This window comes from Budorcas taxicolor, chromosome 7 (assembly GCF_023091745.1).
Source record: "Budorcas taxicolor isolate Tak-1 chromosome 7, Takin1.1, whole genome shotgun sequence".
In the NCBI taxonomy this organism is placed as follows: Eukaryota; Metazoa; Chordata; class Mammalia; order Artiodactyla; family Bovidae; genus Budorcas; species Budorcas taxicolor.
The window spans coordinates 72,850,025-72,922,113 of NC_068916.1; positions in this window are offsets into that span (position 1 = coordinate 72,850,025).

The following is a 72,089-nucleotide window of genomic DNA, read 5'->3' on the forward strand; positions in this document are numbered from 1 at the left end:
TCACAATAAACTGTCAAAAAGTCTTCAAGAGATGGGAATACCAGACTACCTTACCTGCCTCCTGAGAAATCTGTATGCAGGTTAAGAAGCAACAGCTAGAATTGGACATGGAAAAACAGACTGGTTCCAAATCGGGAAAGGAGTACATCTAGGCTGTATATTATCACCCTGCTTATTTAACTTATATGCAGAGTACATCATGAGAAATGCTGGGCTAGAAGAAGCACAAGCTGAAATAAAGATTGATATTTGGCAGAAATATCAATAATCTTAGATACGCAGATGACACCATCTTTATGGCAGACAGTGAAGAGAAACTAAAGAACCTCTTGATGAAAGTGAAAGAGGAGAGTGAAAAAGTTGGCTTAAAGCTCAACATTCAAAAAGCTAAGATTATGGCATCTGGTCCCATCACTTCATGGCAAATAGATGGGGAAACAATGGAAATAGTGTCAGACTTTACTTTTTGGGGCTCAAAAATCACTGCAGATGGTGACTGTAACCACAAAATTAAAAGACGCTTGCTCCTTGGAAGGAGAGCTATGATCAACCTACACAGCATATTAAAAAACAAAGACATTACTTTAACGACCCAGTCTGTCTAGTCAACGCCATGTTTTTTTCCAGTAGTCTTGTATGGATGTGAGAGCTGGACTATAAAGAAAGCTGAGCCCTGACGAATTGGTACTTTTGAACTGTGGTGTTGAAGAAGACTCTTGAGAGTCCCTTGGACTGCAAGGACGTCAAATCAGTCCATCCTAAAGGAAATCAGTCATGAATATTCATTGGAAGGACTAAAGCTGAAGCTGAAACTCCAATACTTTGGCCACCTGATGCAAAGAACTGACTCATTGGAAAAGACCCTGATGCCAGGAAAGATTAAAGGTGGGAGGAGAGGGGACGACAGAGGATGAGATGATTGGGTTGCATCACCAACTCAATGGACATGAGTTTGAGCAAGCTCTGGGAGTTGGTGATGGATAGGGAGGCCTGGCGTGCTGCAGTCCATGGGTTTGCAAAGAGTTGGAGATGACTGAACAACTGAATTGAACTGAACTGAACTGAAATCAAGGTGGCAGTTATTTCTGGCTTAGAAAATCAAGTTGTATGTGAAAGTGTCCTTAAACTACACAATTACCTTAAAAGTTTTGACTGTATTTTTACTTGGTGTTAGTAGCATGATAGCCCAGAAATGTCAATCTGGTTAATTTGCATTGGAAAAGACCTCAGATAGACTGAAGTCTCAGCTTTCTGAGGATGGAATGCTTTAGAAATTCATTATTTATTAATATACATGGTTCACTGTTATTTGATCCAATGAGCATTCAGGCAAATGTCTCAAAATCCGTTGGGAATATCCAGAATAGTGCAATCCTTCTTCATCCCATGCCAGTCAATTTAATAATGATAAGACCAAGCTTCTTGAGAGGATCTTTACATTGTATTGTGGATAACTGACAGCTGGGCATCGTTATGCACATGTGAAAACATGGGCAATTTGCCCTTCTTCCCCAGTGCAGCTCTTGCCTGCCCTCTGTGAGCCAGGTTGGAATTGCATCCACCTCAAAGGAAATCAAATCATTTCCCTACATTTATGGATTTCCCTGGTGGCTCAGAAGGTAAAATATCTTTCTGCAAACCAGGAGACCCAGGTTTGATCATTGGGTCAGGAAGATCTCCTGGAGAAGGGAATGGCTACCCACTCCAGTATTCTTGCCTGGAGAATCCTATGGACAGAGGAGCCTGCTGGGCTATAGTCCTTGGGGTTGCAGAGTTGGACATGACTGAGCAACTAACATTTTCACTACACTTTTCAGGTCTATGGCATCTTTCCATCTATCACTTCACCACTGCATGGAACAGTTACTTGCGCATTATCTGGGGAATTTGTTGGGGTCCATATATTGTACTGTTCTCCTATCATCTCACAGGCCTGCCAACTTCACTATTATGAGACAAGTGTTAATTGTAAATACAGGAATATTATAAGCTCAAATGGTTATATTTTCTCACCCAAAGCATATTTTAATAACACTTGCAAATATTGAAATGGACATATTTAACTTCATAACTTTTCTGCCAGAAAGTAAATTGGATGATGCTTCAGAAAACATAAGGCAAAAAAAGAAGGGAGAATGAACCTAAATCTCATTTCATTTTGAAATCTGGGCTGACTAGCCATATAATTAGCTAACTAATTAGGAAAAATAATTAGCATCAAGACTTTTACTTCATCTTTTGTACTTTGGAGACTTTACTTCCCTGGAACTATTTGTCAAGAGTTTTTGATTCCTAAGAAAAAGTGTATTAAACCACACTGAAGGCTATAAAATATCATCTTATAAGAAACTATTAGCACCAGTTATTTGTTTAAAAAGTAAGAATGAGTGGCCAACAAAGAAGTTAGTTACATTATGCTCAGAAAATTTTTTGGATAATTAATCTAATATAAATGCATTTATTTGTACAGGAAAAAACACAGGAGAAGAAAATATACTTAGAACACTTTAATACTTTTTGTCAACATGTTTTTTTAGCTAAACTTGTCCTGAGCAAATACATGATAAGAAAGTAACTGAACAACTTTGTTGATTGCCAGAGGGTTAATTTTGTCCTTCCAAAGACCTATCCTCTCTTTTGTTAATGGACCTGAAATAAAAGAGGGGAAAAACAAAAGAAAAAATGGGCTAATGCTTAAGAATAAAGGGAATACATTTTTTACCTGATAAAAGAAATCATCTTTATTTAAAAGAAATTATAAAATTACAAGACAATAGAAAAATGAATTAATTGATAAAACATCCCAGTTACTTTTGCAGTTTTTATTTTAAATACCACTACAAAATATTATACTGACACTAAAATAAATAAATAAATGGTATTTTTATGTGCTTTTGCTCTTCATCTCTTGAATATCAAAAGATACAGCAATTTTGTAATCACTGGAAATCAGTTCAATTCAGTCGCTCAGTCATGTCCGACTCTTTGCGACCCCATGAATCGCAGCACGCCAGGCCTCTCTGTCCATCACCAGCTCCCGGAGTTCACTCAGACTCATGTCCATCGAGTCAGTGATGCCATCCAGCCATCTCATCCTGTCATCCCCTTCTCCTCCTGCCCCCAATCCCTCCCAGAATCAGAGTCTTTTCCAATGAGTCAACACTTTGCATGAGGTGGCCAAAGTACTGGTGTTTCAGCTTTAGCATCAGTCCTTCAAAAGAACACCCAGGACTGACTTCCTTTAGAATGGACTGGTTGGATCTCCTTGCAGTCCAAGGGACTCTCCGGAGTCTTCTCCAACACCACAGTTCAAAAGCATCAATTCTTCAGTGCTCAGCTTTCTTCACAGTCCAACTCTCACATCCATACATGACCACTGGAAAAACCATAAGTGTTGCCTATTTATCTGGCTTCTTTCTTTGACTTTAGCTAGTATCCAATCTAAACTATCTCATATGTGGATACAAGTTAGAACCAAAACAATCAGGGAAGTATGAAAAAATTTTAGAATGAATGTCTGAGTTCTTTCTTCTCACTCTGCTGATGATAGAAACCAGACCCAAAATGGTTCTAAGCTTTATCTGAGGTCAGATACCTATATTAGAAGCAGAAAAAAGAAAACTCTGTCCTCTGACACTGGCTCCTGTCTCCCTTCCAATATACCATGCTGCCAAACATTTAAAAATTAAAATATTCATCAATGAACTCGTTAATGGATTCATTGGTGATTTTACTGGAAATTAAAAGTTCATTTTCTCAGGGAAGAGTGAAAGAGCATATTATTAGTACTTCTTAAAATAATATTTCTATTTTATGTTTTAAATACTTTATTAAATATCCATTATTTAACTACAAAAATATATAAAGTAAAAGTGGAAAACTCCTTTCTCTTTTCCTAAACCCACTTTTTCCATTATTTTTCTTTGTTAATTGATATGCATTCATCCTATGGTGGAATTGGATCTTAATCATTTTTTCAGTGAATTGATGTGCTCACATGAGAGTGCGTGCTCAGTCGGTTCAGTCATGTACAACTCTATGTGACTCTGTAGACTGTATCAGGCTCCTCTGTCCATGGGATTCTCCAGGAAGGAATACTGGAGTGGGTGGCAATGCTCTCCTCAGGGGAACTTCCTGACCCAGGGACTGAACCCATGTCTTCTGTGTCTCCTGCATGGTAGGCAGATTCTTTACCGCTGAGCCACCAGGGAAGCCCTGAAGTGCTCATACACATACACAAATATGTAAAATCTCAAAATGATTTTGGGTGCAACAAACTAACTGTACAAAAGAATCCAACTTGAGCACTAAGGACACTTATTGACTCACTTTACCAAAAGTCTAGGTAAATGTAAATTTCCAAGTTGACTATTAAGTGTCTCTGGCTGCATTTCCTGTGATTCCTTGTTGAACTCTACCTCCTCTGTGCATTGAGCTTTTAGTTGGATAGGTCCAGCAGTTCAGAGACTTACACCTGCATACAAGAACATCCTAAGAAAGACAGCTGCTCTTCAAAAAGACCCCATAGGGATTGTTTACCTAGGGAAGAAGAGTTTTCCTAGAAGGTTCCCAGCAAACTTCCTCTCGTAGGGCTCTATTGGGTCATATTCCTGAACTACTCACTAGTAAAGAAGGAGGATATGGAGGCTCTAAACTCAGCAGTGGCCACAGGACTGGAAAAGGTCAGTTTTCATTCCAATCCCAAAAAAAGGCAACACCAAAGAATGCTCAAACTACTGCACAATTGCACTCATCTCACATGCTAGTAAGTAATGCTCAAAATTCTGCAAGCCAGGCTTCAGCAATATGTGAACTGTGAACTTCCTGATGTTCAAGCTGGATTTAGAAAAGGCAGAGGAACCAGAGATCAAATTGCCAACATCCGCTGGATCATGGAAAAAGCAAGAGAGTTCCAGAAAAACATCTATTTCTGCTTTATTGACTATGCCAAAGCCTTTGACTGTGTGGATCACAATAAACTGTGGACAATTCTGAAAGAGATGGGAATACCAGACCACCTAACCTGCCTCTTGAGAAATCTGTATGCATGTCAGGAAGCAACAGTTAGAACTGGACATGGAACAACAGACTGGTTCCAAATAGGAAAAGGTGTACGTCAAGGCTGTATATTGTCACCCTGCTTGTTTAACTTCTATGCAGAGTACATCATGAGAAATGCTGGACAGGAAGAAACACAAGCTGGAATCAAGATTGCTTGGAGAAACATCAATAACCTCAGGTATGCAGATGACACCACCCTTATCGCAGAAAGTGAAGAGAAACTAAAAAGCCTCTTGATGAAAGTGAAAGTAGAGAGTGAAAAAGTTGGCTTAAAGCTCAACATTCAGAAAACGAAGATCATGACATCCGGTCCCATCACTTCATGGCAAATAGATGGGGAAACAGTGGAAACAGTATCAGACTTTATTTTTGGGGGCTCCAAAATCACTCCAGATGGTGACTGCAGCCATGAAATTATAAGACCCTTACTCCTTGGAAGAAAAGTTATGACCAACCTAGATAGCATATTCAAAAGCAGGGACATTACTTTGCCGACTAAGGTCCGTCTAGTCAAGGCTATGGTTTTTCCGGTGGTCATGTATGGATGTGAGAGTTGGACTGTGAAGAAGGCAGAGCGCCGAAGAATTGATGCTTTTGAACTGTGGTGTTGGAGAAGACTCTTGAGAGTCCCTTGGACTGCACGGAGATCCAACCAGTCCATTCTGAAGGAGATCAGCCCTGGGATTTCTTTGGAAGGAATGATGCTAAAGCTGAAACTCCAGTACTTTGGCCACCTCATGCGAAGAGTTGATTCATTGGAAAAGACTCTGATGCTGGGAGGGATTGGGGGCAGTAGGAGAAGGGGACGACCGAGAATGGGATGGATGGATGGCATCACTGACTCGATGGACATGAGTCTGAGTGAACTCCAGGAGATGGTGATGGACAGGGAGGCCTGGCGTGCTGCGATTCATGGGGTCGCAAAGAGTTAGACACGACTGAGTGACTGAACTGAACTGAAGGTCCATGGAGACATGTGGGATGTGTGGAACAAATTTCTGAAGACAGTTTATATTCTGGTAAGAAGAAAGGAGAGTACAGACACTAAGTAGAAATTTTACAATGTTTACTACACACATATAGATAAATGTCTCTCTGAAAGTATAAACAAAATATACGTATACAAACATACATACCTTGAACATCTTTTATGCCATCATACAGCTCCACCTTATTCTCTTTCACTGCTTCATAATAGCTCATAGTACTATTGTAGTATAATATTTAACTGAGACCCTAGTGATATGAATCCCTTTTTAAGTTATCAACTGTGTTTCCTAAATTTGGATGAGGCCTGAGTGAGAAATTTTTAAATATCTTTTATCACAAAGCTAAAGCCAAACAAAAAGCGCATTCCTAGGCTAGGTATTCCTGTGAAACTACCTTAGGGATTAGCACTATAGGCCTGGTCCCATGAGCTTTGCATGTAACCAAATAGTAGTTAATGAAGTTTCATACACCATGTTTCTCTGTTCCTTATGAACTACAAAATGGAAATTCTTCAGTTGTGGCAGAAAGGAAAATGAAAATGGCAAATATTTTATTTGAAAGACTTAAAGTTCCAACTGAGACCAGAATTTCTTCCCAGTAATTTTTTTTAATTAAAATATGGTGAAATTGGATCTTAAATATTTGAAGAATATCTAACTTCCCAAATTAACTGAGTGATGTTTAATTTAATCTTTATTCAGTGTTATACTTAGCACTGGACTGCAAATTCATAAGATCAAAAACAGTATTTTTCTTATTATTGCATCCCCAGAACTTAGTACAATGTTGGAAAAAAGGAGGCACTGGATAAATAATTGTTGACTGAATAAATAAATGAATAAACAGCAGTAAAAAATGTTATGGAGCTTGCCTTTTATTGGGATTGATGGTATAGAAATAGTTGCGTTGCAAGATCAAATATCCTAAGTGCTGTTAGAAATGATTAGTCCTATGTGACAAGTGAAATTAATAACAATAGGTGAGGTCAATAGAAATACCGCTGCTGCTGCTAAGTCGCTTCAGTCGTGTCCGACTCTGTGCGACTTCAGAGATGGCAGCCCACCAGGCTCCCCTGTCCCTGGGATTCTCCATGCAAGAACACTGGAGTGGGGTGCCATTTCCTCCTCCAATGCATGAAAGTGAAGAGTAAAAGTGAAGTCACTCAGTCGTGTCCGACTCCTAGCGACCCTAGGGACTGCAGCCCACCAGGCTCCTTCGTCCATGGGATTTGCTGGGCAAGAGTACTGGAGTGACTTGCCATTGCTTTCTCCGCAATAGAAATGATGACTCACTAAATCTTTTAATGATCAACAGTCTTATACATCCTTCCTACATGAATATGAAAAGCCTCATGTTATTTAAATCTTTTAATGTCCGACACCTACATGAATACGAAAAGCCTCATGTTATTTAGGATCATTTTAGTTGCAAGGAGCTGTGATATTAGTGATTTCAAGGAACAAGGAAAAGGAGATTTATTTAATTTGACATATATTTCATTGAGTACTGAGGTACAGAAATGACTACAAATATTACCTGGGAAGCATAGGAACAGGAAAACTGCCAGAACTAGACCTTGTTCTTTCTGTCCCTCTCAGGAACTGAACATGATGTGTGGTCCAGTCTTGTTAATCTGGACCAGCCTGGTCCAGTTAAGGACCAGATTGCAGACCAATCTGGACCAGTTTTCTCTCAAAGCTCTGCTTCTGCTTCTTTGTGTTCTTAGTGTATCATAACTGCAATTTCCTTGGGTTCCATTGTCTCTTTATTTATTATAACACTTGTATTGATTCGTTGGTTCCAAGTGCTAACTGATTTACACCTAGATGTCTTACTTTTAAAATACCAAATGAAATATCTCCTTTGTCAAGTTTCTGTCTTCTGTTCAGACAGTAAGTAACTAGTCACCCAATATATAGACTAAATTGAGGGCAATTTGTGGCTCAGGGTCATGTGGCATGTGACCTTGCAGAAGGGGTGTAAATAATTGCAGATTCCTGAGAGGAAACCATGGAAAAGTGGACAGGCACAAAATAGATCTAGTGCAAACACTTATTAATACTTATCAGCTATCTTTTGAAGATTAAAAGATAAATACAGGCTTAAAAATAATTCATTTTTTTCTTTATAACACTGAATCATTCCATGTATCCTGGTGTATTTTCCTCAGTCTATTTTTCTGCATATATTTCCAATACTGTGTACTGTTTACATTTTTGGGGGGGGTGGGGGAAAGAGATGGGATCTCACACTGTATTTTGATAGATCTCCCATTTTCCTTATTTATACCACTTACTCTTTTTAGGAAAACAACATTGATTTAAATGACTATATAATATTCTTTTTTAGAATTCATCATCTTTATTTACTCCCCCTGCTCTCAATTACTGCCAAGAGATCTGTAGACCTAATGATACTGCAGCAAATATCCTTTTACCTAAATGTCTCTTCATATTCTGATTAGGTCCTTAGGTTAGATTCCTAGAAATGAAATTACTGGATAAATTGACTTGAACATTTAAAAGGTTATTGAAATTTATTGCCAAATTGCTTTAAAAAGTTTGTGTTGACTTTTACTCTCAGTAATTATATAAGAAGCTATCATTTATTTCTCATTAATTATCCCTAGCGTGGGGCTAATGACTGTTCCTATGAAGTTGAAAGACAGGATTTCTAAATAATAGAAGAGTGGGCTGTTAATGCTTGAAGTATTGAAATCTGGAATCAAATGAGTATATATTTCCTCTTATGGAGCTGCTTTCTGATTTGTAATAGTCTAGGCAAATGACATAAATTGTGTTACAGTTTTAATAGCATAGGATATTGGACCATAAACCATCAATATAACTCTCCGCATTTTAAAATTAATTCATTTATTTGGTCTGTTATTTTTTTGTTCTCAAAAATATCAGACGTCATCTGTAAGCTTAGGTTGTGCTCAGATGGTTCTGATGGTAAAGCGTCTGGTGGCTCAGATAGTAAAGCATCTGCCCGCAATGCAGGAGACCCAGGTTCGATCCCTGCATTGGGAAGATTCCCTGGAGAAGGAAATGGCAACCCACTCAGTACTCTTGCCTGGAAAATTCCATGGACAGAGGAGCCTGGTAGGCTACAGCCCATGGGATCACAAAGAGTTGGTCACAACTGAGCAACTGTTAGGGACCAAACAACCGTCTCTAGGACCTGAGTCATGTTTACCAGAAAGAGACAGGATATGCGCTCATCCTGCCTGGCCAATCATGTAACGCCAGCTACTCCTGTAACTGAGACAAAAAACTGCCTGTATATAAGCTGCCATACTTCTTTGTTCGTGGCTCTTGTCGGATTCCCTTGTGTGGGATGAGACTTGAACCTTAGCGCGCTAGAGATAAACTCCCTTCTTGTTTTTGCATTACTGTGGTGGACTTGCTCTCTCGGTCGGTTCGGAGATACGGGCTCGGAGCATAACATTTGTGGGCTCGTCCGGGATCTCCGTCCCGCCAGGGAGGACAACTCTCCTGGTAGAAGGGAGTAACCTCGTTAAGAGATAAGAGCTCTAAACACCGGTGCTAACGTTGCAAAAGCCCAGATTAAGTCCGAGGCCCGGTATCGTACTGGGGAGGCATCTGGCTGTAAAGTGCAGAGGCAAGTCAGCGTAAGGCCGGGGCCTAGTTTTGTGCTGGGGAGGCAGCTGGCTCTGATACTGGATTAAGTCAGCATAAGGCCGGGGCCTAGTTTCGTGCTGGCGAGGCAGCTGGCTCTGATACTGGATTAAGTCAGCGTAAGGCTGGGGCCTAGTTTCGTGCTGGGGAGGCAGCTGGCTCTGGTTACTGGATTAAGTCAGCGTAAGGCCGGGGCCCAGTTTCATGCTGGGGAGGCGGCTGGCTCTGTGAACATCCTGCAGGTAAGATTGAGTGCATTGTCGGTGGCCACCTTGCGTTTATTATCTGTTTGTCTATTCGTGGTGTCTGTGTTGCTCTTTGTGTGCTCTGTTGGCTCCCAGTATACTTTTCTGTGATCATGGGACAAACAACTTCTACTCCTTTATCTCTTATGATTAACCACTTCTCTGATTTCAAGTCTAGAGCACAGAATCTATCATTGCTGGTAAAAAAAAGCAAGTTAGTAACTTTTTGTTCTGCCGAGTGGCCTGCTTTTGATGTCAGCTGGCCACAAAAAGGCACCTTCAGCCTGCCTACTATTCGAGCGGTCAGAGAAAAGGTGCTCACCCCCTACACTTTGGGACACCCAGCCAGACCAAACTCCATACATTTTGGTCTGACAGGACCTAGTGGAAAACCCCCTGGTCTGGCTAAAACCTTTTGTTTTTCAGCCCCTCACTTCCCTTCCCTCTTCCCTGCCCTTGCTTCCACAGGTTCCACAGGTTTCATCGGGAAAAGCCAAAAAAAAAACCCAAGCCTTCAGCTCCTCCCAAAAAAAGGGGCCCAGCCTAGGGAACTCAAAAAAAAAAAAAAAAAGGCCGGCGTAGCGGAAAAAGATCCGGAGGTTCCCTCCTCCACCATTCATGCGTTTCCAGTCCGGGCGGGGCCAGCCAGAGAGGGTAAAAAACAGACATATCAGTATTGGCCCTTCTCCACTAGTGATTTGTACAATTGGATAACCCAGACTCCCTCCTTCTCTGAAAAACCGCAGGGTCTTATTGATCTTTTAAAGTCTATCCTGTTTACTCACAATCCCACTTGAAATGATTGCCAGCAACTGTTACAGGTACTTTTTACTACAGAGGAGTGCAAATGGATCCTGTCAGAAGCCCGAAAAAATGTGCCAGGGGTGGATGGGAGGCCCACAATACAGCCTAACCTCATTGAGGAGGGGTTCCCCTTGGTGCGACCCAACTGGGACTTCAAACGCGCTAAAGGTAAAGAACGTCTCCGAGTGTACCGTCAGACTCTCATGGCTGGCCTTAGAGGGGCCGCCAAAAAGCCAACTAATTTGGCCAAAATAAATCCAGTGAGACAACAGCCAAATGAGAGCCCAGCAGCCTTCCTTAGAAAAATAATAAAAGCTTTTAGACAGTATACCCCTATGGACCCACAGGCAGATGAGTCACGAGCGGCAGTTATGTTCTCATTTGTAAATCAAGCAGCCCCCAATATTAAAAAAAAAATTACAAAAGATAGAGAGGTTAAATAAACAATCCTTGCAAGATCTAGTGAGGGCAGCCGAAAGAGTTTTTAATCATAGAGAGACCCCAAAAGAGAGACAGGACCGCATTAAAAAAAAAAAAAATTAGAGCTAAAAAAACCCGTAAAAATCAAAAAGAGCTGGCCCAGATATTTTTTTGCTGGGGTTAAAAACAAAAAACAGGTTCCAAAAAAAAAAAAAAAAAAAATTGGACTCAAAAACTAAAAAAAAGCGACAAGGCGTAAGCTTAAAAAAAACCAATGTGTGTTTTGTAAAGAGTTTAGACATTAAAAAGATAAATGCCCCCCAAAAAATCTAAAAGGGGAGCCCCAAAACCCCAAAAATGAGACTCCCTCTCCAGACAGTCATATCCTCTACGCGGGTGAGGATAGCGACTAGGGGGGTCAGGGCTAGAAGCCCCTCCCCGAGTCCTGGGTAACTATAAATGTAGAGGGGAAACCGGTTGGCTTCATGGTAGACACGGGAGCCCAATACTCAGTCTTAAACCAAAAAGATGGACCCATGTCTAAAAAAAATAGCTGGGTGCAGGGAGCAACCAGGACTAAACGATATGGATGGACTACAAAACGGCATGTAAACTTGGGGGCCCACCAGGTGACCCATTCTTTTCTGGTGATACCTGAGTGTCCAGCGCCCTTGTTGGGAAGGGATTTACTGTCTAAAGTAAATGCCCAAATTCATTTCGACCACAGACAAGTGTCGGTTTTAGATGGGACCGGGCATCCTCTTCAGGTCTTGTCTCTGGCATTAAAAGATAAATACAGACTCTACTTGCCAGAGGCCCCAGCGACAATAAGCCCTGAAGTACAACCATGGGTTCAAAGATACCCTCAGGCCTGGGCTAAAACTGCAGAAATGGGACTAGCCAAACAGAGGCCCCCTATCATTGTGGAACTAAAAGCCAGTGCTTCCCCGGTGAGGGTACGGCAGTATCCCATGAGTCAAGAGGCTCGACAAAAAATTACTCCTCATATACAAGGCCTCATAGACGCTGGTGTCCTGAAAAGGTGCCAGTCCCCATGGAACACTCCCCTGCTGCCTGTAAAAAAGCCTGGGGGAACTGATTTTAGACCGGTTCAAGATCTACAAAAAGTCAACAAATGGGTAAATGATATTCATCCTATGGTTCCTAACCCTTATACATTGCTAAGCAACTTGCCTCCAAACTACATTTGGTACACTGTTATAAATTTAAAAGATGCCTTTTTTAGTTTGCCTCTTGCCCCCGCAAGCCAAGAGATCTTTGCCTTCAAATGGCAAAAAGACGGTGGTCAGACCCCTGTGCAGCTGACATGGACTCACTTACCACAGGGTTTCAAAAACTCGCCCACGTTATTTAATGAGGCCCTGGACGAAGACCTCTGTGAGTATCGGGTTGAACACCCTACCATTGTTTTATTACAATATGTTGATGACCTTATGCTGGCGGCGACTACAAAAAAAAAGTGCCAAGAGGCAACAGGTGACCTTCTCCAAACCTTGGGGACTTTAGGTTACCGGGCTAGTGCCAAAAAGGCCCAGATTGCCAAGCAAGAGGTTACATACCTCGGTTATAAGATAAAACAGGGCCAGAGGTGGCTAACACAGGCCATAAAAAAAACCATCCTCCAGATCCCTGAGTCGGCTAACCCTAGACAAGTAAAAAAAATTTCTGGGAACGGTGAGATATTGCCAGTTATGGATCTTGGGGTTTGCAAAAAAGGCCAGGCCCCTATATGAGGGGACCAAAAAAAACAAAGACTAAAAATAGACTGAGCCAATAAAAGAGGCCTTCCAAGAGCTCAGGCGAGCCTTGCTAGAGGCTCCTGCCCTTGCCCTCCCTGATCCATCTAAGCCTTTCCAATTATTTGTAGATAAAAAGTGGGGGATAAAAAAAGGGGTACTAACACAGAGATGGGGACCATAAAAGCGACCTGTAGCTTACCTTTCCAAGAGACTGGACCCAGTGGCAGCCGGATGGCCACCTTGGCTCCGTATCATCATGGCCACCGCGCTCTTAGTCCACGATGCTAATAAACTGACTTATAGACAGAGACTCTTGGTCTACACTCCTCATGCCATAGAGAGAGTTTTAAAACAACCCCCAGGTAAATGGATTTCTAATGCCCGCTTGACACACTACCAGGCCTTGCTACTTGACACCCCACGGATTCATTTCCAAACGCCCTGCACTCTAAATCCGGCCACTCTTTTGCCCAATCCAGAAAAAAATAGCCCCCTCCATGATTGTGATGAGATACTGGCCGGGGTAACAGCAATGCAAAAAGACTTAACCGATACTCCACTGGATAACAGTGAGCTAAAATGGTTCACAGACGGCAACAGTTATATAAAAGATAGACAGAGACGGGCGAGAGCCGCAGTAATAGATGACTCTGGACGGACGATATGGGCAGAGGCCCTTCCCCCGGATACCTCAGCACAAAAGGCAGAGTTAATTGCCCTGATTCAAGCATTAGAGAGAGCCAAAAAAAAAAAAAAAAAAACTATTTTCACTGACAGTCGCTATGCTTTTGGCACGGTACACATCCAGGGCCCGATATATCGGGAACGGGGGTTTTTGACAGCTAAAAAAAAAAAAATTAAAAACTTGCCTCAAATCCGTAGACTTTTAGAGGCTGTACAGGTGCCTCGGGCTGTGTCAATAGTACACGTACCTGGACATCAAAAGGGTGACAGCCCCACGGCACGAGGGAATCGTGCCGCAGACCTGACAGCTCAAAAAGTAGCTGATAAAGATTTCATCACCCCTGTGTTGGCGATCGGACTTCCACCTCCAGGTATAGAAATTCTGCCCCCAACCCCTGAGTATTCATCCACAGACTTTGCTTGGATCCAAAAACACACCAACCTTCAAAAAGATAAAGATAGATGGTACTGAGACTCAGACGGCTACTTGATACTCCCTGCTCAGTTGGGACGGCAACTATGTGAGCATTTGCACTTGTCTACTCATCTGAAAAAAAAAAAAGACTCTGATGCTCTTTCAAACTGCGTGCCTGCGATTTCCCCAGCACCAGACAACTGTAAAAAACATAGTGCATGCTTGTAAGGCTTGTCAACAGATGAGGCCAGAAAAAGGACAACATGCAGGACTGAGGTATCGGGAAAAAAGACCAGGGCAACACTAAAAAATAGATTTCACCGAGGTAAGGCCAGGCAAGTATGGTTACTGGTACTTGTTAGTGTTGGTGGATACCTTCTCAGGGTGGGTAAAAGCTTTTCCTACAAAGGGAAAAACCGCGATAATAGTGGCAAAAAAGATTTAAAAAAAAATAGTTCCCAGGTTTGGCCTGCCAGTGACCATCGGCTCTGATAATGGACCTGCCTTTGTGAGTCAAATAGTTCAGAGCCTTGCCCTAGCCCTGGAGACTAAATAAAAGTTACATTATAAATACAGTCCACAGAGCTTGGGGCAAAAAAAAAAAAAAGTCAGACTCTAAAAAACTTTAACTAAATTGGCTATAGAGACTGGCGGGGACTAGGTGACCCTCCTTCCCTTCGCCCTCTTCCGTGCGCGTAATACTCCTTATCAACTTAATCTGACCCCATTTGAGATTCTATATGGGAGACCTCCCCCTATATGTCCAATATTTAAAAAAAAAAAAACTACCGCCTCCCACGTTGGGACAACTCCAAGAGGCCTTGATGGCCTTAAGCAAGGTGCACTCTCGTGTCTAAAAACTGCTCCGAAAAATACATGTGGGTCAAAATAAGGGAACTATTCCCTCACATGACATTGACCCCGGAAACTGGATATGGGTCAAAAGGCACCAAACCAAGGCACTAAAACCCAAATAAAAGGGTCCTTATGTTGTTCTTCTTACCACCCCAACTGCCCTAAAGGTTGACGGTATCGGGCCTTGGGTACATTGCAACCACGTACGCCCAGCTGCTTCAGCAGAGCAAAAAGACGCTAAAAAAAAATAAAAAGCATCTCTGCACCCGTCCAACCCCTTGAGGCTAAAGCTTCAAAGGTGCCAACAAGACCAGGACAGCTCGGCTGGGCCGCCTTATGGATGACCCAGTTACTCTGCTCCGGAGCTGCCAGCGTAAACCTGCATCAACCCGTCAAAATCACCTGGAAGCTGCAAAATAGACTAACACGTGAGATGCTTAACTCCACCACCGCAATACATCCACCAAATACTTGGTGGCCAGACTTGTACTTTGACCTTAAGCCGATGGTAAATGTGCCTTGGGCTAGGAGTTATCTCCAAAAACAAGAGTTCTGGGCATGCCCAGACGCACCCAGACATGACTAAAAGACCTGTGGAGGAGCACAAGACTCATTGTAAAACTTGAGATTGTATTACTTCTAATGATAGACCTCGGCGCTAAAAAGTAAAAAATCGAGATTTACTTAATTTTTCATTCGCCAAGCCCCTCCCTAGGGTCCTCGGAGATCCAACTTTTAGCTGTAAAAGTTGCAATTATACACAAGTCAAAATAAGGTTCAATCAAAAAAAACAAACAAACAAACAGGAGGAGATTAGATCTGCTCTTTCTGCAACAAGGGGGACTCCATGCTGCCCTAAAAAAAAAAAAAAATGCTATTTCTATGCGGATCATACAAAAATAGTTTAAAAATCTATGGCCAAAATAAAAAAAGGACTAGCCCAACATAATCAAAAACGTGAGGCTCAAAAAAGATGGTTTAAATCTTGGTTTCAACAATCCCCTTGGCTGACTACCTTAATCTCCACCTTGCTGAGACCCCTGCTAATACTTCTGATGCTTACCTTTGGCCCATGTATTATCAATAGACTTATAGCCTTTGTAAAAAAAATGCATAAATACCGTACAGCTGTTTGTGCTTCGACAACAATATCAAACTGTGTCTCAGGACCAAAAAAAAGATTCCTCTATATGATCTAAGGACAGGGGGGAATGTTAGGGACCAAACGACGGTCTCTAGGACCTGAGTCATGTTTACCAGAAAGAGACAGGATATGCACTCATCCTGCCTGGCCAATCATGTAACGCCAGCTACTCCTGTAACTGAGACAAAAAACTGCCTGTATATAAGCCGCCATACTTCTTTGTTCGCGGCTCTTGTCGGATTCCCTTGTGTGGGATGAGACTTGAGCCCTAGCGTGCTAGAGATAAACTCCCTTCTTGTTTTTGCATTACTGTGGTGGACTTGCTCTCTCGGTCGGTTCGGAGATACGGGCTCGGAGCATAACAGCAACTTCCCTTTCTTTCTATTTGTTGTTATTTTTTTTTGTTCTCAAAAATATCAGATAGCAACTGTAAGCTTAGGTTGTGCTAGGCACTAGGGACAAAAATATGAATAAAAGGTCTTTTCATACCCCCAAACCCCAAGATGGTAGAAAGACATGGAAACAATCTATTACAATGCAATATTTAAAAAGATATGAAAGAAGAAAATACACAGAGCTGCGGGTTCCACAAGGAAGAGGTGGCTAACTCTGCAACAAGAAACAAGCAAGGGAGGTTTCACAAGGAAAATGATAATACTTTGATATTAACACTGAAATACTAAGCAAACCATGAACAGGTTAAGCTTACAGTTGGAGAAGAGAAAAAAAAGGAAATAGATTTGGGTAGTGAAGCTTCTTTCATATAGTTCTAAATTTACCTTGAAAGCAAAAACAAGCCACTGAAGGCTAGAGAAAATTAGAGGTCATTGGACTGATCCAGGGAAAGATGAAGAGTTGCTGATAATGCTGAGTCCCTGGGGAACAGTGTAGAGAACTTGGTGATATTTGAGAGAGAAAGTCAATGATGTTTATCAACCAATTAGATGTGGATTTCAGAGAAATGGAAGCTGAGTTCTTTCAGTGGATTTTTTAGTACATGGTGGATCTGTGGATATATATGTCAGAGTCAGAGTCAGTTTGAGCTCTATTAAGTTTGAAAAGAATGAAAAATATGAATTTGCATATATAAAATGGGAATTTTATAAATAAGTGAAAACTGATGATTAAAATTTGAGAGTTAAGAGCATATAAATAGGTCATAAGTCATATCTGAAATTATCAACAGGGGAGAGTATAAAAGGTAAGAAGAATGTAGGGTATAAAATGGAACCCTAGGAACAATGATTGTCTTTAGAATTGTATGGGAGAAAGGAGCAAATAAAGGAGACCACATCCATGTTTCTAAAGGCTCAGTGCTATTCAAGAAAAGAGTAAGTGCTTTAGAAGCTCAGAAGAGAAGGAATGGACAACTTTATCAAACACAGCAGAGAGAGCAGGTAAAATAAAGGCTAAAATTGCCCAGCGTACTTTGTAACTGAAGGTCACCATAGACCTTGGCCATTTACAGTGGCTTTCGTGGAGGTATAAATCATATTGTGGTATAAAAAGTAGAGGATGGTAGTGTAGAATTAGCTAAAATATAGACTACTATCTTCAGAATTTGATAGTGATGTAAAGACTGTACGTAATCATAATCATAAGAGATTTCATAGTGGAATGAAGTTATGAATAGTAAAGTCTCTGAGAATGGAGAATCTGAAGATAAAAGAAGAGGATATTTAGTGATAAGAAATAGACTAGAAAGAGTCTGATGACCCACTGATTTAACTTAAAATGACAAAAGTAAGAGCATATTTTGATTCAATATTGCAGCTATATGTTTTCAATCATTTTTAAAATTTTTATACAACTTTTAAAGATTACTTTTCATTTACAATTATTACAAAATATTGGCTATATTCCTTATGTTGTACAATACTTCTTGAGCCTATCTTATATTCAACAGTTTGCATCTCCCACGCCCTGACCTCAATCCCTGTTTCCCCACAGATAACTACTAGTTTGTTTTCTATGTGAATCCACTTCTTGTTATATTCACTAGTGTGTTGCGTTTTTTAGATTCCATATATGTGATATCATATAGTATTTGTCTTTCTCTGACTAATTTTATTTGGCATAATGGCCTCCAAGTCCATCTATGTTGCTGCAAATGGCAAAATTGTGTGTATTTTTGTGGCTGAGGAGTATCCCATTTTGTGTGAGTATGTGTGTATGTGTATATATAAATATATATATATGTATGTATATGTAATATATATCTATACATACACACATACACACATACATATATATACACACACATCTTCTTAATCCATTCATATATTGATGGAGATTTACATTATTTCTGTCTCTTGGCAGCTATATTTGTTTAAAATTTTACATAATTGAGATTAAGTGCTTATACAGTATATTTGATTTATAAAATGAGTATTCCTAATTCACAGATATAAACATCTGGATTTCAACTTGCGACCAGAGTCAATATGTCCAATTGACAGATTCCATTAATGTGCACTTTGTTAATTTCAAATAATATGGCCATGGCCTAGAAAAAATATAGAAAGACATTTCAACAATAAACAAATAGGTAAATAAATAAAACATAAAAAGACACAATACTCGGTTGGATAAAGCTGTCTACACAGTTGCAGCCTGGAAAACCAATAGACTGTTAAATCTATGAGTGGAGAAACTCTATCTTCTTCATTACTTTATCTCCAGGACCTCACACAATTCCTAGTACATACTAAACATAGTAGAGTGCATTGTGTAGGTGAGTTTTAGGAGCATCAGACTGGAGAGATTATCAAAGTCATGGAAAACTGATTTTATTATCTGTTTGTGCAACTCAGCAGAGAACTAGACAAGACATTTAAAATCTTGACTCTATATTTGATTTCCAAAAGCAAGTTGATACTGGAGAAAAGATAATCTTTTCATATATATAATCACTCATGTGTTTCCTCTGCTTTTCTATATGTGCTTCCTATATGTTCTATAATCATAAATCTATTACCCCTTGTTTTCTCTCCGTATTTTTCTTCCTTCTTTCCTTACTAGTGGACTCTTGGCATTTATTTTTGGCTATTTTTACCTGAAGGAAAGTAATAGCCTCCTAAGTGGTATCCTTCTACTGTAACATCTAAAGAACCACTAGTGTCATCTTTCCAAATTGAAACTGATGTCCTGCTCTAAAAATGTAATGGCTCCATACTGCTCTCAGAAACAAGTTCAAAATTCTATGAGGTTTTTTAAGTCCATGCTTAGTCTGGCCATACCTGACTCCGAGTTATTAGCTCACGTCCCTTTCTCTCTCCCTCACTGTGTTGTTCGACTGTTGCTATATCTCTTTCCAACTAGAGTCTTTGGGCCAGCAGTGCCAGAAATGGTCTTTCCAACCCAGTTCCCCTTTTCTTGCAACTAGCTGGTGCTGGCTACAAAAACCACAGCTGTTTTCCTAGTTCAACTTGTTCACAACAGGCTGTGTTCTTTGTAACAAATATCATATAGTTAATAAACTTTTCCCCCCTTTCTTTCTCTAAGGAATATATATTCCACAAGGTCAGAGATTTATCCATTTGTTTATATCTATGTTCCCATTGTCTGATACACTCACTGAATGTAATTGGAAAAATAAATGAAATGATGAATATTGAGGAAAAAATGTTAATTATCTCTCACAATTAGTACAATTTTTAAGTGATTTTTAAGGATAAGTATCTGGGTCCATAATACAGAGAAAAAATCCAATTCTTTTTCAGTCTTCTACATGTGCAAGTCTGATGGTCAATATTGTGGTGAGAAAGTTATGAATATGAAACTTTGATTAACTTAAGTTCTCAATGTTCTCAAGTTAATAATCTTTCAAGGGTTTATGTTAATTAAAGAACAAATTTTAACTCAATATTGGCATCTGTCTCCATTTAATGTAAAACAATCACAGGTTTTTTTCCACTGTATTATATAGCTTATATAATCTAGCATAAATTCCCAGAATTAAATATTTAAAAATTCACAATTTTGATACTGAATAATAATTTATTTTTCCATGATTTACCTTTTATTTATCATTCATTTTTTATCATGAAGTATAGTTTATTTCCAATGTTTGTGTTAGTTTCATGCGTATAACAAAGTAATTCAGGTATCTTTTTCAGATTCTTTTCCGTCATAGGTTATTGCAAAACACTGAGTATAGTTCTCTGTGTTATACAGTAGGTCCTTGTTAGTTACCTGTAGTTATTTATTTTTTGATGACTAAAAGTATTAATCAGCCTCTGGACCCACAATCTGGATGTCAGAAACTGCAAACCATGTTATACTAAATAATCAAGAAAATAAAGAAATTGAATGTTACTTTCAACAATGAGAGCAGGACCAACAAAAGAATTTTTTTGGTAAATATCAATGAACCAGAAATCAACTATTTGTGAAGATCCCACTCTCCTAATATTTTTTGTTGTGGTTGTGGCAAAATATATGCAAAATAAAATTTACCATTTTATCCTCAAATGTCAAGGTTAAATAAAGATGTAACATACATGGCAGAGACTACTTTGCTGTTCTCCAGATCTGTGTTTTCTATCCTTGTACTTATAGCTGTCCTTTATTTACAGCTATGCTATTAGTTTGGTGTGGCCATAAGGCTCGATCGTAGCTCTTGTAATGAGGTCTGAGCAGAAGTTAACATTCTCCCCATTCACACTTGCTCTATAAAATACTTCCATCGAGAGTTCCTCCATGCTTTTTGCTCATATAATGGTTAAATGACAGGACTGAAAGGCCGTAGAGGAGAATAAACTCACAAGAGGAAAAGATGCTGGTTTCCTGAATGATCACTTGGAAGGTGAACTGACACAATGGAGCATTTAATGCCATCACTTAATGTGGTATGGAATTAGGAATTTTGATGGTCACAGATATAGAATCCAGTATTATCCTAACAAATACTCCATAGCAGATACAAATATGGACTGCTAGACTTTCCAGGTATTGAACTAGCAAAACATATAAGAGGTGCCTTTCTTTTGTTTGCTTTCCTCTTAAGTGACTAGTTTCTGGAAGTTGATAGTAGCATTTGAGGAGACAAATAAAATGACCTGATATTACTAATAGCAGGAAGAAAGGCTGGGATGAGCAGCACATCCTTTAGGGGATGGCATAATTCCCTACAGAATGCCTGAGGCTGACCTGAGTTCACATCAGAATGTAATGATGGTTGCCACAGCAATGGGGTGGTAGCATTTATTTCTGTTGAAAACATCTGAAGCACATGATGCACCTTTTCCAAAGCGAATGCTCTGCTTAGAAGTCATTTGCCCAGATTCTCTATCCTAAACTGCTATGATTCCCTGTTGAGCTCCACTCCTTACTATAAAGAGCAAAGGGCCTCATCTCATATTTCCAGTGTGACTGTTCACTCCATTTTCAGCTTATCAGAAAGACTAGAGGGGAACACAGAAGGATTCCTTTGACTGGGGAGGATGTGAACTATAAAGGTGATAAGGTATAAACTGTTCCCTGTGAGAAGAAGGAAGGACTTCCTTCTTAATCACTACACATAGTGAGCCCTGCTAGAGTAACTTAACAGACAATATAGTTCTGCTTTCTCTTCCTAAAGAGTTAAAACAATACTCTTAGGAAGATCTGGGGGATGGGGAGATCTCTGGATTAATGAAGCTCACCTAAAACGACTTGTAAAAGCAGCTGGATTAGCAGAGAAATTACTCTCTTGTTTAAAATATGTCATTGGCTCCCTGTTGGGATACCAGACATGGAACAACAAACTGGTTCCAAATTGGGAAAGGAGTATGTCATATGTTATGAGATGCATAACACCATACTGTCACCCTGCTCATTTAAGTTGTATGCAGAGTATATCATGCGAAATGCCAGGCTGGATGAAGCACAAGCTGGAATCAAGATGGCTGGGAGAAATAACAATAACTTCAGATATACAAATGACATCACCGTTATGGCAGAAAGCAAAGAGGAACTAAAGAGCCTCTTGATGAAAATGAAAGAGAGTGAAAAAGCTGGCTTAAAGCTCAACATTCAAAAAACTAAGATCATGACTTCCAGTCCTATCACTTTATGGCAAATAAATAGGGAAACAATGGAAACAGTGACAGGCTTTAGTATGGGGGGCTCCAAAATCACTGTAGATGGTGACATCAGCCATGAAATTAAATGACACTTACTCCTTGGAAGAAAAGCTATGACCAACCTAGACAGTATATTAAAAAACAGAGACATTACTTTGCTGACAAAGGTCTGTCTAGTCAAAGCTGTGGTTTTTCCAACAGTCATGTATCGATGTGAGAGTTGGACCATAAAGAAGACTGAGGGCTGAAGAAGTGCTGCTTTTGAACTATGGTGTTGGAGAAGATTCTTGAGAGTGCCCTGGACTCCAAGGAAATCAAACCAGTCAATCCTAAAGGAAATGAACCCTCACTACCTCCTGATGTGAAGAACTAACTTATTGGAAATGACCCTGATGCTGGGAAAGATTGAAGGCAGGAGGAGAAGGGGATGACAGAAGATGGGTTGGTTGGATGGCATCACTGACTTGATGAACATCAGTGTGGGCAAGCTCTGGGAGTTGGTGATGGACAGGGAAGCCTGGGGTGCTGCAGTCCGTGGGGTCACAAAGAGTTGGACACGGTTGAGTGACTGAACTGAATTGAACTGATGTTGGGATAAATGTTTAAATTCTTAAGAAGCTACTAATGCCTGAATCATCATGCCCTTACTCTCTTCTACATACCCATCTCAGAACAACCTTCTCATCTCTATCTTTACTTCAGCTTTCTTTCTTGCAATTTTATAAATCACCATGTTTACTTGCATCTCATAACATATTCATTTGCTGTTTGTACCGCATAGAATGTTCACTGTGGGACCAGTTTTTTTTAGTTAAATACATCTCATTCATTAGAATAGCACTGAGACAGTGCTACCCTCAAGCTTTCCTTGTCTCCTCAACTAAGTTGAGGATCCTTTCACATGTTTATTGTGGGTTGCATTATTTGTTTAAAATATCCCTCTGGTGGGACTGTCCCTTTCTGTCTCCTCTTAGTGGAGAAGTGACAGAGAAGGCAATGGCACCCCACTCCGGTACTCTTGCCTGGAAAATTCCATGGACAGAGGAGCCTGGTAGGCTGCAGTCCATGGGGTCGCGAAGAGTTGGACATGACTGAGCAAATTCACTTTCACTTTTCACTTTCATGCATTGGAGATGGAAATGGCAACCCACTCCAGTGTTCTTGCCTGGAGAATCCTAGGGACGGGGGAGCTTGGTGGGCTGCTGTCTCTGGGGTCGCACAGAGTCGGACATGACTGAAGCAACTTAGCAGCAGCAGCAGTGGAGAAGCGTATTTCCTTCCTCATTAATGAATGATTTTACTATGAGGCTCCCTGGTGGCTTAGCTGGTTAAGAATCCACCTGCAATGAAGGAGACCTGGGTTCGATCCCTGGATTGGGAAGATCCCCTGGAGAAGGGAAATGCTAAGCACTCAAGTATTCTGGCCTGGAGAATTCCATGGACTGCACAGTCCATGGGGTCACAAAAGAGTTGGACACAACTGATCAACTCTCACTTTCACTTTGCTTTCTACAATGAAATGAAAGTGAAAGTGATAATATGTTCATGAAGAGGCCTCAAGGCTGGTATAGCTAAGATAGGAAATGATAGTTTCTTCTGGATTCCAGAAAGAAAGCATGTGGAGGAGAGTTGCAACTGACCCACAAGGAATAGTAACATGAGCAATAAATAAGTAGTTAAACCTTTATCATTGTGTAAGTCACAGAGACTTGGAATATGTCTGTTATTTGAACATAATGTAGCAAAAGCTGACTAACTGTCATATTTCACTTTTTTTAAATAAGAGGAAGTATAGCAAAATAATATTAAACAGGCTGTAAATTCAAACTCCTATATTCAATGTCCATTCTGCCACTTGATGCTTTGTATTTTTAAACATCACAATTAATGTCTTTGGCCTCTGTTACTTTACTTGTGAAATGGAGATGATACTAGTATATACTTCATAAGGTAGTGGTCAGGATTAAATGAGTTAATATTATTAAGATTCAGTTCAGTTCAGTTCAGTCGCTCAGTCATGTCTGACTCTTTGTGACCTCATGAATTGTAGCATGTCAGGCCTCCCTGTCCATAACCAACTCCCGAAGTTCACTCAAACCCATGTCCATCGAGTTGATGATGCCATCCAACCATCTCATCCTCTGTTGCCCCCTTTTCCTCCTGCCCCCAATCCCTCCCAGAATCAGTCTTTTCCAATGAGTCAACACTTCGCATGAGGTGGCCAAAGTACTGGAGTTTCAGATTTAGCATCAGTCCTTCCAAAGAACACCCAGGGCTGATCTCCTTTAGAATGGACTGGTTGGATCTCCTTGCAGTCCATGGGACTCTCAAGAGTCTTCTCCAACACCACAGTTCAAAAGCATCAATTATTCAGTGCTCAGCTTTCTTCACAGTCCAACTCTCACATCCATACATGACTACTGGAAAAACCATAGCCTTGACTAGACGGACCTTTGTTGGTAAAATAATGTCTCTGCTTTTGTATATGCTACCTAGGTTGGTCATAACTTTCCTTCCAAGGAGTAAGAGTCCTTTAATTTCATTGCTGCAATCGCCATCTGCAGTGATTTTGGAGCCCAGAAAAATAAAATCAGCCACTGTTTCCACTGTTTCCCCATCTATCAATATTACCTTCTCCAAATTAAATACTACACCAGTGCCTAAAAGAGAACAAGCCCTCCACAAGTGTTAGTTATTAGTATTCATAGGACTTAGCAAATTTTTCAATCACAGATTCTCTATGATTATTTGATTAAAGTCTGTTTCCCCTATTAGACTGTTTGAATCCTGAGAGCAGAAACCTCACCAACTTGATTCACTTTTATCTCACCAGTGAATAGCATAAACTTATGCACATAATGAGCACCTGACAAATATTTGTTCTATAATGAATTTTAAAAAATGAATGAATAAAAATAATAGCTCAAAGCTAACACCAGTCACTGTATTGAAAGGAAGAAGATAAATACTATTAATATTTTAAATTACTTGTAAGATGAACAATATTTCAAGCAATTCCAGCTTTGTCCACTGAAATTATATAAAATCTATACTGATGGAAAAACCATATTTTTTTGGATGAAATTTGCAGGATAAGATTTCCTATGGTAGATTGCACTGCTGCTATTACAAAGGTCATAACTGTGTGAAATATGGGAAGGTTGTCATTTGTTTACATGTTTCTCAAAAAAAATACTTCAACAATGACCCATCTAATTATTTGATTTTATGATGAATAAAGTCAGTTCTAATGTCTATATATAATGCCTGTTTTCATATTCTTTCACTGCCCCTTTCTACCTCTCTTAGAAGACATTGCCTAGTACCCCATGTTGGCCATCATTTTTGTAACATCCGATGTGACTGCAACTTCATGTCCATCCATCTCTGAAAACAGGTCTCTATTTTTTTAGGTACTTTGCTTTCCATTTCAACATTGTGTACCAGGCAATGTCCTGTCACAGAGGCTTGAAATTCAAAAATTAGATTGTATGCCATAAGATACATGACTGGACTGGTAAATTAAATTGGACTCTGATGTAGATGAGTAACCTGGGAGAAAAGACTGGGATACAAATGTAAGGCTTAGTGAAATTAGACCTTTGGAAGGTAGGATGAGCACTCCATGAGAACAGAGCTGGCAGCAAGACTCTTGGTATTGAGAGGTATGTGTGAGCCAGTGAACCAGTGAAACACTGGTCTGTTGTTAATAATCCTGGAATGAACATGAAAGGGTAGACATCTCTTTGAAATCTTGATTTCATTTCCTTTGGATTTACATATATACAGAAGCAGGATTGCTGGGTCACATGGCAGTTCTATTTTTAGTTTTTTTAGAAACCTCATACTGGTTTACATAGTGGCTATACCAATTTACATTCCTTCCAAGAGGGCCCTTCCCCCCCCCCCCCCCATATCCTTACCAACCCTTTTTCATAACAAACAGGTATGAGGTGGTATCTCATTGTGGTTTTGATTTCCATTTCCCTAATGATTAGTGATATTGCACACCTTTTCATATACTTATTGGCTATTTGCATGTCTTTTTTGGAAAAATGTCCATTCAGGTCCTCTGCCAATTTTTAGTTGGATTTTTAACTTGTTGCTATTGAGTTGTATGTGTTCCTTATATATTTTGGGTATTAACCTGTAATTAGAGAGGAGGTTTGCAAATATTTCTCCTATTCTGTATGTTGCCTTTATATTGTATTGATTTTTTTTTTAACTTTTTACTTTACAGAACTGAAAAGTACAGAAGCTTCTTAGTTTGATGTAGTCCTGCTTATTGATTTTTGCTTTTATTGCTTGTACTTTTTGTGTACAGAAATTTGCTGCCAAGACCAATGTCGGGTTTTTTTTTTCCCTGTTTTCCTTTAGCTTTACAGTTTCAAATCTTATGTTCAAGTCTTTAATTCATTTTGAGATAATTTTTATGAGTGGTGTAAGATAGGAGTCCAATTTATTTTTTGCAAGTGGTAATCCAGTTTTGCCAGCAACATTTATTGTATAGACTATCACTTCTCCATTAAGTATTTTTGGCTTCTTTGTCAAAAATTAATTGACTGCTAATGGAAGGGTTTATTTTTAAGCTCTCTATTTTATTCCATTGGTTTATATGTGTGTGTGTGTGTGTGTGTGTGTGTGTGTGTGTGTGTGTGTGTGTGTTTTGCTGGTACCATACTTCTAAATTACTGTAACTTTGTAATAAGTTTGAAATCAGGAAGTATGATAACTCCAGCTTAATGCTTTCTTAAGACTGCTTTGGCTAGGAGAGGCCTTCTGTGGTTCCATACAAATTTTAGATTTTTTTCCTCTATTTTGGTGAAAAATGCCATAGGAATTTTGATAGGGATTTTACGGAATCTACAGAAGGCTTTGGGTATTATGGACATTTTTACAACATAAATTCTTCTGATCCCTAACCTTGGATATTTTCCCATTTATTTGTGTCTTCTTCCTTCACCAAAGTCATATAGTTTTCAGTGTACAAATCTTGAATCTCCTTGGTTAAATTTACTCCTAAGTATTCTACATTTTTGAAACTATTTTAAATGGGATGGTTTTCTTTACTTCTTTTACAGATATTTCACTGTTAGTATTTAACTGTGTTTAAGTTAAAGCATACATATGACCAAGTGATTTTAATTCTTAGAAGTTCATTTTTAAAACCTTGGTCTGCAAGCCCTTGAGACAGAAACTTGGAAATATCTCAGTGGTGGTTAGATAAAAACATGTGCATGTTTTATTACAAGAGAAACTAACATAATAAACACTTAACAAGTCAGGTTTGTTGTTTTTGTTCACTTTATTTGCCAACGAGTGTTTTTGAACTTAACAGAGATGACAGCTGGAGATATCTTAAAAGGGACAAGATACAGGCACTTTGATTTTCAATTGATGGTATTTGTGGATAAGAATTTTGTAAATTATCTTTCCTTACTTTGTCAAAAATTAATTACATCATGAATGTGTGAGGCTGGGAAGGGACAGGCAAGGCAAAAATGTTTCGGAGGTAGAAACATGGTAACAATTTATTGATCCATTAATTAAATGATAAGGCATAATAGCTCAGTGCAGTTCAGTTCAGTTGCTCAGTCATGTCCAACTCTTTGCAACCCCATGGACTGCAGCACACCAGGCTTCCCTGTCTATCACCAACTCCCAGAGCTTGCTCAAACTCATGTCCATCGAGTCAGTGATGCCATCCAACCATCTCATCCTCTGTTGTCCCCCTCTTCTCCTACCTTCAATCTTTCCCAGCATCAGGGTCTTTTCCAATGAGTCAGTTCTTTGCATCAGGTGGCCACAGTATTGGAGTTTCAGCTTCAACATCAGTCCTTCCAGTGAATATTCAGGACTGATTTCCTTTAGGATGGATGGTTGGATCTCCTTGCTGTCCAAGGCACTCTCAAAAGTCTTCTCCAACACCATAGTTCAAAAGCATCAATTCTTCATTACTCAGCTTTCTTTATAGTCCAACTCTCACATCCATACATGACTACTGGAAAAACCATACCTTTGACTAGAAGGACCTTTGTTGGCAAAGTAATGTCTCTGCTTTTTAACATGCCTTCTAGGTTGGTCATATCTTTTCTTCCAAGGAGCAAGCATCTTTTAATTTCGAGGCTGCAGTCACCATCTGCAGTGATTTTGGAGCCCCCCAAAATAAAGTCTGTCACTGTTTCCCCATATATTTACCATGAAGTGTTGGGACCAGACTAGCATAGTAGCTAATTTATAAAAAACTGCATTTTTTAAGATTCATTCAGAAGTAGATATCAGTTTCTGTTCTTAAACTATTATATTTTATATTTTGCAATCAAGAATATCCATGAGTTACAGAGAACAGAGTTGTGGTTGCCAAGGGGAAAGTGGAGAGGGATGTACTGGGAATTTGGGGTTGGTAGATGTAAATTTTTATGTTTAGTATGGACAAATGACCAGGTTCTACTGTATAGCACACAAAATTATGTGCAGTCTCCTGGGATAAATCGTAATGGAAAAGAATATTTAAAAAAGAATTATATATGTCTATGACTGAGTGACTTTGCTGTACAGCAAAGACTGGCACAATGTTGTACATCAAGTATATACTTTGGTGAAAAAAAGGAATATTCAGAAGAAATTTAAATGACTGAGTAAAATGTATTCAAATTAATGAAGACTACATTCATAAGATAATAGATGAAATTCGTGTGGCAGTAAATGTTTTTCCTTGAATAAAGAGCAGAGACAATTTATAACAATAAATAACAATATTTAATCTAATCAAAGTTTAGCAGTATAATAAGCTTTAGAGTCTAAATTTCTTGCCATGTTATCCCTATAAATACAGATCTGACTTCCTTAGAAAACCCAGGTGCTTGTTATACTATATAATATTTTCTTGAATTATATTTTATTGTCCCAAAGAAAACTGTGATATCTCTGAAATATAATGCAAGCGTCCAGTGCTCCCATTTTTGTGAGGTGCTATCCCTTGTGTGCTTCATTCCGCTAGCCCTGAGTGGATTGTGGGCACACTTAATCTGGGCAGGAAACCAAAGGGACAAAAACACATTTCTGAGTTTTTACATAAAGCACTTCATTTGTCTAGACCTGGCACCAAAGAATGAAATATCAATTATTACAAAACAGATTTTGGGCACTTAGAGGCACATTACTCATTCTTCAATGTGGAATGGGAATTTGTGTTTCCAGATGAGAGAGAGATGGCAGGTGCAGTGAGAAGTACTGCAGTAAAAATTCCCCTACAAAGAGAGATGCTGTGTGTAGAGAATGTGTGCAAAACCTCCTGCATTGCTTAAACCATTTTCCTTGGGTAGGGAAGCCAGTTTACATTTTCCAGTGAACCATATCTATTGACGATTGCTTTGATTTCATTGAACACGAGGCTTAACAGCCAACGGATTTATGTTTTAGGGGAAAGCCTGGCATAACCTTCATCAAAAAAACCTCCTTCAGAAAGAACTGATGTGCTTAGCCTGCCAAATGCATTTAAGTGTTGCAACAGTCTAAGAAAACAGGACATATGTGTGTCTCGTTCACCAGGCTGAGTGTCCTCTGAATAACCCCCTCGGGGACAAGTCCACACACAAAAGATTTCACATGCTTCCTGACCTTAGCAACTTCTGCATCTCTCTAGTTGGTGCCGTAGAGGCTGAAAAAAAATCTATTTGATGGTAAGATTTTTTTTTTTCCACTTTAGTGATTTGTACCTTTAAGAGCTGTTCATTTTTAATTCATCCATTTTGTTCTCTGTCGAGGGCAAAAGCAAGATACGCTTTTCAAAATATGTGTAGATAGTACAATGTTTCAATTAAAATATCATTTTCCCTAATTGTAAGATTTGAATTGCAAACAATGACAATTTTAACTGCTTTATTGAAGTATGATTAACAAATAAAAAGTTGTAAATATTTAATTTATACAACTTGATATTTCAAGGTAGCTATACACTCTTGAAGGGCTTCCCAGGCAGCTCAGTGGTAAAGAATTCTCCTTTAATGGTGCAGAAGACACCAGTTCAATCCCTGGGTCGGGAATATCCCCCAGAGAAGGAAATGGCAACCCACTCCAGTTTTCTTGCCTGGGAAATCCCATGCACAAAGGAGCCTTATGGGCTACAGTCCATGGGGTCATAAGAGTCAGACATGACTGAGCAACTGAACACCACCACCACACACTCTTGAAACCATCAGCGCTATTAATGCCATAGTCATCCATCACTTACATAAGTTTCCTCTTCCCCCAATCTGTTATTTTGTTGTTGTTTGGTTGTTTTATGGTTTTCCTTTTTGTGTTAAGAGCACTTTGCCATAAGATCTAGCCTCTTCTTGAGTCTGTTGGGCCCCAGTTAGAAATAACCCAGTTGCCAAAAGTGACACATTTTGGGGCAGCCAGAACCCCATCACATCCTAAGGGTCTGCTTTGTTTTTCAAGCAGGGATACCGCCTTTGGGGAAGTTTCAGGAAAAAATATGATATTGAATATGATTTCTGTGGCTGATTTCTATGTGGATAATACAGAGACATTATTTTCTGCAGTATAGATGGAGGGAGAGGAATACTGAAGCCAAAATCTTGTTGATCTTTGATTTACAAGACTTTGTGCTCAAGCAGGTTCTGTGGACTTTATCCAAGCTCTGCTTCATTAGTAGTTATAATTAGAAAGTAACTGTTCTCCGTTCCTATGGTATTCTGATATAAATTTTGGGAGAGACACATGCATTATTGATTTTATATTTGTGCAATATATGAGACTTTTAAAAATTATTTAATTGGAGGATGATTACAATATTGTGATAGTTTTTGAGATTTTTAACTGAAAAATCTTTCCTTATTCATAAGTAATCTTTAAAATTCTGTTTAAAGGCACTCATTCCTCACGTATCAGCCTGGCATCTTCAACCTGTGAGGCACCATGCACTTGAACTTGGCCCCTGCTGTTCCTTTCATTCAGAACATCTCCTCAAACAGCACCGGTCCTTCTCCCTCACGTCACGACACTGCTCAGATATCATCTGCTCAGTGAGGTCTTCTACGGTCACTCTGTTCAAAACGGCACCTCCATATTTATACTTCCTATGCTTCTTCCAAGCTTTATTTTTCTCTCCAGGATTTAACACCTTATAGAAAAGTATATAATTTTACATTGCTTATGTGACCTCCATTCACAAAGATGAAAGCTCCATGTGGGCAGAGGTTTTCAGCGGCTTTTATACTAAAACTAACCAGCCTAGAACACTATTTTACACCTAATATATACACATTTGTATATATACAAATATAGCATTGGGTGAAAACTATTAATACCAAAAAATTAGCAATATATAAATACAACTACATATATCAGATCCGTTTTTGTAAACTACACATAATTAGGGACAATAGTAGAAATAACCAAGGATACTTGTCTAAATATTTATAATTCCATACTTAGATAATTATTTAAAAATAAAAAAGGCTGTATTAATTTTAAATGGAATAATTTATCATGGGTTTAGACATCAGTTCCTGAAATCTTTCAAAATTTGTTTTGCAAGGTGTATTTTAACCTAAACGATATTATTGCTTTCAAAATATTTTCCCAATAACAAGAGAAAAAAATTTGCTTACATTTAAGAAGAGTCCATCGGAGAAGACAATGGCACCCCACTCCAGTACTCTTGCCTGGAAAATCCCATGGATGGAGGAGCCTGGTAGGCTGTAGTCCATGGGGTCACTAAGAGTCAGACACAACTGAGCGACCTCACTTTCACTTTTCACTTTCATGCATTGGAGAAGGAAATGGCAACCCACTCCAGTGTTCTTGCCTGGAGAATCCCAGGAATGGTGGAGCCTGATGGGCTGCATCTATGGGGTCGCACAGAGTTGGACACGACTGAAGCGACTTAGCAGCAGCAGCAGCAAGAGGAATCCATAAGAAATTATAATACAGATTTACTTGATTTCATTCATTAACTGAAAACTTCTAAAACAAGAAAGTGAAAGTGAAGTCACTCAGTCGTGTCCGACTCTTTATGACACCGTGGACTGTAGCCCACCATGCTCCTCTGTCCACGGGATTTTCCAGGCAAGAGTACTGGAGTGGGTTGCCATTTCCTTCTCCAGAAAATCTTCCCAACCCAGGGATCGAACCCAGGTCTCCCGCATTGTAAGCAAGACGCTTTACCGGCTGAGCCACCAGGGAAGTCCTAAAACAAGAAAGACCAGGACCAAAACAAAAACAAAAATAAAAATTACACCCTGAGAAGAATAACAGCATTGCAATCTAAGATACTATGGTCTTTTTTTTCCCCTTAGCACTGTCTTTCCCACCTGTGTTTATTGGCAGTGGATCCAGCTTCATAATATCTGTTTTCAAAGAGACATTAGCAACCTGATATATAAATTAGTTTTCCATGTTAAAACTGACTAGGAATTAATTGCCAAATAAAGGATTGCATATTCATTCATCATTCACTTATTCATTCAGCATGTATGTATGTGTGTATATATTTAGCAAAAGCCCACTATGTAAAAACATTAGCCTTTGTACTACCTACAAGAAGAACAAAACACAGTCTTGGTCTTCAGGCAGCATGCATGCTATGGGAGAGAACGACTGGAAAATCCAAGCTATGTGTGGTGATACCCTGAAAACTCCCATGGCAGCCTTCATAGTACTGCTCGCTCCTCGAGGATCTCTAGAGCACAAGTGAAGAGCTGTGAAGAGCACAAGTCATAAGGTCAGGGAGTATAGGCTGTGATGGAGACAATTCTACCAAACAAGGCAGGAGAGTATAGGTGCTAGTCAGGAGGTGTAATCAATGTGTGTGGGAGTAATTAATTCTAATTCAAAGACTGGAGGGTGGGAAAGGGGTGACAGGAACCGCAAGTGGTGTAATGTGAATTTTTTCCCAAAGCTAGGAAGGTTATTTGGCTTAAATAGACTCTCACTTTCACTTTCTTCAGTTAGAGTAATTAAACATAAAAAATAAAAAATAGAAAACATTTTACAGATAATTTCTACTTCAATATCTTTGTTTTATTGATCCAGAAACTGAAGCTCAGAGGGAGAAAGGGAGAAAGTGATATGTCCAAAGTTACAGAGTTAGTTAAATGCAGTATGAAATTCTAATCTCATTTATTAGTTATTACTTACTATTTGATATTATTTTCAATCTAGAATTTTTTCTCTAGTTTTTCCAATGAAGCAAATCTTTCTCTTAATCTCTTGATTATTCAAGTGGTCTCCTATTAAATGCTAAGAGAATTGTAAGGCGATACTGTATGAAAACATTTTAGATAATATCATGTGTTAAAAATCTGCTTCAGGCAAGAAAATTATTTTGTAAAAAATGTTTGTGCTGTTTTCCTTAACTAAATGAACCAAGCTTATGATTCCATACTTTTCAGTTTTTTCTCAGGCTAAAAAAAAAATGACTATAGCAAAAATAACATGTTATAGCAATAGTGAAGGGGATTAATGTTATTTAGAGATGTGGAAAACTATTTCTAACAAAACTAAGCATTTCTTTAAATCCTTTAAGTCTACTGTGACTAAAAGAATTAGAGTTGGAAAAGTTCCCTCAGGAGTGTATAAATCAAAAGTGTATGGCCTTGGTGTGGGTTCTATTTCTGATTTCACTCCCACCTTTTTTCTTTCATGATGGCTCTATTGGGAAAAAATATTTCATTTAAATACTATTTACTTAAAACTGAAGAAATATTTGGAAAATTAAAAACAATTCAAATTATCTTTTCAATTTAAAAAATTGTTCTAAAGCCTTAGATAATTAGCCACCAAATCTTGAATTTACATTTACCTATATATGTAAAAGTCAAGAGTGCTCATATTCTATAGGCATAGGAATTTAATGGCAATGGTATACCATTATATACCCTTTATATATATATATATATATATATATACACACACACACATATATACACATATATAAAAATACATATTTACAAGTATATTTTATACACACACATATAAAGCATATATATATGTAGGTAATATATATATACATATATATATATACATATATATATTAGCCACAATGTGATAGGCATACAAAAATTTTTAAAAAACAATGTTCTATACTTAATGTTTTGTATCTCCTTGGAAAATCATTAGAAATTATTGATTAAACTAAATTGAAAATGCCCTTCAAAGAGTATTAAATGGGAAGGTTGATTAATAAATTTACATACATGGAAAAATGTTATGCATTGGGAATAAGAATGAGAGTAACTAAATTTTTGAAAGATTCTAGTTCTGATAAAGTATCCTTAAAGTACAGAGGCATTATGAAAATATTAATTAAGTAAATTATTTAAATTGCTGCCAGCCTAAATATAAATCCATCCCATTTATGGAATGCAGGATTAACTTTAAGGCCATGTTAATACTGTTCACTAACTTTAATCTGGATTTCTAAAAGTGCTCATTATTTTACAGCATTATGAAGAGGAAAAGAGAATAATTTCTATGTGTGGGTATTTATTTTCCCATGTAGGGCAAAAGTTAAAGAGAATGAGAAATAAAATATTAATGACAGACATACTTGAACAATAAGATTCTTGTTGCATTTTTCCATGTTTTAAATTTCTAAATCTTTAACTATTTTAGGTTTAATATGTGTTATATCTATCACTTGGAAAAACAACCATGACTTTAAAATAGGCAAAACAGCAACAAAACCAAAACAAGTATTTTCTCGTAAGATTCCTTGGTATATATATATATATTTTTTTTACTTATAAGTAAAACATAGCCAACATCTATTAGATCATCGAACCTGTAAGTAAAATCCAGAGCCAACATCTGTTGGATCATTGAAACATTCATTGGATCACTGAAAGAACAAGAGAGTTCCAGAAAAACATCTACTCCTGCTTTATTGACTACGCGAAAGCCTTTGACTGTGTGGATCACAGCACACTGTCGAAAATTCTTCAAGAGATGGGAATACCAGACCACCTGACCTGCCTCCTGAGAAATCTGTATGCAGGTCAAGAAGCAACAGTTAGAACCGGACATGAAATGACAGACTGTTTCCAAATTGGGAAAGGAGTGTAGTAAGGCTGTATATTGTCACCCTGCTTATTTAACTTATATGCAGAGTACATACTGCAAAATGCCAGGCTGGATGAAGCACAAGCTGGAATCAAGATTGCCGGGAGAAAGAGAAGCAATGTCATACATGCAGATGACACCACCCTTATGGCAGAAAGTGAAGAAGAACTAAAGAGCCTCTTGATGAAAGTGAAAGAGGAGAGTGAAAAAGTTGGCTTAAAGCTCAACATTCAGAAAACGAAGATCATGGCATCTGGTCCCATCACTTCATGGCAAATAGATGGGGAAACAATAGAAACAGTGGCTGACTTTATTTTGGGGGGCTCCAAAATCACTGCAGATGGTGACTGCAGCCATGAAATTAAAAGATGCTTGCTCCTTGGAAGAAGGGCTGTGACCAACCAAAACAGCATATTAAAAAGCACAGACATTACTTTGCCAACAAAGGTCCAACTAGTTAAAGCTATGGTTTTTCCAGTAGTCATATATGGATGTGAGAGTTGGACTATGAAGAAGGCTGAGCACCAAAGAATTAATGCTTTTGAACTGTGGTGTGGAGAAGACTCTGGAGAGTCCCTTGGAATACAAGGAGATCCAACCAGTCCATCCTAAAGGAAATCAGTCCTGAATATTCACTGGAAGGACTGATGTTGAAGCTGAAACTCCAATAGTTTGGCCACCTGATATCAAAAACTGACTCACTAGAAAAGACCCTGATGCTGGGAAATATTGAAGGCGGGAAGAGGAGGGGATGACAGAGGATGAGATGGTTGGATGGCATCACTGACTCAATGGACATGAGTTTGAGTAAGTTCTGGGAGTTGGTGATGGACAGGGAAGTCTGGCGTGCTGCAATCCATTGGATCGCAGAGTCAGACATGACAGAGTGACCGATATGAACTGAAAATAGAGCCAGATAGCAAAGGCTTCAGAAAAATTTGTAAGAAAAAATACCAAAAAATAATTAAAAATCCATAATTATTGAAACTTTTATTGAATATGACTGATTTGGTGGTTTTATGTTAATTGAAAAAATGGCAATGATCCACCATGTCTTTGAGTTATATGGACTACGGATATACCACTTGGTCTTATTCTAGGGTTCACCATGTCCATATTCTGGGCCAGCTAAGGAAACATAAGCAATAATTCAGCAGATGGCACTCCTGTCCTTAGGTCGGGACTAAAACCAAGTCTAAAGATGTTTGTTTCACACCTTAGTATAGAAATAGCAATGAGAAACCTGTGAAAACTATTTATCATATTACTAAATGGATCAGTGCAATCCCCACCAAAAGTTCAGCAAGTCATTTTGTGGATATCAATAAACTCATTCTAAACTTTGTGTGTGTTCATTCAGTCGTGTCTGATTCTTTGAAACCCTATGGACTGTAGCCCACCAGGCTCCTCTGTCCATGGCCTTCTCCAGGTAAGGATATTGAAGTTAGTTGCCTTGCCCCCTCCCAAGGGATTTTCCTGATCCAGGGATCAAAACTACATCTCTTATGTCTCCTGCACATAAGAGACATGCAGGAAGGTTCTTTACCACTAGCACCACCCGGGAAGCTCCCTCAACTTTATATAGAAAGGCAAAAGACCCAGAATCATCAACACCAAATTGAAGAAGAACAAATTGGAGAACTGACACTAGCAGGTCTCAAGGTTTTCTATAAACCTGTAGTAGGCAGTTCAAATCAGGATGGTGGTATAAGAGGAGCATGTAGCTCACCTCCCCCATCAACACATCAAAAATGCATCTTCAGGTGGAATGGTCCTCACTGAAGTCTACCTGGAGACTGTCAGAAGGACTCCTGTAAAACCAAAGCTATATGAAAAACATACACCTAATTGGGTAGGAAAGGAAGAAAATTGCTTGGATCAAGACCTGTGCCCTTGTGAGGAGTCTCATGGGAAAAAAAAGATATTGCACAGGAGGACACCCTCCCTGGGTAGTGAGCAGTTAGAGCCACAGATGGGTTACCCTGTTCCTGGGGTCCTTTGAGAGGGAGACAAGCCCATTGGCTGGCTGGAGGACCACTGGGCCTGACAGAATGGCTGTGGGAATCCTGAATTCCACCCAAAAGGAGCACACAAGCTGGTTTGCCTCAGAGGCAGGGTAGAGAAAGGTTGTTCTAAAGGCTGCTGGATTTCCAGCAACCACCTTGCTATGAATCCCAGTCTAAGCTTTGCAAACACTTCAACCCCACTCACCCCACGTTACACTGCAGCACTGGATCTGAGGTAGCTATGACTGGGGCAAAGACTGGACCATGGGACACAGAGTGACTCAATCCTGGGACAGCTTGGGTGGTATCTCAGTGGGTGCTTATTCAGGAAGTTTCTCAGAAATAACTCAGATCCCTGACAGCAGCTGCACAACCACAGTTCACCTGCTGAGACGTGCTGAGTCCACTTGGGCCCTGCCCACCCTGCAAAGCAGCTCCACAACAGAGCAGGGGGGGCTGAGGCTAGGGTCAGGGACCAGCTGTGATGGACAAAGGAGACTTGGACTCAAGGATGTGTCTGAGAAGAGCCGCTGGGGCCTGCACTCGAGCTTAGAACCTTCAGGGGCCTGACTTCCCTCCTCCAGGGCAATGCAGGAAAACACACACACACACACACACACACACACACACACACACACACACACACACTCCAAGGGAACATAGCTAGCTTGGGCCCAACCCTCTGGGCTTCTACTCCAGCTACTTGGGATCAGACCCACTGATAGGGTAGTGATGGTCACTGAGCAGAGAGGAAGTCCCATGTCATGCTGTGTGTGACAGCTCTGGCCCCTTCACCTCCAACCCACCCCCTAGCAAGGTGATAGCTCTAGCACACGCAGATGAATGATGTGACTTGCATCCACGTCAAATCCAGACCCAATCCTGCCAAAGGTGTTGGGCACATACAGTTTGTACAGGGATGCTCCCACATAAAGACATTCACTCAAGCCTGCAGAAAGTAACTATTTCACCCAAATTCATAGATGTAGAGAAAGTCGAGCAGAATGAAAAGGCAGAGGAACTACTCTCAACTGAAAGAGCAAGAGAAAACTCCTGGAAAAATAAATAATGAAACAGAAACAAATAATTTACCAGATAAATGAGTCAAAGCATTGGGAATTAAAATGTTAACTGAATTAGGGAACACAGTGAACACTTTAGCAAGAAACAAAAACTAAAAAAGACCCAATTAGCAAATGAGGAATTCAATAGCTGAAATAAAAAAACACACTGGAAGGAATGAATAGCAGACTTAGTGATACACTTCAGTGATTCCCAGAACAGCAACCCTGTAAACTGATCTCAGTAACCACACATTTTAATCTGGGAGCACTCTAGTATTGCTTCTGGATTGGTACTGGCTGACATTCTGCCACAGAATATGAAAAACGCCATTGTAACTTTGCGAAAATGCCATTTCTTAAGAAAGACAGACTTTCCTGATTACACTGAGGGAAAGAGAGCCCACCCGAATCCTATCACTCATTACTCTCTGAAATTGTAACATGTATTTATGAATTGTACTGTGAAGAAGGTTGAGCGCCAAAGAATTGATGCGTTTGAACTGTGGTGTTGGAGAAGACTCTTGAGAGCCCCTTGGACTGCAAGGAGATCCAACCAGTCCATTCTGAAGGAGATCAGCCCTGGGATTTCTTTGGAAGGAATGATGCTAAAGCTGAAGCTCCAGGACTTTGGCCACCTCATGCGAAGAGTTGACTCACTGGAAAAGACTGATGCTGGGAGGGATTGGGGGCAGGAGGAGAAGGGGACGACCGAGGATGAGATGGCTGGATGGCATCACTGACTCAATGGGAGTGAATCTGAGTGAACTCTGGGAGTTAGTGATGGACAGGGAGGCCTGGCGTGCTGCGATTCATGGGGTTGCAAAGAGTCGGACACAACTGAGCGACTGAACTGAACTGAACTGAACATGTATTTACAAATGTGCAGTTTATAAATACATCCAGTCACATGGAGGTATTGTCTGTCTTCGTCACCACTTAAACCCCAATGCCTGAATGAATGAATGAATGAACCTGTGAATGGAAAACAGAATAAATGAGGCTAAGAGAAACTTATGTTTAAGGAATTTATCCAAATGTTCACAATTGGTAGGTTGCACAAATGAAATTTTAATTGCAGATTTGAGTCCAAACCCTATAGGCATCTCATCATGCCAATGGTTTCCCTTTTGCTTCCAAGAGTTAATGTCACTGTGGCCATGGAGAGCAGCATAATATAATAGGAATTTGAGCCATATGGAATTTTCTTCCTAGGTTGAGTGCTATTTAATCTATAACATGAAATATATAAAGAAGTCACTCTGCTACTAGGAAGGATATCTTATGCAGAAGAATCAGTAAGTTCAAGGGCTTATATATCAGGGAAGAACATGGATTATTCTATAAACTGACAAAAGGCCAATATAGTTGGAATTTAGTAAGTGATTGACAAGAAACATGTTTGAAATGAGTTTGGAGGGTGGGCAAATTCCAGATCCTACGTAGTCCTGTAGGTTATGCAAAGGAATTCAGATTTTATTCTAAGCATGATAGGAAGACACTGAAGGTTCAAGTTTAAAGAGTGACATGATCTGAGTTTCTGAATGGTCACTCTGGTTGCTGTGTGGAGAACAAAGAAACGGTGAAATATGTATACACATTCTATACCTCCACACCCCACTTGTTACCTTTGGAGAGGTATAAAGGATGGGGGAAGAGAGTATTTTGTACAGATTAGACACATGGTAACAGCGGAGTTTATGATAGTCTCTGAACACCAGACCTAGGTATATACCCTCTTTCCTGTCCAAGCTGCCTGCCCTCACAGCAGTATGAGCAACCTAACACAGAATAAGGCCTTGCCCTACAGATTGCAACTTTGATATGAATGGAACACTAAACGAGATATAATTTCATATGTAAAACATTCAGTGTGTAACATATATTTTCTGTTAAAGTGTATTTTATTCCTGAATGCTATCCAATTGTTAACTATAGTTTTCTTTTTTCTTGGCCATGTGATTCTTACATCTAATTTTTTTTTTTAACCAGCTCTGTTTTCTTTTATTTCTTAGGATAAAATTCAGGCATTTAGAGATCCCCTTAGAAAAGGAAGCCTTCCTATACTGTTGGTGGGAATGTAAATTTGTGCATCTACTGTGGAATATAGTATAGGGATTCCTCAAAACACTAAAAATAGAGTTGCCATATGATCCAGCAATCCCACTCTTGGGACATGGAAGCAACTTAAATGTCCAATGACAGATGAATGGATAAAGAAGTTGTGCACATATATGCAACAGAATACTACTTACCATAAAGATAATGAAATAATGTCATTTACAGCTACATGGATGAACCTAGAGATTATCATGCTAAGTGAAGTAATTTAGATAGAAAAAACAAATATCAAAAACAAAATATCAAATATCATATGATATCACTTATGTGTGAAACCTAAAATATGATACAAATAAACTTATCTATGAAACAGAAACAGATTCACAGAGGAAGAGAACAGCCTTATGGTTGCTGAGGCAGAGGGAGTTAGGGAAGACGAGGACTGGGAGTTAGAGTTTAGCAGATACAAACTATAATATATAGAATAGGTAAACAAAAATGTTCTCCAGTATAGCACAGGGAACTATATTCAATATTCTATGATAAACCATAGCATAAACTTATGGAAAAATGTATGTGTACACATAAAACTTAATTACTTCATTGTACAGTAAAAATAAACAGAATGCTGCTGCTGCTGCTGCTAAGTCGCTTCAGTCGTGTCCAACTCTGTGAGACCCTATAGACGGCAGCCCATCAGGCTCCCCCGTCCTTGGGATTCTCCAGGCAAGAACACTGGAGTGGGTTGCCATTTCCTTCTCCAATGCATGAAAGTGAAAAGGGAAAGTGAAGTCACTCAGTCGTGTCTGACTCTTCACGACCCCTTGGACTGCAGCCCACCGGCTCCTCCGTCCATGGGATTTTCCAGGCAAGAGTACTAGAGTGGGCTGTCATTACCTTCTCCTAACATTATAAATCAATTATACTTCAATGAAGTAAATTTTGAAAACATTCTTCATGATCTGGTCCCTACATCTCTCTATTCTCACCTTTATAAGCAATTTCCACTCATCCATCACATATCCACAAACACACACACACACACATACTTAGTGCTGAAACAGTAATGAGTATAGTTATCGCATCCTATGATTTTTTTCCAGGCTTTTATACTTTTGGGGATGTTTGACTTTTTAATCTGACAAACTTGTATTCAATCCTAAGACCTCAGTTGCTGTCATCTTCCCCAGAGAGCTATCCCTGGTATTCTATTAAACTTTCTCTATACCTTACTTATGTATATACTAATGATTTCTTTATCAAATTGCTATTTACTTATTACTAGAATGAGTTTCCTGTTAAGGGATTACTTCTCATTTGTTTTATGTTTCTTGTGTCTAGCAGCATTTGGCTTGAGACAATTCAGCCATTCAAGGAATATGTTCTATGTTGAATTCTACTTTTCATCTACACAGATATTCTGAATAACTACTATTCAAGTGCAAATAATGTAAATTCGGATTATGAAGTAAAAGTGGAAACCAGGATAATTATTATTAATTTGTCTACTCCTCCTTGCAAAATGTGTTACAACTTAACAAAAGGAAACATAACACAATTTCTTAGTGAAATTGCAAACATTCTTTAGAATTTTAATTTTTTCCTTTGTAGTTTTGGAAATCTATATTTATGAAGATATAATGTAGAATAAAAGGATAAATTAAAAGTCCATGACAAGCTTGCTTTAAAAAACTGAACTTGGAAGAAATACATCAACATACTGTGGATACCACCTTTTTATGGTTTTGATTTAAAGCACTTTAAAAATAATATTTCCACTAAAGGCCTCTACTACAATTTATAATGATTTTGGTCTTTTTTGTTCAGAATGCTGCTGACCTTTGAAATTAAAGGAGCTGGGAGCTGGAAGGAAGAGAATCGGTATTTATTATTTGAGGTGGTATTGCATGACCAGGCCTCTCTCAGCTCTGACAAAGGAGATCAGAGCTTGTGAAGGCATGGGAAAAAGTTAAACACCAACCAAACAAAAAACTCCATCCATCTGTAATCCCGGTAATAGTAATAGACTATAACATACTTTTTAGATTCAAGATCCCAGAAATTAAGATAGAAAATGTTTGCATAAAAAAGAGGTTTCAGTGGATATATTTTTCTGATGAATTTCTGATTATTTCCTCCTTAGATTTCCTCACCTCCTTTCACGAGGCCACTGGAATGTCTAAAAATAATATAAGTAAAAATAATGTTCTGATGAATTAATTACTTCAGGAAGAGAATCACAGATCTCACATGGTTATGTTAATTTCGCTGGAGTCTAGATATTTGTGACTGGGATCTTTATCTTGTTCCCTCTATAGAATAAATACCTAAAATAGTGGAACAAACATGGTGAGATCTCAGTATTTGTTGGACTAATGAATGACATATTGCATATCAACTTAAATATAAATGGAAATAACTATTCTTTCCAATGGTCATATAAATATATATACATCTGCATTTTTTTTTAAGATTTTTTTTTTTTTTTGCTAGGCAATGCAGCATGTGAGACCTTAGTTCCCTAACCAGGGACCAAACCTGTGCCCTCTGCATTGGGAGCATGGAGTCTTAATCACTGGGCCATCAGGGAAGTCCCTTAAAGATTTTTTGTGGAAAAGAGCTCTGGTATTTCTCTTACTCAATCCTCCAATTGTTAAATTTTGCCTCATTTGTTCTATTTCCCAATCTATACATAAATATATAGTCATTATCTTTCATCTTTTCCTAAACTTTCTAAGAGTAAGATGTAGACAGAACATCCTCTCACTCCAAAAATACAGTATTTATGCTCCCCAAACAAGAATACTTTTGGGAATAAAAATCATATAACCCTTCCCCAATTTAAGTTCCTCAGTCAGGAACCTAAAATCAGTACATCATCATTCAACCACATGTTCCCATTCAAATTTTGTCAGCTGCCACAAAAATGATACCTTTCCCATTCTAGTTCTGATCCTTATCTAAGACACCATGGTGAATTTAGCCGTCAGCTCTCTTCTGATTCTTCCATCCTGAATTAGTTCCTCAGTGTTTTCCTGTCTTTTGTGTTTTTGATAGGTTTAACGGTGCTTGTGCTGAATCACTCAGTCATGTCCATCTCTTTGAGACCCCATGGACTGTGGCCCACAGGCCTCCTCTGTCCATGGAATTTTCCATGCAAGAATATTGGAGTGGGTTCCCTTTTCTTATTCCAGTAGTTTCAAGCAGACAGGCCTTAAACCCTATAGCAGGAGCCCCAAACAGGGTCCATCTGACGATTCTTCATGTCCTGACTCAGGTCATGCACTTTTGGTAGAAATTCCACAGAAATGATATTATGCACTTTCTGGTACATCATTTCCAGAGATACTTTGTGACCCCATGGACTCCAGCACGATAGGCTACCCTGTCAATCACTAACTCCTGGAGCTTGCTCAAACTCATGTCCATCAAGTTGGTGATGCATCTTTATCACACTGAAAAGTAAACAAACCAGCTTTGCAGGAGAATCAATCTCTTCCAATCCTTTTCATTAGACAAATATCCTTGATAAAATAGTAAGAAACAAAGTCTGTCAGTACCACTTCCGGTAAAATAGGTAGAAATGCAGGAGACTCATGGAAAATTGTCTCTCAAAGCCCAACTGCAGGTTGATTCCAGGAAGGCTTTAGAAAGTCACCACATATGGACCTAGGGGTTCAAGACTTCCATTTTCTATTATCCTTAGCAAGTTGGAGACATTTTTCCTTATGGCTATGAGATGTTTGCAGCAGTTTCTTGGTATCATACTCACATATGCACCTTAATCTAGTGAAAAGGGATGTTTCTACTCTTGCTTCTGCTTTATTGATGCAGCCACACTAACAGATTTACCTGCCTGTTCACAGCTTAGAGGGTAAAAAATCTGCCTGCAATGCAGGAGAACTGGGTTCAATCCCTGGATAGGGAAGATCCACTGGAGAAGGGAGTGGTGACCTACTCCAGTATTTTTGCCTGGAGAATTCCCTGGATAGAGGAGCCTGGTGGGCTACAATCCATGGGGTTGCAAAGAGTCAGACACAACTGAGTGATTTTCATTTCTTTTGGTAAAGTGAAAGTGAAAGTGTTTGACTCTTTGCAACCCCATGGACTACAGTCCATGGAATTCTCCAGGCCATAATATTGGACTGGGTAGTCTTTCTCTTCTCCAGGGAATCTTCCCAACTCAGGGATCGAACCCAAGACTCCTGTATTGCAGGTGGGTTCTTTGCCAGCTGATCCATAGGGGAAGCCTTTCTTTTGGTAAAGATTGGGTCATTCATGTTTAATTAATTCCAGTAGGCATGTATGGATGTGAGAGTTGGACTGTGAAGAAGGCTGATCGCTGAAGACTTGATGCTTTTGAACTGTGGTGTTGGAGAAGACTCTTTAGAGTCCCTTGGACTGCAAGGAGATCCAACCAGTCCATTCTGAAGGAGATCAGCCCTGGGATTTCTTTGGAAGGAATGATGCTAAAGCTAAAACTCCGGTACTTTGGCCACCTCATGTGAAGAGTTGACTCATTTGAAAAGATGCTGGGAGGGATTGGGGGCAGGAGGAGAAGGGGACGACCGAGGATGAGATGGCTGGATGGCATCACTGACTCAATGGGAGTGAATCTGAGTGAACTCTGGGAGTTGGTGATGGACAGGGAGGCCTGGTGTGCTGAGATTCATGGGGTCGCAAAGAGTCAGACACTACTGAGCGACTGAACTGAACTGATCTGAACTGAGGAGGAGAAGACCTATCGTAATTCTTCCCTTCTATTTTCTTTCCTGCATCATATGAAGGGGAGGATCCAAACAAATGGAGATTGTATAGCAAAGAAACAGGCAGATGGGGAAACCAATTGAGACTGCTAGGCTCCTATTCCAGGAATATTTCTACTTCTCTGGTCTATAAATTTTAAACTTTTTTTTTTTTTTTTTGGCAGCACAAAGATGTAAATGATCTTTCTCTTCCATGTAAAATAATAAAATACAAGTAATTGCAAACATTTTACCTATTGGCAAAATCCTAATGGTGAAGCTAAGTAGAATATACAACTTCATTCTATTGTCTAAGAGTTTGTGGTTCTTACTCAGGTTATGAGATTGTAATTCAAAGAATTCCTTCTTTTCTCCATGAGGTTTAGAGATAGTAAACAACAACATTACTATCCCTTTAAGGAATGCTCTCCATCTTCTAAAGTGTTTCTTCTGATTTATAACTTGAAAAAATGTGAATAGGATTGCTCATCAAAATTAAATTTTCTTAAATTCCCTTGAGAGTTTATCATTATCATCTTCATCAAGAAGTCATCTCTTGAATTACCAGAGAGCCAATTAGCATGATTATGAGAGCAGTTTATATTTGAATGGTCTCTAAATATGTATTTCATGGAAGGAAACTGAAAAATATCTGTTTGATTAATTTAATTACTAAAGGTGAAATTCAAAAAAAGAGAGTACTTCCTTTCCACTAAATTGGCTTTTCTTTTCCTCTAGGTTAAACTTGTATATCCACAAACTCTCAAACATACAACCCTGCTGTGATGCAATGGAATCTCAGGAAACTGGGTTACCAAGCATTTCTAGTAACCTAGGGAAGAGTCTTTCATTTTTTAACTGGTAGAATATAACAAAGGCCTCTTTTCTGAAAGAATGTGTTCTCTGGTCTCCCTTCCTTAAGGGAAGTAATTACATGAAGTGCTCTACCTAGTTTTTAAAATCCGATTTGAAATATGCCACATTTAGTTTCTAAACAGAGGCCTCTTCAAACTTTGACCTCTTATACTGGGTCAAATGTTGTTTCTTTAGTTGGTTTTTGTTAGTTTTTTTTTTTTTTAATCAGGAATGTAGTTTCTATCAAAAATTCTGAAAGATAAATCCTAGTTCATACATATACCTGTCTACATGGTGGAAGGGAAAAAGCTAGAGTCCTGGACCAGGCTTTCCCCCAAAATAAGTTGCTTGGGAGCACGTCACGTAGTGATAATTCCGAAGTAAGATTCAGGAAGTCCCAGTTAGCCTCTATTACTGTGTGACATTGGAAAAGTTGCTTAACCGTCTTGGGATCTTTGTTTCCTCATTGTGAAGTTCAGGCATTGGGTTAATGCTAAGAATCATCATTCCATAAACTGATTCATCTCAAGATCTGTGAGATTTCATGATTTTTACTAGCTTTATAGGGCTGTAGTAAGGATGGTTTCTAGACTTAAGGATATGCCTTTAGTCCTTGAAAAGTTTTGTTTTATAAATGTTTTAAAGGTTCAGTTCTGTGATATATTTCCTTTTTTTTTTTAATTGGAGGATAATTGCTTTACAATGCTGTGTTAGTTTCTGCTATACAACAACTCGAATCAGCCAGTTCCATGATTTTTACCTTACTGTTTTCTTCTCTATTTGTGAAAAAACACAGAGACTAAGCATCCTGACTCTTTATTTTCCTAATTCTCAAATTATCTATTCCTGCCTTTTTGTCTCATTGAATATACTGCTCTTATGGAAATAAAGAGATGAATTTAATTGATACAAAAGAGAAAGTTCTACCATGTGCAATAATGTCTTCTTCTGAATTTGTGCTCTAGGACATCAGTAAAACTTTTGATGGAACAATGATAGTAATGTAGAGGTAGTGAATACTGCAAGGCATGCCATATTATTCTTTGAGAACTAGATGGAGTCCAAATAAAAATTAACAAAAGTAGGTATGTTTTTATATTATGTTCCATGCATAGGTTGCTTTCTTGTATTAATTATATGTGTCTAATCTACCTAATCATTGTGTTCTAAACTGTTTATTTATTAAGTCAGCTGGGTAGGCAATCAGTTCAGTTCAGTTCAGTCACTCAGTCCTGTCCGATTCTTTGCAACGTCATGAATCGCAGCACGCCAGGCCTCCCTGTCCATCACCAACTCCCGGAGTTCACTCAGACTCATGTCCATCGAGTCCGTGATGCCATCCAGCCATCGCATCCTCTGTCATCCCCTTCTCCTCCTGCCCCCAATCCCTCCCAGCATCAGAGTCTTTTCCAATGAGTCAACTCTTCGCATCAGGTGGCCAAAGTACTGGAGTTTCAGCTTTAGCATCAATCCTTCCAAAGAAATCCCAGGGCTGATCTCCTTCAGAATGGACTGGTTGGATCTCCTTGCAGTCCAAGGGACTCTCAACAGTCTTCTCCAACACCACGCTTCAAAAGCATCAATTCTTTGGCGCTCAGCTTTCTTCACAGTCCAACCCTCACATCCATACATGACCACAGGAAAAACCATAGCCTTGACTAGACGGACCTTAGTCGGCAAAGTAATGTCTCTGCTTTTGAATATGCTATCTAGGTTGGTCGTAACTTTTCTTCCAAGGAGTAAGGGTCTTTTAATTTCATGGCTGCAGTCACCATCTGCAGTGATTTTGGAGCCCCCCAAAATAAAGTCTGACACTGTTTCCACTGTTTCCCCATCTATTTCCCAGAAAGTGATGGGACTGGATGCCATGATCTTCATTTTCTGAATGTTGAGCTTTAAGCCAACTTTTTCACTCTCCGCTTTCACCTTCATCAAGAGGCTTTTTAGTTCCTCTTCACTTTCTGCCATAAGGGTGGTGTCATCTGCATATCTGAGGTTATTGATATTTCTCCTGGCAATCTTGATTCCAGCTTGTGTTTCTTCCATTCCAGCGTATCTCATGATGTACTCTGCATATAAGTTAAATAAGCAGGGTGACAATACCATGATACAATTTCCCAACTACCCACCCCCCCACCGCGCCCCCCCCCCCCCCTCCACCAGCTCAACCTCTTCCATAATCTGGTGGAGGTAGTGATGCTTTCTGCCAAAAGCTTTGTGAGTAGGGGTTCTTAGATATATTCTCTTGCATGAGGGTGTGTGTTTCATGAACTTAAAAGTAAAAAATTTCCTAAGGGAATAATGCCAGAGGCAGAAATCTTTATAAAGGGATATAGATGGTAGATGAGAACAGTATGATGAACTTGAGTTCTATTTCATAAGCTGACTGATTTCTCCCAGAAATGGAGTTGACTGGGTGGAGGTGATGAGAGTTGTGGATGGGATATAAACAATCACAACATTGTTGCTATTTTAATTTCAGAAAGGCTCAGTTCAGTTCAGTCAGTTCAGTCGCTCAGTCATGTCCCATTCTCTGCGATCTCATGAACTGCAGCACGCCAGGCTTTCCTGTCCACCACCAACTCCCGGAGTTCACTCAGACTCAAGTCCGTCGAGTCAGTGATGCCATCCATCCATCTCATCCTCTGATGTCCCCTTCTCCTTCTGCCCCCAATCCCTCCCAGCATCAGAGTCTTTTCCAATGAGCCAACTCTTCACAATGAGGTGGCCAAAGTACTGGAGTTTCAGCTTTAGCATCATTCCTCCCAAAGAAATCCCAGGGCTGACCTCCTTCAGAATGGACTGGTTGGATCTCCTTGCAGTCCAAGGGACTCTCAAGAGTCTTCTCCAACACCACACTTCAAAAGCATCAATTCTTCGGTGCTCAGCCGTCTTCACAGCCCAACTCTCACATCTATACATGACAACAGGAAAAACCATAGCCTTGACTAGATGGACCTTAGTCGGCAAAGTAATGTCTCTGCTTTTGAATATGCTATCTAGGTTGATCATAGCTTTCCAAGAAGTAAGCGTCTTTTAATTTCATGGCTGCAGTCACCATCTGCAGCGATTTTGGAAGGGATCCTAAAAATGTTATTGTCTCTCAAGGATATGATCATTTCTTCTGAAATTGGGACTGTGTTGATTTTTGTGGATGCTGTAGTCACTGCTGGTTCTTTAGTTTAAATAGTACTACTTCAATGGGGGAAAAAAAGCCTGGCTTCAGTCAGAATGCTCAAAGTAAGCACAGTGCTAAGTACCACAGTGGACTGTTCCTTAGCATCTTCTCAATACCCAGAATGGTGAGCCTTGGGAAAATGAAAGTATCCTTGACTACAGATGTGAAAAGATGAGTAGATTCTGTGCTCCTATCCTGGGATGATAAGATGTTTCCAAAATGGCAGAGAAATCAAAACTGTTTTAAGCATGGAGAAAGCCAAATGTTAGTAGAGAATCAGATTAGATTAAATAAGTATCAGAATTATATGCTCTTAAAAAAAAGTGGTTCTTTAAAAAAAATGGAGAATATAACTGTTAAACTCTTTCATTTCATACAATCATTTTCCTCAAATATGGGCTTTCTATTGATTAAAAATTCATCATTCCTTTTTCTCCTATGACTGTTGGTTAGGTTCATGGAATTGACATTACTTCATGAATAGATACTAGTGTCCCATTACTAGTCAATCAAACATGTTACTACTACAGTGGTTTGATATCTGCTCTCTTGATATCTGCTCTGGACCATTCCAGCAACTCCAATTTTGCTTCCTCATATCCAGTTTCACGCCCCACCTCCCTTACCTCCCCAAATCAGCCTCTCTTATCCATTCTCCACAGAGAGGGCTTTCAGGAACACATGTTTAATCCTGTTTCTTTTTGCCTAAAATTGCTTAATAGTGCCATATTACCTAGAGTATAATGCCTAAGACCCTTAAATCAGACTTGAAAGTCCTTCATATTTGCCTTTGTCTACTTCTCTAAATCTGTAATTTTTCTGTCCCAGGACCATGTATCCACTTAAAGACTTCCTCAGTTTTATCCTTTAGCTATAGCAAAGATTTGGATCAAGAAAGTTGGACCATAAAGAAGGCTGAGTATTGAAGAATTGATGCTTTCAAACTGTGGTGTTGGAGAAGACTCTTCAGAGTTCCTTGGACTGCAAGGAGATGCAACCAGTCCATCCTAAAGGAAATCAATCCTGAATATTTACTGGAAGGACTGATGCTGAAGCTCATGCAAAGAGCTGACTCATTGGAAAAGACTCTGATGCTGGGAAAGATTGAAGGCGGGAGAAGAAGGGGACGACAGAGGATGAGATGGTTGGATGGCATCACTGACTCAATGGACATGAATTTGAGCAAACCATGGGAGATGGTGAAGGACAGGGAAGGCTGGTGTGCTGCGGTTCATGGGATTGCAAAGAGTCTGACTCAACTGAGCAACTGAACAACAACAAGGCCAAAGATGGCTAAAGTTCTTGGGAAACACCTTATTGCTCTCTTTTCATTTATTACATTCTCTACCCATCTTGTATTTTCATTTTTTCTCTACTTGCAAAATTCCTTTTAACCCTCAAAACCTAAGCAACATTTTTTTGGAAAAACTTCCATGAAATACTCAGAATCAATCTTCTCCCTTTTATTTTTTCCACATCCTCAGTATTTGCACAGTTGCTGGCACATGCTAATTTCATAATAGTTGCTTTTATGTAAATATATCATGTTTATGACTGTAATTCTCTGGATCTTTAATGAAAAAAATGTGCCTGTAAACCTCTAAGAGGAGTGTGGAATGTACAGGGTGTATCAGGAATCGCATTCAATTGCTGGCAACAGAGATCTGGTTGGAATAGCTTAAAAACATTATGACTTTATATCTTCACTAAAATCAAGATAAGAGGTAGACACGCGAGGGCTGATGTGGCAGTACCACAAAGTAAATTAAAGTTTCTGATATGGGAGAATGGCATTCTATCATGTAAGAATTGAATCGCTAGTCTATGTCTGACGCAGGATACAGCATGCTTGGGGCTGGTGCATGGGGATGACCCACAGAGATGTTATGGGGAGGGAGGTGGGAGGGGGGTTCATGTTTGGGAACACATGTAAGAATTAAAGATTTTAAAATTTAAAAAAAAAAAAGAAAAAGAAAAGAAAAATGCAACTTAAAAAGCCAAAAAAAAAAAAAAAACCAAAGTAAATTAAAGTTTCATCTATAGGGTGTTGTACTATAAGCTCTGACAGTTTTTCTTTTTGTAATGCAAGTGCCTAATTTAAAATCTGCCTAAGCACCCACTTCAGTGGTGGCTATCTGGAATGAATACAGTGCCAACCACAAGGCCAGTTAAAGAGTCAGGCCATGCCCCACCTACTTTGTTTGAAAAACCTTGGTTAATTTCAATAACCGAGTATTTGGGACAAAGATTTCCCCTTCGTGTGCTTTAAATTTCCACACTTGTGTTTAAATTCACTGATACAGAATGAACCTTTGAAACTATAGGCCCTCATCCTGCTGCTGCTGCTGCTGCTAAGTCGCTTCAGTTGTGTCTGACTCTGTGCGACCCCATAGACGGCAGCCCACAGTCCCTGGGATTCCCAGGGACTCCCCCGTCCCTGGGATTCTCCAGGCAAGAACACTGGAGTGGGTTGCCATTTCCTTCTCCAATGCATGAGAGTGAAAAGTGAAAGTGAAGTCACTCAGTCATGTCCGAATCTTCGCGACCCCATGGACTGCAGCCCACCAGGCTCCTCCATCCATGGGATTTTCCAGGCAAGAGTACTGGAGTGGGGTGCCACTGCCTTCTCTGATAGGCCCTCATCCTAGACCTCAGTAAAGCAGAACTCCAGGCCGCTTGCACACTCTCTCTCTGTGAGACCTGCTGTGTGTCCCTAGATGTGTCATGTAATTTCTGAGACTTGTAAGGACCCATTTTCTTTCCCCTAAAGTTTCTTAATGGTTATTGCTGAGGGTGTTCTGTGTGTGAAATCAAAATTTGCACCCGAGGACTTCACTGGTGGTCCAATGGTTAAGATTCTGTGCTTCCCATGCAGAGGAATCCGGTTTGATTCCTGAGGGGGAAGCTAAGATCCCACATGCCATGTGGCACAGCCAAGAAGTAAACACTTAAAAAATTACAAACCAATGTGACAAGAGGATTATTTTTAAGTAAAAGAAGCCTCAGGAATTGTTTTTATTTCACCCTTAGCTACCTAATAAATTAGTTAAAAGGGCCTACAACAAGAATGGAAAGAAAGAAAAGGTTAGTCTCTCAGTCCTATCCAACTCCACAATCCCATGGACTGTAGCCCAACAGGCTCCTCTGTTCATGGGATTTTCTAGGCAAGAATAATGGAGTGGGAAGCCATTGTCTTCTCCAGGGGATCTTTCTGCCTCATTGCTGGCAGATTGTTTACCATCTGAGCCACGAGGGAAGCCCTGCAACAACAATGCAACTATCACCAAAGATATCTGCTACTGGGTTAGGTGTGGAAGAAGGAATTTGGCGGGGCCTGGAGACCAATGTCCTGTCTGTATCCTATTGTCTCTGTGTCCCCAGAAAACATATGTTTATAAAACATTTGTTTTCCCATCTCCATGTGAATCACCTCCCTTCCTTTTGAAGTCCCAATCCAATACCCTCAATGTTCTCTTTGGTCTTTTGCTGTAGATGGTGTTTAAGGTGAGAGCTTTGGACACTTTGGTGAATTACTCAGTTTTCCTGGGTCTCTTCCATGTGTACATGCTATTAAACTTTTTTGTTTGCTTTACTCCAGTTAAGTTGTCTCATGTCAATTATTTATTAGACCAACCAGAAGAATCTAGAAGGGTAAAGGGAAGTTCTTTTCTCTCCCACACTTCTAGTCATAGTAAGAAGCACAAGGGCCAGCCCAGCCAAGACACTGGTTATCAGTAGACTAAGACTGGCACAGAGCAGTGCTATCATGCCAACTTGGGGGATTTTATCCTAAAAACAACCCAATGTCTGAAGAGTATGGACTACTGGAACTCCAGCCATCATATATGGCTGAAGAGTAAAACAGAAAAGTGGCAAAATAGATCCACTCCAATCTAAACTTACAGCCCTCTCTAAGGAACTTTTCTCACACAATCTAAAATTAGATTTATATTTCATCGGCCTCCTCAGTGAAATATAGACTGGGAAATATATTCACCTGGTTATAATGTATATATCACCCTGTTTCTACTCCATCTCCAAATAAAAAGTTTTTTAAAATTGGTTTTCTGTTACTAAAAAGGAAGAGATATGGATAAATAAATTCTGCTGGAGGAGTTTCAAACTATGAAATCCTTATTTCATGAAACAAGAGCATTGCTAAAAACATGCATTCTTTGAAATCCAGTTTTGGAAACAATGGTCTAGGCAAGCTCTTTGAAACATTCTTCCCAGTGTAAAAACATGTCATTAATTACTAGTTACTCCAGGCGTGAATTTCAGATCCCCTCAGATCTGATATTCTACTATTGAGATCAAAACCTGCATGTTTAGTTCAAATAACTTTTTTTTGTGTTCCCTTTGGCTCTGTACATTTATGAAACATTTTCTCTAGGATGGTAATGATCCTTTCTCTTCAGAGATTTTTTTCCAGAAACCCGTCATTTTTTCTTCCAAAGGACAAAGTCTAGAAGCACCTAGAGTAAAGATAGGTCAGCTATATTTTTATGCTAGAAGACTGATTCAGGTGCTTCTACCCATTTTATTGTGTAGACAGTCTATTGTCTCCTATGGCGTCCAATGGAAGAAAAAATGTTATGTGCTGTATTTCAGCTGCTGTCTAGAGCCAAGCTTTTCAAACAGTGAAGATAAAAGCCGCCAATCATTTTGTACCATTACTGAACCTACCAATCTTTGGGATACTACAATTCTCTATCAAATGATGACAAAGCTGCCTGCTTTATAAGGGAAGAAACATCTGCAGCATAAAAGATGCTGCATTAAAATACAGGCTATATATTCTGCAAAGATCCTAGCTCTGGAGCCAGATAGTTCCAAGGTTCAAATCTTGGCTCAGGCATTGGCTGGATGGAAAATCTTTGAATTTTCCACCAAAAAGAGCTTTGCCTCTCTGAGCCTGAATTCCCATCTCTGAAAGGAGCATCAAAGCATTTTGCAGAATAATCTTGAGGTTTAGAAAAAAGCCAGTAAAGCATTGAGCATAGTTCCTGGCACATGTACTCCTCCATAATTTGTTATCTTCCTTGACTTCTTATTCCTTCCCCACTCCTCCTCATCCTTTTACTCATCCTTAGATTGTTATTTTTAGTGGCTGTAGAAGTATCAATGTTCTATAGCAATAGTAATAGCTAGATGCAAATATACTTTATTCTGTTCTCCAAACACTTTAAGGTGAAGGCATTTTTTTTTTCGTTTGCAATCCATACACCTGCCTTCCATTGTGCAAATGTATTCCTTATTTTCAGAAGACTCATAGCATCAGTAGACTTTGTGTCTTTTTTTAAAATAATGAGGAATGTGAGCCAGTTTAATTCACAAAGGAACAGAGACAGCATCTATCCCATCTGATTGCCTACTGTAGTCTATAATTTTCAACACGATCTGGCTCCTGCACAAATGGCTAAATTCAGCCAGTTTTCCTTTTCCTCTCACTCATTATGTTCCAGCCACACAGCTTTTCTTTCTCTTTTTCAAGCTTCAGTGTCTCTACTCATGTGGCTTCTCTCTCTCTCCCTCTCTTTTCCCCTCCATTTCACTTTCTCTCCCTCTCCTTTTCTCTGTCCTCCTGGAATATTCTTCCCCCCAAAGTCTACATGGCAGACCTTTATCTTAAATGCTATCACTTCAGGCAGGCCTTTCTGGACCGCTGTATTTAAAGAAGCTTTTGTAATGATATTATTCTTTTCATTGAGCTTCATAATGTTTATAACCACCCAAGATTTTAAAATCTATGTATTCACCTTTTTATATTTGTCCTTGCTCACCAGTAGGCATGCAGCAAGAGGAGAAGGAAATTGTTGGTCATAGTTAGTGCTCTATCCCTTGTATCTGGAATAATCTCTGCCATCTGGAAGGTGCTTGATATATACTTGAATCAATGAATTCATGCTAAGTAAACCTTTTTTGGGATTCCCAGGTGGTACTAGTGGTAAAGAACCCACCTGCCAATGCAGGAGATGCAAGAGACACAGGTTCAATCCCTAGGTCAGGAAGATCCCATGGAGGAGGAAATGGCAACCCACTCTAGTATTCTTGCCTGGAAAACTCCATGGACAGAGGAGCCTGGTGGGTTACAGTCCATAGGATCAAAGAGGTGAACACAATTGAAGCCACTTAGACAGCACAGCACAAACCTATACTAAATATGAAGGAAGGGAATCACAGGATATTTTTAGTCTTCTGTCTCTCTACACTTCTTTTATATGCTGCAAATGTTTTTTTTTTTTTTCCAACAGTCTCTCAAGACCATAAAGTATCTAATATTTATTTACTTGTAAGCTAATACTTTATCCTGCTGCCATTTCTAGAATGTTAGTAAAAGACATAAGATCCCCATGTCAAAAACCAAGGACTTTATTATTCCAAGCACGCAGCCTGAGGCGTGCAGCATGAGCATCACATTTGCATCAGTGTCCCATGCCCCGATTTTCACAGGGTGACATGACGAGGGCCAGGTGACATCTGCAAATTGAATGGGGTGCATTATAGTAGAGGAGATTCGAATTTAGGGGACTCACATGTCTTACTATGAGAAATGAGCACGCTTGCGCTTTGTTCTAGATGAAAACATTATCTCTACCTTCCAAGCCAATAAGAAAAATTGCTTTTTGCTCTAAAGAGACATACTCTCTTATAAGGATGTTTACTAATGAAACATCTATGAAAAAATAATCTGGAAGAAAGCAACGGTTGTTTCCTGCTCATAAGATGTGCAGAAATGCCAGAAAATGCATTTTTCTATCTCCCAATAAGTCCCTCTAATTCTTACTCACATTTCAGCCCAGGGTCTATTTTGCTCTTCTATCTTCTATACTGTGTTCAATTCATTTGTCCACTCTGAATGCTCCTGGTTCTCAGGAAGCTTATAGTCTAATACCAGTGAGTAAGGAAACCCATTTTCCAGCTCCCAAACCGAATTACCTGCCCCAATCTGTGAGTACAGGCCCCTAAATATTTGAAGTGGCAGCCACTGTTTCTCAACAACATCTCTCTAGGTATATTAGACAAGAAGTAGTAATGCTTTCCAGTGAGTACAGAAGGCTGGATATCTTCTGAAGCACTTAGAAATATTAAACTCAGCAGGAGAAGTATAAGAATGATTGCACTGAGAAAAATCCCCTTATATGATTTACTATTGTTGGTATTCGTAATAATCAGAAGATCCCTAACCAGCAGGGCTCCAATACTTTGGAGATGGAAATGTGCCTGTCATAGTTTGCAATGTAATCAGTCTGTATTTGTTAGGACTGGATTAGAGGTGGGAAATTTTTAGTCCAGTAGAAGCCTGGGCACCAATATCTGAGTGTCAAGTTTTTGAAAATATTCAGCAAGTTCTTTGGATATATGGACTGATATATAGGAAAACAATTTTCTCGATTGATAACTGCAATAAGGGACATAATATTCAAAAAGAAATAGAGAAGGGTGTAGAGGCTATATTATACAATTTGCAAACTGCAACATTTTTTCTTTTTACCTGTTCAGAGGTTCATGGAGCCAAGGAGGAGAAGTAATTGTACATTCTGATTGATCTAACTTCAGTGTTTGTATGATCTCAATCTTTCAGAACATTTATAACTAGACTACAGTCTTTAAGGTAGGATTATCTAAAGCCTATAATGACTGCCCACACTGATAGACATTGCCATCACGTCTAGGAATCTTCAGTTCATCCATTAAATCCTAAATTGTACAGTGTATCCAGGGAGACATGTGTTGCTTGACATGTAGCATTAGCATGCCTGTTTTGTAAATTCTCAAGTGATGATGACAACAGCTGTGTTCCCTAAAAAAAAATAAAATAAAATCTTACAGTGTCATTGTCTCCAGTAATGATACCTATGGTGAAATTTCCCTCAGATAATTGATTTCTAACCTCACTTCAGTCCTGAGTGTTCACTGGAAGGACTGATGTTGAAGCCAAAACTCCAATGCTTTGGCTACCTGATGCGAAGAGCTGACACATTGGAAAAGACCCTGATGCTGGGAAAGATTGAAGGCAGGAGGAGAAGGGGACAGCAGAGGATGAGACAGTTGGATGGCATCACTGACTCAATGGAGATGAGTTTGAGTAGATTCCGGGAGTTGGTGATGGACAGGGAGGCCTGTCGTGCTGTGGTCAATGGGGTCGTGAAGAGTTGAATATGACTGAGTGTCTGAACTGAACTGAATGAACCTCACTGTGAGGAACAAATATTAATCTCAATCTGTAGAGAAACTGAGTTTCAGAAAGATTTATTACAGTAGTGATAATAATATTAAGAATAGAAATAATATCAGTGACTTTAAAAAATGTTTACTGAGTATTTATCATGTGCTAAGCACTGGGCTTGCCTGGTAACTCAGATGATAAAGAATCTTCCTGCAATACAGGAGACTCAGGTTCAATCCCTGGGTCAGAAAGATTCCCTGGAGGAGGGAATAGCAACCCACTTCAGTATTCTTGCCTGGAGAATCCATAGGGTCCATAGGGTCACAAAGAGTCAGACATGACTGAAGTGATTTAGCACATATAAGCACTGTGCTAAGAACTTTATTTACCTAATTTAGGCCTCACAGGAAAAATTTGAAGTGGCTCTTATTCCTAATTATTTGGCAAATAATCAGAGACATAGAAAGGTTAAGTAATTTGTCTCTGCTCAGTAATTAGCTGAGTCAGGACATGACCCCTGTTTCTGTGAAAATGCTCTGCTGTCCCTCTACTTGGATATCTACTTCATGGAGTCTGCTTTGAACAAAACCTCTGCCACCTCTATGCCCATCCAAGATTGGACATCTAACCCCTCCCTCCAACCTCTACTCTCACTTCATCTCAAAAGCACAAAGAAAGCCCTTCTCTTTGCAACCAGTCTGTTTAGTCATTCAGTCATGTCTGACTCTTTGCAAACCCGTGAACTGTGGCCCATCAGGTGTCTCTGTCCATGTGATTTATCAGGCAAGAACGCTGGAGCAAGTTGCCATTTCTTTCTCCAGGGGATCTTCCCGACCCAGGGATCAAACCCATGTCTCCTGTGTCTCCTACATTGAAGGCAGATTCTTACCCTCTGAGCCATCAGGGAAGCCCACCAGGGAAGCCCCAGAGACCATGTATGCCTTACTTCCCTGCATCATGCCACCTTGACTATCACGCTAATTTTTACTCGCTTACTCTTTTGAAATGCAAACCTATTTAAGCTGGGTTGGAAATAAGAAAATGCTCCTCTCATCTACCAGGATGCAGTAGTAAAATGTAATCATCAGAGTTTTAAAATTAGAAGTGTTACAATAAAATCCTGCAGATATATTTATTAATGATTATACCTGACCTTTTCATCCTTTAGACAGAAAGCCACGCTTTCAACCCAGAGAAAATAGATACCCAAAGTGCATTATATTCATTAAGGGAGAACTGTTTTCTTTCTTTGTACAAAGATGCAAAGCAGAATTATACTTTTCTCTTAACTATGAGGTTAACTTTTTAAAATCTCCATAAACAATGGATTTATGATGGTACATTGTTTAGGAGTGAAAAAAAAGACATTTGGGACATTTAAACATACACTGTTTTAAAGCAGGGTTTTAAACTTACTCTATTTTAAAACAGCCTCTCTTTGTTGAGGCTATGTGAAAATTACAGAAAAAAATAACAGTAAAACCTTCCATATGAGAGAAAAGAGCACGCTTGATAGGAATTTGGAGCTGTTTACTTACATACCTGTTGTGCAAAATCATAGAACCAAACTTACATATCTTTTCAAGTCAGGGAAACAAAGGGACTTATTGAACAATTGGCCCACGAGAATTACATGGATAGTGGCATTCCAACATCTGCAGACAGAGAACTAGGCAAAGAACTCTGGTTCCCATCAATGTGATGCTAACAAACTTAAACGTATGCTCTGTAGGCTAGCTAGCAAGCACAAAACAAATTCTGCCTGAAACCCTGAAACAAACAAACCAAACATGGGAAGGGGCTGAAGTCTCCACGTCGGTGATACTGTAAACTGTTCTGGTATTCATAGCATGCACCCAGTGAGGCTTTCCTACTCAACGATGTATGTTCAGTTGATTGACAGCCTCTGTTTTTCAATCATCTGTTACTGAGTTTATAGTAAACCTATAAGCACATTATTTGAAGCAGAACTTAAGATTCTGAACTAAGTTATCTTATTTCTGAAGGGAAGTGTTACTCCTGGATGACTATGTAATTAGGAGAACAGAGAAAGTGAGTCTGAGCTTCTAGCACTAGGCTGCCACTTCCTCTTCAACTTCTAGAAGAAGTGAATGAAATCTCAGCAATTTTGAGAATCCAACCTTTTCTGGGTGATAATTATAATACAAACTTGTCTCTGCAAACACGTAAGAGTCAGACTTCCGTGGTTTTAAGTGAACTCAGGTGTCACTGATTTCTTCTGTGTCAGGAAATTGATATCACAACCTTTTACTTTTCCTTTCTGTTATTGTTTTATTAAACTTTTTACAAAATATGTATATACATTTAAAAGTTGTACTATGTGGAAATGACAAATTAAAAAGATGTGATATCTACAGATAGTTTTATTTGTCTTAAATGTGTACCATTTCAGACCTATATTTTACCTTGTTTTTATATGTGTTTTGCAAAACAGAAATCATACTATTTACATTTGATTTTCGATTCAGCAATACATTGCAAGCATCTTTTTGTGTCAATGAGTAAATATTTACTTGTTTTATTTTTAAACATTGCATATAATTTCATGATGTGAATATATCAAAATTTATTCAACCATTCCCCCATATTTGAACTTTTATGCTCTTAATTTCAGAAGTATTCACTGATGATTCTACATTAAACCTCCATCTATATACACACTTTCCCTCTTGTACTAAAATATCTAAAGAATGCATTCCTAGAAATAGTATTATTGATAGAAATTTTGTATATATGTATTTATCATTTGATATATACTAACATTGCTTTTATTACCAGCAATTTTTCAGATGAACATTAAATCAGAACATTAAAGTCTTTAAAATATTTGTAACAATCTGATAACCATGACATTATCTTGTTTTAGTCTGTATTTTCTTGATCACAACTGTAGTTAGATATCTGATCTTATATTTCTATTAGTAGAATTATCTTACTGATGTAACATTTCATCTTTTGTACTCATTTCTTTTCTGTGAGTTGACTTTTATTATTTATTTAACTGATTTTTAGGATTTTTGTAAATTTCTTCCTTCACAAAGCATCCATTTTTATTTACAGTTGGAGGTGCAAATCAAATTAAAAGTTTCTGTTTGACTTTAATGTATGCTTCATAATGTTGCCAAATGTATTAAATAATAAATTACTTCACAGATTTGGAATATTACTTTTTCATATAAAATTTATCATATGTTCATGAATGTTTCTAGGCTTTTCATTATTTTTTAAAATAGCTATATAGATCGTTCAGAGCCAGAAATCTTGAGTTTATTTACTATACTTTTTCATATGCATTTTTCTATCTGGTAGAACAATGTCTATGCCTAGACTTTCTTTCCTCTAAAAAATTCTTGATGATTTTGTTCACATATGTTCCTTCACAAGGACTTGTGAATTGACTTTACCAGTTCTAAGGATAACCTTAATTATTTAGTACATTTGTAAAGATTTTGAATAAAATAAATTCTGGGAACTCCAGACATTAATATTCACATAGACATGAATTCTGCAAATGGAACTGAGAAAGCGAAACTAGTAGTTCGAAGCAGGTGTGTCCTTCAATAGAGCACTATGCTGTTAAATAAATAAATATAAAATTTGAATCTGAATTTGAAAACCAAATAGAAATTATGATAAGTGTGGTTACTGAGGGCTCTGCAAATAAAAGTGATACAAACAAGTAACTACTTAATATTGTCCAGGCATCATCTTTTTAGATTTTAAATAAAATTTTATTTTTCCATACATTTAATGTATTGAGCTCTGAAGACTACATTTATCTTTATTTCTTAATCAATGTTTCAAAAAAGAAGGGATTTTAGCAACTTTAGAGTAAGAATGATATTTGAAAGGGAAAGAATGATAAAAAAAATTTGGGACTACAATTTCAAATTTTACAAACACTTGCTCTACCTGTATCCCTACATTATAGTAGATGGGTTACTGTAAGGTTTAACTAATTTAGTCCTAAAATGTTTGGGTTTTTTTCCCTCTCACATTTTCCTGGTGCCTCACAAGCTCTTCTCAATGAAGGTGGTATTAGTCTGCCTTCTACTTTAATTTTTTTAATTTTCCTTTTTTCTTATATATTGCTCCAAGCCAAATTACACCTTGATTTTGGGAAAGCAGGGGATGGAGGCCACAGTTTGTAATGGATTTTTTTTCGTAATTTATGGGGCCTCCCATGAGCATGTATGTGGGCAATAGCCGCTGCTCCGAGAGCAGGGCTTGTAGTGGTGTCCTTAAGCCTTTGACAAAGGCTTTCCAAACCTTGACTGACCTTCCCCAACCATGTTCTTCCAAAGCCACAGGGCAGTTCTCCTGAATTCACTGACTTGCTCGCGAGCCTGAAAAAAATTTCTCCAGGCACTGAAATCTTGATTTAAACATATGGCTGTCAGACTAACTTAAGACAGTTCAATCCCTGAAATAGCTAGTTTTCCTAGAGGTATGGAGTCTCTCAAGGTCACCTAAAGAGTAACTACAGTATTTTAACATGGTTCACCAAACTAATAATGAAGGATAAGAACAGAACATCAGTCTAGATAAGTTGCTTGCAGACACTGTTTCTAGGTTCTGGCTGCATTCCACTTGGATCTTTATAAGAAATAGAAGCATCTTTTAAATTTGAAGATATCTATTGAAAATATTTGTGTTTAATTTGAATTTCTGAACATTGATATTATTCACTTGGTTCATCAAGGAACTTCCCTGCTAAACTTTCCTTCTGAAAGATTCCCCAACACATTAAAAACAGGAAAAGCATGGTATAAAAATGCATCTCATCAGAGTTTCCCTGATACCTTATTTGTCTAGCAAAGCTTTCTTTGGTTTATCATCAATTCCAGAATTTGCCAAATCAATAATAAATGGCTTGTCTTTCAATGTTGCTTTCTAGAGTTTTTGAACTGCTTCTTACTTCAGCAACAATTATACCAATTATCAGGAAAGAGTAAAACATAGCAAGAGTAGATAACTTTCCTCAACCTCTTACTTATTCCTTCATTTTCATGTCATTTATTTTATATTCCATTTTTTCTATTTTCAATATTAAGCTATCATATTTTCACTCAATGTGAGTTGTCTTATTGGCGAAAGAGTTAAGCAGAAGAGGTTGGATGAAGAATTTTTTATCTTCTGTTGTGTGGTTATAGTTGAGCCTTGCAGATGCTTCAGCCTCAAGCATTTTATGTCTTTTGTGCTACCACCTGCTGAGTCAAATTTTTCTGAAATAATGAATTTGCTTTCCCTGCAAAGACCACTGTTTTCTTGCTACAAGTTCAAACTATATGATGAAAAAGCCCAAATGGTCAACCTGATATTTGATAAAATTTGACTGTGTTGGTTTAACTGTACAGTTTCAGCTTAATTGGTGGACATATGTAAAACCTTAATTTCAATATTTGAAAAGCTAAGTTATTGGGAAAGTCATATATTATCACAAATTATTACACTATAAAGATTGTGTTAACTATAACTGCCGATTCTTGAAAATATTTTGTAGGTATATCATAGATATTCTATGTAAAATAAAGTTATTACTCATCTAATACAATACAAATAAAGAAACTGAAGTTTAGAAAAGGCAGGTGACCAAACAGTAAGTCACTTACTGAGAAAGAAAGTATCTAACTCTATATTCTACTTTCTTAAATAGGTTATTCTTGTGCTCTATTTGCTGTTGTTTAGTCACTAAGTTGTGTCCAACTCGTTGTGACCCCAAGGACTATAGCCCTCCAGGCTTTTCTGTCTATGGGATTTCTCAGGCAAGAATAATGAGTTGCCGTTTCCTTCTCCAGGGGATCTTCCCAGCACAGTGATCAAACCCACATCTCCTGCATTAGCAGGCAGATTCCTTTCCACTGAACCACCAGAGAAGCTCTTCTTCCTTATATCAAACATTTAAACCTGTATTTTACATTTCACTATCACAAACATCTGTGATCAGAAATATTTTCATCAGCCTATCATGTCAGTTCTACTCCCAGATTACATGGAAGGGAACTACCTTCGCTGCTTAATAATCATGAAATTTTGGAAGCCACAAAATCTATGCCTGTGGTCAAATCCAAGTTCTGATTTATACCCATGTGTCTCAGAGGAAGTCCCTTATTCTTTTTGAACCTAGGTTCTCTATCTGTAATCAGCATAATTATAAGAATGAAATTGCAAAGTTCATGTCAAGGAGGGAGAAACTAGTACAGTGTCTGGTATATTACAGTTATTAAATAGGAGATAATCTATTTTATGAGGGGAGGGAATAGTATTTTGGAGTTCATTCTCTCATTCCCCTAAATGAAATTTATGAATGGTCTACTTTCTGTTGAAATTCTAACAGTGAGTATGTGTAGTGACAAACAGTAAGCCCACTCAACTGCTTTCAAAGATGCACTTTACATCTTTCAAAGGCAATTAGGAGCTGTCATCTTTATAGCCAGTTAAAATGTAGGACAAATAAATATATCTTTATTTGTCATCTTGATTCTTTATGTTAACTTGGTAACAGACTATACACTGTATCCTTTTACTGGCTAAGAGAAATGCTTTCTGGGCCAGATCTCCAGTTCTCATAGTGAACAGCCTACATTTATGATGTTTGCATGGGTTTCTTGTTTCATAAATACAATTACTCAAGAGTGATTATCATTCACCATTAAAAGTCTTTAGTTCTTCTCTACCCCTGCACAAGTTCATATATATACGTTTATATACATATGCATATACATATATATAATACATAAAATTGAATACATATTATATTAAATATAATGGACGTTTTGAAATATTCTCCAAGAAAAATCTTGATGAATGTTATTATAAGCAAAATGGAAATGTGTTAGGATAAGATTCTTTAGTTGTAAATGATAGTTAAAAACCCCATTAGTTCTTTTTTCTACATTTAACACAAAGATGTTAGTTACATTTGGATATATTTATGAACAACCTAATAAAAATGCATCCACAAACTCATTTTCATTTCACTGCACTGAACACAATTATTGTGAACATCAAGAATTGGGAGCTATTGAACAGATGGGGCATTAGTGTCTTAATTCTTGATCTTTGTTCTAGTAAATCCTTCCGTTTCATATCCTTTCCACAAATCCTACAGCCATTCAGGGCACGATGAATGATTTTTTAAATGCTGCTTTAATGTTCATGTCACTTTTTGTGTTTTCCAATTTCAAACAAATATGTAGACTCAGGTGCCCAAGCAGGATAATGAGATCATATTAAAATGCTCAAATAATGTAAACTAGGCATATCCTAATCATGCCAGAAGATTCTGCATATACTATAATAAATGCAGTTTCCTGATACAAACATGCCTAATGTTCTTTGATTATTTCTGATAAATAAATGCTGTAAACTGATTCCTGACTGAGATTTTTATTTTTCCATGTTGCATGTCAGACACTTAAGAAATGATACTGATTGAATATCTATTCACTATGTTTATCTTAACAAACAAAAACAGAGGTAAATAAACATACTAATGGTTTAAAAGACTTTACACAGAGACCATACATACACACACACACATTCAAAGCTTCACTGATAGAAGCACATACACATCCTGAATGTCTTAATCTTGCCATAAAAATAGAGAATATCTGTTTCCTGAATCAAGTCATAAAGAATATAGCATTTAAAAATACCTATTCTAGGGTTGTGACAGCATTTTAACAAACTATGTGTGTTTCCTTACCTCCCTCCTGGCTTACACCTTAGTCTTCAATTTGCAAACGGAATCTACAGAGTCCAAAACGCTTGTTCAAAGTTTTAGGAATCATTGATATTTTATTTGACTTTTGAAAACAGTTTCTTTCAACTATCAGCATATTATAATTCCTCTTAACTCTGAATAAAACTGCAGTTTTCTGCTTGGTTTGATGGGATTGACATCTGTGCAAAGAAAAGACTTTGAAAGAAAATGGGTGAATCTAGGTTACACATGAGTTGCTTATAACTGAAAACTGCCACAGATGAAAATTGGATATTGTCCTACTTATGTGACTATTAAGGAGAGTCTGGCTCTCACATGTGTATTTTATTCCTGATGGTTATTGTTTGGGTCCTTCTTAAATCTTATGGAAAAATAACATAAACTGTAGCTTTGGGGAAAACTACTGTCGACTGTAGTAGCTGTGGCTAGAATGTATCTGATGGGTTCTCTCTTGGGACGTATTCTCTTCAAATCTTTCTGGTTTGGGGGAGAGCAGACAGGATGATGTGAGAAGACCTGACCTCACTTCCTCTCAGGAGCATAGCAAAATCACAACTATATTGAGAACAACCATCAGTGGAAAAGACTGGAACCCACGGAAGAAAACCTTCTCCAGCATAAAAAAGGAACCACAACAAGACAGGAGGAGGAGTGGATGTGCAATGGAATCAAATCCCATCCTCACACTAGGTGGGCAACATACACACTGGAGAATAATTCTACAGCGGAGGTTTCCCCCTCAGGACTGAGAGTTCTGAGCCCCACGTCAGGCTCCCTGGCCCAGGGGTCCAGCACCAGGAAGATAAGCCCCCAGAGCATTTGGCTTTGAGGGCCAGCTGAGCTTAACTGTCAGAGCGTCACAGGACTGAGGGAAACAGAGACTTTACTTTTAACGGGGAACACAAAATACCAGGGCAAAAGCAGTCTTTTAATAGGTGCCTGGGCCAGACTCCTTGGAAGGAAAGTTATGACCAACCTAGACAGCATATTAAAAAGGAGAGACATTATTTTGCCAACAAAGGTCTGTCTAGTCAAGGCCATGGTTTTTCCAGTGGTTATGTATGGATGTGAGAGTTGGATTATAAAGAAAGCTGAGCACCAAAGAATTGATGCTTTTGAAGTGTGGTGTTGGAGAAGAATCTTGAGAGTACCTTGGACTGCAAGGAGATCCAATCAGTCCATCCTAAAGGAAATCAGTCCTGACTGTTCATTGGAAGGACTGATGCTGAAGTTGAAACTCCAATACTTTGGCCACCTCATGCGAAGAGCTGACTCATTTGAAAAGACCTTGATGCTGACCAAGATTGAAGGCAGGAGGAGAAGGGAACGACCAAGGATAAGATGGTTGGATGGTATCACCGACTCAATGGACATGAGTTTGTGTAAACTCCGGGAGTTGGTGATGGACAGGGAGGCCTGGCATACTGCAGTCCCTGGGGTCGCAAAGAGTCCAACACACCTGAGCAAGTGAACTGAACTGAACCGAACTGGGCCGGACTTACCTGCTGGTCTTGAAGAGTCTCCTGGAGAGGCTGGAGGCTGTCACTCACTCTGGGGACATTCAATGATGGGAAAGCGGCAGTGGCCATATTGACTCATTAACATCAACACCACACCTGGTCCTACCCAGCAGTTTACGGTACATGTGCTGGTGCTGGGACTCACGCCAAACAACTTAAAGGGCCAAACACAGCTCCACCCATTAGCGGACACGCCCTTAGACACGTGAGGGCTCCACATGTGGGCCAAGCTCCAGCTCCACCCCCCAGGGACAGGTACCAGCAGCAAAAAACTAGGATCTACCATGCAGGTCAGACCCTAACCTGGGACCTGCTGGGCCCTGACCATGCCCACTAGCAGACCAACCCAAGCTTTGGGACCCACACCCTTTACTCAACTGTATCAGCAAATATTCTCTCTCTATCCGTGTCCCACCTTCCCCACTCTGACAATCCAAAAAGGGTTCTGGGCTCCCTGATCTGTAGCCAGACTCCAGGAAACAGCTCTGCTGCCAGTGGTCTTGCACTAACCCCAGGACCTGCCAGTGGGTGGTGAGCAGCCCAGAGTCTTTGGGACCCTGAGTCTGCCCACCAGTGAGCCAGCACTACCCCCTGGGGCTACCTAGGGTTTCACAACCAGCCACCTCGTGACCAGGCTCCACTAAACCACAGCCAGCAGCATCCGCACAAAGTAGGGCCTGGCAACCAACCAGACTAGAGACCAACTCCGCCTACCCTACCATCCAGACACATACAGTTTGGGTGATGAGGGGAGAGTGCACCACTGGGATGCATAAAATGCCTCCTGCATAGAGCCACTTCTCCAAGATCGAGATATGTAATTAACCTATATAACAGACATAAAAATACAAATAGCAACTAGGACAAAAGATGTGGCAGAGGAACATGTCTAGACAAAGGGATAAGATAAAACCCTAGAAGAACTAAGTGACCTGGAGACAGGCAATCTACTAGAGAAAGAGTTCAGAGTAATGATGGTGAAGATGATCAAAGAATTCAGGAGGGGAATGGATGCAGGGAGCACAAGTTAGAAGTTTTCTTTTCTTTTTTTTTAATATAAATTTATTTAATTGGAGGTTAATTACTTTACAATATTGTATTGGTTTTGCCATACATCAACATGAATCCACCACGGGGGTACACGTGTTCCCCATCCTGAATGCCCCTCCCTCCTCCCTCCCCATACCATCCCTCTGGGTCATCTCAGTGCACCAGCCCCAAGCATCCAGTATCATGCATCGAACTTGGACTGGTGATTCGTTTCTTATATGATATTATACATGTTGCAGTGCCATTCTCCCAAATCATCCCACCCTCTCCCTCTCCCAGAGTCCAAAAGACTGTTCTATACATCTGTGTCTCTTTTGCTGTCTCACATACAGGGTTATCATTACCATCTTTCTAAATTCCATATATATGCATTAGTATACTGTATTGGTGTTTTTCTTTCTGGCTTACTTCACTCTGTATAATCGGCTCCAGTTTCATCCACCTCCTTAGAACGGATTCAAATGTATTCTTTTTAATGGCTGAGTAATACTCCATTGTGTATATGTACCACAGCTTTCTTATCCATTTGTCTGCTGATGGACATCTAGGTTGCTTCCATGTCCTGGCTATTATAAACAGTGCTGCGATGAACATTGGGGTACACGTGTCTCTTTCAATTTTGTTTTCCTTGGTGTGTGTGCCCAGCAGTGGGATTGCTGGGTCATAAGGCAGTTCTATTTGCAGTTTTTTTAAGGAATCTCCACACTGTTCTCCATAGTGGCTGTACTAGTTTGCATTCCCACCAACAGTGTAAAAGGCTTCCCTTTTCTCCATACCCTCTCCAGCATTTATTGTTTGTAGACTTTTGGATCGCAGCCATTCTGACTGGCGTGAAATGGTACCTCATTGTGGTTTTGATTTGCATTTCTCTGATAATGAGTGATGTTGAGCATCTTTTCATGTGTTTGTTAGCCATCTGTATGTCTTCTTTGGAGAAATGTCTATTTAGTTCTTTGGCCCATTTTTTGATTGGGTCGTTTATTTTTCTGGAATTGAGCTGCAGGAGTTGCTTGTATATTTTTGAGATCAGTTGTTTGTCAGTTGCTTCATTTGCTATTATTTTCTCCCATTCTGAAGGCTGTCTTTTCACCTTGCTTATAGTTTCCTTTGTTGTGCAGAAGCTTTTAAGTTTAATTAGGCCTCATTTGTTTAGTTTTACTTTTATTTCCAATATTCTGGGAGGTGGGTCATAGAGGATCCTGCTGTGATTTATGTCAGAGAGTGTTTTGCCTATGTTCTCCTCTAGGAGTTTTATAGTTTCTGGTCTTACGTTTATATCTTTAATCCATTTTGAGTTTATTTTTGTGACAGAGAGTTCCTTGGACAGAGGAGCTTGGCGGGGTCTGTCCATGGGGTCTAAACGAGTTGGGCACAACTGAGAGACTAACCCTAGAAAATATAAAGAACAACCAAATAGAGATGTATGATTTGGACTGTATGTAAAGTACTCTACTCCTAAAGCAAGTGTAGTGAAAAAAACTTTTTTTCCCCCTCAGAATACCTTAGAATATGGGCTGAGGATTTCAGGTGGTATGTGAGCTTTCTTGTCATAGTACATTGTCTGATAACTGAGAGTTTTATGGTTCAGTTAGTTAAAGCTTATGGAAAACATGGATAAAATAATCAGTATTGTGAATTTTATGAACATGCTGAAGATAATGGACTAAAATGTTTGATAAATAATGAATTTGTGTTGAGATCAAAAAGAAGGAAACTGGCATTCACTGGATATCTACCAGGTGTTATACAAGAGGACCATGTATTTTGCATTTGTTTTCCCATATAATGCCACAACCAGCTAATGAGATAATAGTACCTCATTTTAAAACTTCAGAAAATGAGGTTCAGAAAAGTTGAGTAAATACCAATGGTCACAAGTCTATTAGGTGTCAGTGACTAAAGAGCTGTATCCATACCTGAGCAGTCATTCTGCCATGTGTTGTATGCTAAGTCGCTTCAGTTGTGTCAGACTCTGTGTGACTCCATGGACTGTAGCCCGCCAGGCTCCTCTGTCCATGGGATTCTCCAGGCAAGAGTACTGGAGTGGGCTGCCATACTCTCCTCCAGGGGATCTTCCCAACTCAGGGATTGAACCCATGTCTCTTTTGTATCCTGCAATGACAGGTGGTTCTTTATCACTAGCACCACCTGGGAAACCCCACGTGGCTTCTGCGCCATGCTAACCTGCAAAAATCACTGAAAAAATTACATTATCTTCTTTATTTGTCTGAGTGGTTGGAGCAAATAATCTCTACATGCCTTTAGAATGTCAAACATTTATGACTTAAGTATGAGAAACTTTTGGTTTTCTTTTTACTGTACTTACCAATACTGAGATGTCAAACTAGCCTTTGGGCCTGGGAAAAATTGTCTAACTAACATGATGTCAAAGATGTCTAGCTTAAGGTACAGAATTACTTTATTACCTTAAAGTACAGTTCTTTTCTTTTTCTGAACTGAACTATTAGTTCAATTTCAATTATAACAGAAGGGCTAGCCCTCTGGACATGTGTATAGTTCATTAACAAGATGGTCAGTATTATATACAGCAAAATTAGAAGGTGGGGAGCAGGTTTAGTGAGTGAAATGATTCCATATAAATATCCAAATATTATAAATTATATATATTTGGATATATATAAATGAGGATGAAATCCTATTTAACTGCCACCTGTATATTTCTTGTTACAGACAGTTCAGTTCAGTCGCTCAGTCGTGTCCAACTCTTTGCAACCCCATGAATTGCAGCACGCCAGGCCTCCCTGTCCATCACCAACTCCTGGAGTTCACTCAAACTCATGTCCATCGAGTCAGTGATGCCATCCAGCCATCTCATCCTGTCATCCCCTTCTCCTCCTGCCCCCAATCCCTCCCAGCACCAAAGTCTTTTCCAATGAGTCGACTCTTCACATGAGGTGGCCAAAGTACTGGAGTTTCAGCTTCAACATCATTCCTTCCAAAGAACACCCAAGACCGATCTCCTTTAGAATAGACTGGTTGGATCTCCTTGCAGTCCAAGGGACTCTCAAGAGTCTTCTCCAACACCACAGTTCAAAAGCATCAATTCTTCGGTGCTCAGCCTTCTTCACAGTCCAACTCTCACATCTATACATGACCACTGGAAAAACCATAGCCTTGACTAGATGGACCTTTGTTCACAAAGTAATATCTCACAGATGACCATTAAAATATTAACATGAAAATATATTTCCAATGTACATATTTGACCCATTCAAATGCATTTTAAAAGACCACGTTACCCTCTGGTCTTCCTTGGTTCCTCAGATGGTAAAGAATCTGCCTGCAATGCGGGAGACCTGGATTTTATCCCTGGGTCAGGAAGATACTCTCGAAAAAGGAATGGCAACCCACTCTAGTATTCTTGCCTGGAGAATTCCGTGAACAGAGGAGCCTGGCAGGCTACCCGTCCATGGGATTGCAAAGAGTTGGACATGACTAACACTTTACCCAAGATCTCAGCTGAAGCTTATTTGATTTTTATCATTTTACTTAACTCTTCTCCCTCACCCAAAATTATTTTGTAAATGATGAAAAGCCACCCTGAATTAATGAGAACATGCTCGATATTATTTTTCTCATTTGGTTCACATTTAGTTGGATGAAGTGAAAACATTTCTGTTGAAAAGAATCAGTATACTTCTTCAATTAGGTCAGGGCTTCCTGCCATTTAAAATTGACAGAAAAAGCAAAATGTACCAGACTGCAACACTGGAAACAGAGCTATTAGGCCTCCCTATGATCTCTGGTCCTAGGTTTGACCTCAAGTTCCTTCTGCTCAGAACTAGTGACTGTTTCAAAGGGATTTCACAACTAGCCTCATGAGACAAAAGGAAAATAGAAGAAAACTTCCAAATACTAAAGTGAGCCTGACACCATGGTGCAATTGGATGCACTATATCATCAAAAGAAAAAAGCTCATCATGAATAAACACCTTTTTTAAATACTCAGGGGTAAGTTTTATGTGACTGCTATGAAGATGGTCAAACATAGACATAAGAATAAAACAGATCTAAACATGAACTCACAACCACATCTTAAGGAAATAAAGTAATGTAGAGATGTGGTTAAGAGGATAAGCTTTGGAGTTAGAAGATCTGAGTTTGCATTCTAGCACAAACATTCACTAGCTGTGTGACCTTGGGCAAATCTCTCGCTCTCTCTAATCCATAATTTATTGAATGATTTGTAAAAGAGGGATATAAGACTATCTCTCACAGATCTGAGAATTAAATGGAATGATTTATGCACATTGATTAGCACATTATTTGGCAATAAGTAAACATTTTAAGAATATTAAACATCACAGTTATTGTGATTTCAGGAACTTAATTCAGTCAGAGGCACACTGACTTTAAAGGGTTTTTCCCCCCAGGTAAAAGAAAAAAACAAAAATGTCAACTCCTATCTAAAAGAGTCAATGTAACAAGACCATATAAAATAAATGACTGCTTTGCCATTAATTTCTTATGGTTTATTCCCTGGTTTTATGTGCACCTGTTAATGACACCTTAGATGGAAAATA